Below are 70,557 nucleotides of genomic sequence, written 5' to 3'. Positions count from 1 at the left end.
TACCCAGCAATGTAATCTTCTTGTCATCTACTATCACTACTATCGCCGCAATAGCAATTCCTTTCTCTTAATTATTTGCACTAGCATTGGAGTTCCTCAATAGGGCCTCCTCCCTCGTTTTCCTTAACGTCGACAAGCTCTATCCACAATTGCCCTGAGAATCCTTATTGTCATTGCCTCTTTAGGGGCCCTGATAGTAACCCTAGCCTTCCACCTCTTCCTCTCCCACCTTTCCAACTCCATCCACCACTCCCTCCCCAACTGTTGCCCATGGTCGAAGCTCGTCGATCGCTTTGCCTTCTCTTGCTCAGATTCCCTCACGGATGCCACCTCCTACCTCCATAAGAATCTCACCTACTTTCACATCAATTACATGACTATCATCGTAGTTGTCCTTGTAATCTCTATAACTAGTCATCAACCTTTATTGGCCACAAACATCACTGTTAACTTTGTTGATGTCCTCAAACGCCTCTTTCGACGTAGATCCCATATCTAGGGCTCCTTTTCAACGATAAATCACATCGCTTAGCAAATAACTTGGCGATTGTTCTCCTCTACCTGTCGCAAAACGCCAATCATTGTCGTTGATTACTTTGCTTGGTGATCTTCATCCCAATCTGTAATATTCAACACAGATTTATAATTTTCTTCCTCTCAAATTTATGCATTACCACTACCGTCACATATCTACAATCTTCTCTCTTGCGACTCCATCATTACCACTGCCCTCACTACCACTATAAGAAGAAGGGCCTTCTCTATATCTCCTCCAACAACATATTAGATCTCCTCCATCATATACCATATCATCAGTTGGTTTTGAATTTTTTTAGTAGATTACAACATCTTCTCAACATGTCTTCTTCTTCTACATCTGATGCTTCAAATTTTATTTACTCAGGAAATAATAATTCATCACAATTTATAGGATTTATATCTATTAATGTAGCAACTTTGATCCCCTTTAAACTATTCAAAAGAAGTAACTATGCATTTGATAAGGACAATTCACAAACCTCCTCTATGAGTATGATCTATTAGGCTACATCGATAGCTCTCTTAGTTGTCCATAAGAAAAGACCAAATACTAAGAGAACCCATCTCAATGGTAAATCCTAACTATAATTATAACTACGATAAGATTGACTTATTTTATAAGTAATTTAAGCCTTAGTTGTTGGGTCCATAGCACCAATAATCTCTTCATATAGCACTACAGTAAAAGCATATTCCAAGTTACAAATTATCCTCACCGATTGCTCTAGCACTTACATACTAAGTCTTATTTATTTTAATAAAAACAACACAAGAGAGAAGTCCTATTATTGATTATATATAAAATTTAAAAGTTATCATATATGACTTGGCTTTAATATGTCATTTCCTAAGTGATAAAGAAGTCATCATTCATACTCTCAATGGCCTAAGAGATGAATATAAGGAACAAGTGGCAGTAATTTGGCCATGTGACTCACCAATATTATTTGAAAAACTATATAATAAATTGATTGATCATAAAATATATCTGAAATGAGAAAAAATGATGACGAGATCAGCTATAACAACTCAATTCAATAAAAAATTCAAAATAAAAGAAAATCAAAGCAACAAGAGCTTCAATAAAGGACTGAACAATTTTTTTCCTAAAAACATAAGTAACACATAGAGTCATCATCCTCCGTTACACTATCACTCTCCAACCATGATAGTAACTTCAATCCAAATAACTCAAGAAATAATTTTAACTATAACTATTAATTATTTTGACATCCCAACAATGATAATCAATAAAAAGTTAATTACCAGCTATGTGATAAAATTGGACACATAGCAAAAGTTTGTTGGTCTCCCCCAAACCTACTACTATACCCAATTAGCCTCAAGTAAATATCATGACTACTTCAACTACTCATTCAAACAATTGGATTGTTAACTATAGTGCTTCTCATCATATCACTTCTGATTTGTAAAACTTATTCATCGACAATGACTATAAAGATAATGAAGATATCATCGTTGGTAATAGTAACATAATCCCTATTACTCATACTGGTTCCATGACCCTTAATTCATATACAAACACTTTCACACTCGATGATATTTTATATACATCTAATATTAAAAGAAATCTTATTTCTATTTCTCAATTCTATAAATAAAATAACGTATCTATTGAATTCTTCCCTAACTCGTTTCTTATAAAGAATTTAAATATAGGGGCATCCTTGGTCCAATGCCAAAATAAAGATAATATCTATGAGTAGTTATTAGATTCACAAATCATCTAGCTAATCATTCTTGCTTCAATCACTACTCCAATCGATGTTGGGCATCGCTGCCTTGGTCATCTATATCCCCCATTCAATAATATCTAATTTCTCGTTACTTCTTTCCAACTTTTAAATCAAATAGAATTACAATTCATTGTGATACTTCTCTTAGTAATAAAAGTTGCATGCTATCTTTTAGAACATCTTTCATAACCTACTTTAAACCACTTGAAATTATATATACTAATGTCGAGACCCAACCCAACACTTTCTTTAATAATTTCATATTTTATTTATTTTTATATATTACTTTACTAAATATATATATATATTTATACTCTCTCAAACATAAATCTAAAGTTACCACAATCTCTACTTATTTTAGAAAGGTAGTCGAGAACTTTTTCCAATCTATCATTGAAACAATTTAAGAGATGAATACCAAGATCTAACAATTTTCCTTACATCATGTGGTATAAAATATATTAAGTCATTACCACACACACCTCAACTAGTTGCCTCTATCGAACGAAGACGCTAACATATAGTTAAAACTAGTCTTACCCTTATATCCTAAGCCTCTATGCCAATAATCATTTAGTTAGTAGCCTTTCATACTGCAATCTATTTCATTAACTGCATGCTCATTCCAATCCTACAACATCAGTCATCATTTGAAAAATTATTTTATAAAATCTCAAACCTTCATAAACTTAAAGTATTTGAATGTTTATAATATCTCTTGTTATGCCTCTACACTTCACATAAGTTAACACCAATATCGAAACCTTATATCTTCATTAAGTATTCCCTTGAACATAATACTTTTCGATACTATGATCCTCAAACTCAAGGTCATTGTATCACATCATGTTATTTTTATTAAGTTTATCTTTCCTTTCTAAAATCTTTCTCTTTCAATAATACGAGCTACTACAATAACCATCAATCATTGGGTTCGTATAAGTATAGCTCACCCTCACTCTCCACCACTAAATCATTTAAATTATATGACGATAGCTCTACTACGGATCCCACACAGTACCAATAAATATTTAGTTTTTTTATAGTATTTATCTCTCACGCATCCAAACATCTCATTTGAAGTCAATAAATTATCATAATTCATATATCGGCCCTTAATTATGCATTAGTCTACACTAAAATGTGTCTTAAGGTATCTTAAATAGACTCTCAATCATAGACTTCTTCATAAACACTCATCACTTACCTTAATGCTTTCACCGATATTGATTGAGTAAGCAACACTGATTGTCTTTTTTGAGATAAATCTGATCAATTAGAGTTTCAAGAAATAAAAAAAGTCATAAGATCCACTACTGAAGTTGAATACCGAATCATCACTACCATCACTATAGAACTTAATTAGGTCGCCAATCTGAACTTGGTATCATCTCCTAATCTACTCTTACAATATACTATGATAATATCGGTGTCACCTACCTATGAGCCAATTTAGTGTTCCACTCACACATGGAACAGATTGTCATTAATTTCTAATTTATTAGATATTATACTTTTAATCAACTATATGTTGTCAGACATCAACTACGTATTTCTCACGTTTATACTTTTGACCAATTAGTAGATTTCCTCATAAAACCTTTCGCTCGCATAATATTTTAATTGCATCGATTCAATATTGATATCATTGATGAAAACTCAATTTTACGAGAGCATGATAAAGACAAATATGAAATGACCTTACATTCTTACATCCTTAGTCAATCTATCATATGAGAATTAATTACAAATTTAGGTACATAATTTAAATATATGATTGAAAAAGATTTGTTCCTCAAAATCTATATAAATATAGATTATCTTAATAAATAAAACAATAAGCTTCTCATCTTGTCAGCAGTGACGCGATGTGTCATATTATTGCTTCAGGAATGGAATAGTGGGAGTTCTAATCGCCCTGGTGTTTCGAAAGAGCTGATTTCATCGGAGGAGATACGGGCGTCATTACGTTGTTCGTTAGGTGACTTTGTCATCATCCTTTGTGCTGGAATCTGCCTCGCCAGTTGGTAGGAAAAGCTCGGATGATGATGAGCAGCAGCAAGATGGATCGGACGAACAGTGGCATTCTTCTTCTTGTTCTTCTTGCTAATCTTCAGCAAACCAGCATTTGTTAGGTACGATTACTTTTGTCATCTATGCTGTTTTATTGGATTATATAGCGAAGATAATGGCATTAAGTGAAGTTTCTGCGGATCTTTTATCCTTATCCTATACTTGGCTTGTGAAAGAAACATCATCTTCAATCAAACAATTAAACAGGAAATAAATTGCCTATACATCTTTCACTCTAAATTTCTGAGTTAAAAAGGTTGACTTCCTTTCTTATCTATAAATTGGTTTGAGGACAAGACGTTCTGATGTTATCGAGTTCTATATAAGAAATGGATTATACTTCTTTCACATTGTTGCATAAAAGAAACATAGTTGCCCTGATTTATTTTACTTCTCAGCATAGTTTCAAGTAAGCCTCGGCACATATTCTAATGTGACTATAAATGTTAATTATCGATCTCAGCCTCATTATAAAAATATATATATTTTTTCATACATGAATGGTCTATGGTACCAATTGGTCTCTTTTTTTTATGTTTCTATTCATATTGGTGTAAGTATAAAAATTAAAAACTATCAATATACTTATTATTATGTGAAAAATTTTAATATCAGAATCTAAAAATAAATAATACTATATCAAAATTTATGATATATATTTTTGATGTCATTCAGAAAGTTTTTATTTGATCTACAAGCAAATCGTTATCGGATTCTAAAGTTATAACGATACCAATTTACAAGGAGAATTAGACTTATCTTCTTTTCCCTTCCTATCCTTCACGTAATTAAAATGATACGAGAAAAAAATATGTAATATCTCAATAATTATCATGCATCATGTCTCCTATATCCACCTATTTGAGTATCACATTATGTGTGTTTTATTATGTTTTTAATCCTTAAGAGATATTATTTATTTATAGATGAGAATAAAAAATCTAAATAAATTAATTAGGAGAATTCTTCCCATTAAAATCATCTATTAAGAAATACTATCATAATTAAATTTATTTTTTATTAAAAAATAATCGTAATCAAAATTTAATTATATTCATAATATATTTTACTTAATTAAATAGAATCATGTAATCATTGATGTTTGCACAAATACTTACAATTGAAATTCTCGACATTTGTCTACTTCTTTATACTTTATTTTGTAGATAGAACCAAATGTGTGTGGCATTGGTGCAGTTAATTGCAGCTCACTCTGTATGATGAATTGCTAACAACTCTGAATGATGAAATGCCTACTCAGCTCACTCTGTATCTTCTTTCTCATCCTCGTCGTGAAAAGCTAAGTTTCCTACACGTAATCTGTGCACAGGACTCGAACTGCCTTTTTATGGAGTGTACAGTGCGCTTATATATATATATATATATATATATATATGTATATATATATATATATATGTATATATATATATATATATGTATATATATATATATATATATGTATATATATATATATGTATGTATATATATACATACATATATATATATATATATATACATATATATATATGTATATATATATATATATATATATATACATATATATATATGTATATATGTATATATATATATATATGTATGTATATATATGTATATATATATATACATATATATATATTGAAAAAAATCTCTCCCTTAAATGTTCGACCCTTCAATAAATAAAATTTATCTCTTTCATAATATATTTTTTTTAATTTTACATAGTATCAAAGCTCCTCTTCGAGTAAGACTTTCCCTTCTTTATTGTCCAATAACAGTAATCCTTCTTCTCCGTTAAACTATCGTCGATTTTCTCTTCTTGGTAATCCTTCTCTTATGCCAAATCTCTCATAGATTTACTGGTTTCACTATTTTGCTTGATAGTCTTTCTTAGATCATAACATCTTACTCATAGACCTATTCTCTTTGTTGTCATTACTACTACTTCAGCACCAAAGGAGACCAATTGAAGGGGACTAATCGCCATTGTCATCATAGAACCCTGCTTCCAACCAATCTCACATCCACTCCCTCACCTTGACATGGTTCAATGTCTTCTAATCCAATAAGAAGGTTACATTGCCCTCCATCTACCTCAAGAAGGTCATTGTCTTGTTCATCGCTTCCTTAGATTTGTTGTTGCTCCTCCTTCGATGGCTACAATTCTCTGTGGGCCAACCTTTATGACCCCTTTACCCTCCTATGGTCACGATCATGCTACCCTCCCATAGTAATGAAGACATCAAACTTATTCATCCACAACGATTATAGAGGTAATGAAGACATCATCATTAGAAATAGTAATGGAATCTCTATTACTCGCACCGGTTCCATAGCACTTAATTCGAATACCAATACTTTTACACTCGATGATATTTGTGTGGACATCATATTAAAAAGAACCTCATTTCTATTTTTTAATTCTGCAAACAAAACAACACTTTTATTGACTTCTTTCTTAACTTATTTTTTGTAAAGGATTTAAGCACAAGGGCATCCTTGGACTGAAACTATAATAAAGTCAATAACTATGAGTGGTCATTAGCTTCATAAATTACCCAATCAATCACTCTTACTTTAGTTGTTGCTCCAAACGATGTGTGACATTATCACCTTGGTCATCTATCATTCTCCATTCAACAATAGTTACTTTCTCATTACTCTTTTTCAAATTTCAAATTAATTAGAATTGTAACTCATTGAAATACTTGTCTTAGTAATAAAAGTCATATACTACCTTTTAGAATGTCTTTAATATCTTACTCTAAATCATTTGAAGTTATCTACACTAATGTCCAGACCTTGTCCTAATAACTTCTTTTGACAATTTCAAATTTTATGTTATTTTCGTAGATTATTTTACTAGATATATATGGTTATACCCTCTCAAACATAAATATAAAGTCATCACAATCTTTACTCACTTTAGAAAGATGGTTAAGAACTTCTTTCAATCTACTATTAAAATAGTTTACTCTAATGGAAGAGGTGAATACCAAGCTCTCAAAACCTACCTCTCATCCTGTGGTATAGAACATCTCAAGTTACCACCTCAGACACCTCAATTAGTTGGCTTTACCGAATGAAAACATCGACATATAGTTGAAACTAGTTTCACCCTTTTACACCAAGCCTCTATGCCACCAATATTTTAGTTAATAACCTTTCAAACTGCGGTCTACTTCATTAACTGCATGATCACCCCAATTTTACAACACCAGTTACCATTTGAAAAATTATTTTATAAACTCTCAAACATTCAAAAACTTAAAGTATTTGATTGTTTATATTATCCCTCGCTAATCCCCTATACTTCACATAGGTTAACACCAAGATCTAAGCCTTGTATCTGCATAGAATACTCTCTTAGACATAATGTTTTTTGGTGCTATGGTCCTTAAATTCAAAAAGTCTTTATATCATGTCATGTTATTTTTGTCGAGTTTACTTTTTTCCTTCCAAAACCATGGGCCTTTAGAATGCAAGTCACTGTAATAATCATACATCACTAGATTCATATGAGTATATCTCAAATCCTCACAAACATATATCTTATCATATCAACCAATAGTTCTCCTTAAGATATATACTCCCTTGTCAATCTAATTTAATAGCACCTCACCCTCTCTATAACTTCTCCACCTACTTCTTCATAAATTCACCTTGTAATACGATGCAATACCCTCAACACCACAAATGATCTTTGTCTCTCCTCGACTAAGTGATACCAAAGTGTATTAGCTTGATCAGATACATGTAATTACTCTCCACCAATTCTCAGATCTCTAACACAATCTAATAATACCATCACACCTAAACATCAAATGACAACACGCTCCTAAAATGACATCTTCAAATTACGTCAAATCCTTGACTTTCATGCTACCATAAACTCTCCACTTGAACTTATTGAACTTATAATCATCACCCAAACTTAAAAATCTCCGTATTGGTATCAAGTCATGTGTGAAAAATGTGATGCTCTACTCTATAATACCACATGGACCTTTATACCATTTTATCATTTACTATAAATGGATCTTTCGAATTAAGTGAAACCAAAATGATTCTATTGTCAGATATAAAATACATCTAGTGGCCAAAAGGTTTTACCAATGACTAGGTGTTGACTTTATAGAAACATTCAATTTAATTATTAAATCGATAATAATTCAGTTCATCTTAGGTTTAGTTATCGCTCAAGATTAGCACATTCTTCAATTGAATATTAATAATACTTTTTTATATGAGACATTAATTGAAGATGTTTTTATGTAGTAACCTCTTGTTTTTATCCACCCTCAATATCCATGCCATGTTTGTAAACTATGAAAAGCTATTTATGGATTTTATCAAGTTTCAAGAGCTTAGTATACTGAACTTGACTTGTTTTTTGTGTCAATTGACTTTATCAATTTCAAGTTTGACACGTCGTTACTTCTATGACAACAAAAGGGAAGTACTATATATCTACTAATGTATGTAGATGATATTATCATTATAGACAATAATCCTATGGAGATCAAACAATTCTATAAGTAATTAAAAGATCAATTCTCCATTAAAGATTTATAAATCTTAAACTACTTTTTAGGAGTAGAAGCAACATTCACATCTTCTGAACTTTTCCTATCTCAAAAAAAGGATATTTGAGATCTACTATAAAAAATGAATATACAGAATGCCAAAAAAAATCGTCACGTCACTTTTTACTACTGAATCATTTAAATTATACGGTGGTAGCCTCATTTATAGTCCCACACAATATGAACAAGTACTTGACATCTCATTTGTAGTCAATAAATTATTATAATTTATGCATTAGCCCTATAGTACGTATTAATCTATAGTAAAACAAGTCTTACAGTATCTAAAAGGGCTCAATCATGGATTTTTTTTTTTTATAAACACTTATCATTTCATTTTCATGCATTTGTTGATGCTAATTGGGCAGACAATATTGATGATAGAATATCTATATTAGCCTATATTATCTCTTTGGAGCAAATACAATCAGTTGGAGTTTCAAGAAATAGAAAACAATCATAATATTCACCATCGCCACTACCATTGCAAAACTCAACTGGGTCACCAATCTGTTACAGAAACTTAATATCACCTTTCAATCTACTCCTACAATATACTATGATAATGTTAATGTCATCTACCTATGTGTCATTCTAGTGTTCCACTCATGCACGAAACATATTGTCATCGAATTCCACTTCGTTAGAGATCAAGTTGTCAAACATCAACGACATGTTTATCACGTAAATACTTCTGATCAACTAACATACTCTCTTATAGAACTTCTTGCTCGTAGAAGATATTAGTTATATCAATCCAAGATCGATATCATTGATAGAAACTCAATCTTATACGAGTATGATATAAGATGATGATAAAGATACACATAGAATGATATCTTTGCATTTCTTATGTCCTCGATTAATCTACGATTTGAGGGTCAATCACGGACTTGAATAATTAATTTGATTACAGAAAAATCTATATAACTACTTATCACCTAAATAAATAAAATTTATCAATTAATTCTACAAGATATCTGTATACCATATCTCTGAGCCGGATGAACTTGGTTGAGTCTTCCTGCGAAACTCTATAAGATCAGTAAACGTAGCTCCTCTCCAGATAGCTTCTTCAATCCCACCTCTCAAATTGAAGATGTATATCAACAAAGATCACAACCTAATCAGAGTTTCTGCTATTCATCGTGAACTGGTTGTAGATGGTCATAGATGTCACTGTGGTTAGTCAAAAGAAGAGGTTGTCCTGATAGATGCAACCAAATCCGCTTTCGGAAAGAATCCTTAATTTTCTGTCTTCTTTAAGCTCCTCGTCATCGAACCCGCGTGCAAGAAGACGAGCAGTTCCTCCGACGACATGTAAATCTTCCAACTTGCGCTTCCCCTTTCCAGGAGTTAAGAAATTATGTTCCCAATTTTTCTTTTCTATGTTGAGAAAAAAAAAAGATTATAGTCCTCTGAGTTTCAATGCAAATGTTATAACAACAGTCTGATTGATTTAGATTTGGATTTGTTGGTGATTTAACATATAAATCTTTTTTAAATAATGTTAATTGAGTTTTTTTTTTATTATTTGTATATAGAGAATATTAAAGAAAATGAGTTCCTTATCTTTGGTGGTGACATTTAATTCCAAGGAGATGAAAAACATTGATTAATGTTTGACATATATTCAAAAAGCGTCACTGTCATTGGTTGCCAAACTTCCACGCGAGACAAACTCATTAAATTGGCCGACAAGCCACCATAGACCAAAATAGTGAGAGGGTTCAATTCAACGCATTGAATAGCATAAGATATTTCAGAAAAAAAAATTAAAAATATAAAAGTTGAAAAATGAGGTGTTTATATATTTTTTTCTTGTGATATACGAAAATAATGTGTTTCTCCTTAATATTATGTACCTTTAAAGATCCCTAAATTTAAGCTTTTCAATTTCATATATGTTAAAGTTAAATTATAATATATATATATATATATATTCATAATATTACCAAAAAATAATCAGAAATTATTATAGGGAAGAAGCCGTTGCCGACGACGGTTCACGCGGCCTTCCCACGGTTTTGGTCGCTCTATATAAATCCCCACCACCACCGCTGGTTTCTCCCGGCCCCGTCTTCCCAAAGTCTCGTCCCGTCGTCAACGGGCCCGAACCCACCCGTGAAGGAGCCATGGAAGGAGGGATCGCCGCCGACACCCGCCTGCCGACACCGACCCTCGGCCGGCCGTCTTCCTCCTTTCGGCTCCGGACTCAGAGCCTCAACACCCTGCGCCTACGCCGCATCTTCGATCTCTTCGACCAGAACGGCGACGGGGAGATCACCATCGAGGAGCTCGCACTCGCCCTCGACCGCCTCGGCCTCGGCGCCGACGCCAACGATCTCAGATCCACCGTCGCCGCCTACATCCCCACCGGCCGCGCCGGCCTGGCCTTCGAGGACTTCGATGCCCTCCACCGAGCCCTCGGCGACGCGCTCTTCGGCGGCCCCGCTGCCATGGAGGAAGAAAGGGAAGGGGAGGAGGGGACGGTGGAGGAAGACATGAGGGAGGCATTCCGGGTGTTCGACGAGGACGGGGACGGCTTCATCTCGGCGGCGGAGCTCCAGGCGGTGCTCGCCAAGCTGGGGCTACCGGAGGGGCGGAGCATCGCCCGGGTCCAAGAGATGATCTGCTCCGTCGATCAGAATTCCGACGGCCGGGTCGATTTCGGGGAGTTTAAGCATATGATGCAGGGCATCACCGTCTGGGGCGCCTGATCAACGGCCCATGATTCATCCACTTCTCCTTGCTAATTACCGCAAGTGATCTATTCCACTCTCCATCAGGGACCATTGAAGTGGAATCTGACGGTAAGAATGAGGCCCAAGGACAATATATCTCTTTTTCTTTCTTTTTGGCTTTTGTTTCCCTAATCCTCCTGTGGCTTCTGTCTCACGGAATTGACCTATCTCGATCTTTAGCTCAACGTTCCATGCTCCAACAATTTGTGCCCACAAGTTGATCGAGCATAGAATGAATGGTTCGAATCCTGTTCGATATATAGGTTTAGATCTGATGCGCTGCTCAACGCAACATGCTCCGACCATGTGCTTGAGCACACGGTCAATGAGCCCCTCTCCTCTCATTCATGGCATCTGCACCTATCACAAGTTTTCCGTGTGTTGTAAGATACCCACTCGATTAGGTTGGCAGCAGGAATGCGATGGGCTTTACTCGCGTCCCATCAAGTCACATCTCTATTCACTCTTCTTTTCCAATATATAATTACAGTAAAATCGTTCGTTCATACAAGTAAATTAACATTATTCTTCAATCTTATATATATATATATATATATATATATATATATATATATATATATATATATATATATATATATATATATATTAGTTGGTAAGAGGAATCTTGAATTAAGATATAGATCTAAAAGTAAAAAAAATATCCTGAGCAATTGCAAGAGTTGGGTTCGTCATACTCAATTCATGTATATATATTACATTAAAAATAATTCATTAAAGGTTCGATATGATAGAAATACATGAAATTCTTACGTCGTTCCAAAGCGAGTGGATAGAGTAGTTTAATTATCTAATGATATCAGTGAATCCGATCTAAAAACATTGAACTCTTTAGTTAGAAGAAGGATGGATCATTTCAGATATTATACAGCCATCAACCAAGGGATCAATATTGTATGGTCAAACATTTGCACTAGCTAAAGATTATCCGTCTTGACACGAAAGCGGTATAGGTTAAACATATTAGCACCCACACGCTCCAAAACGGAAGGGATTAGAAGTCGATTTCTCCTAATAGTCAACCCATTGACTTGGTGGTGGACTTGGCATTGGTTTGCCTTAAATTCTCATCCTCGCCTTCTCTTCCATCCCATACCTGAATTCAACTTAAATGACACCCAAGAGAGGTTGGTGCCACCGGTGCTTCAAACTCTCCACTCGGACCTTCGTTTCTACCCAACACTAGACCATTTCCCACGGTAGCGTTGTTTCCAGCCACGCACTGGTCCTTCTCAGCCCACGCAACACTACCTTTTCTTTGCCGCCTTCCCTTCCAGATGGAAGGAAGGGATTCCTAGTCAAACCCACGCGTCTCCATCACCTGACGATACGAGACCCACCCGCAGCAGCAGCGATGAGACGGCGTCGGCCAACAGCTCAATTTTCCTATTACTGTGACTGCAGCAAATTAGAAGCGCCTTTTAAATTTCTTACTGTTAATTCTCATGACTGAGCCTTAACATTCTTTCTCCACTGGATTTTTCTGACCGTCGGGCATAAAACTTCCGTTGAATGTCAATTTAGGAGAATTAATGTCAATTAAGGAGGAATTAATGTCTATTGAAGTTCTAACATGGCAATCCTACTAATTAAGTACATCGGTAATTTTGCAAGAATAAATGAGCAATTTATTTATCCATGCCATTCATTTTAAAGGGATAAATATGAAAACTACTCGATTGATTTTGTCTTTTTCTGTCAGGCGTTGCGTTGGATACATACCGTTAAGAATCAGTTAACGATTAAATCAAAGCCTACAAATTGACCGACGCCACCGAAGTCAGTTTGATTGGAAGACCAAACAACCTCAGTTTTCCATTGCAGTTTACATTGACCATCCCAAAAGTACCCAACAGGGGCAGCTCTCTCACTTACTGGCGGGACCACCACACCCGTACCGAAAACGACCCCCGTTGGGTAGTTGGCCATCGGTCGGTTCGGATATCTTCCTTCTCGTTCACGCGATCAAGTTTCATCAAGACGACCGATCGGACGGTCATCGTCGCTGGGGAGAGATGGGACCCGCTCTCGTAGTCATTTAAATAAGGCTCGGGCGTTTCCATGTCATTTCCCTCTCGCAGGCGCTCCGCCTCTACCGCTATCTCTTCCACAGCGCCGACTCACAGAAGGAGAAGGAGAGAGAGAGAGAGAGACGGAGAGAGAGGGACATCGATGGAGGTGGGTGAGAGTGCGGACACAGCTGCTGAACTGGAGCGGCGCGTCATGGCGACGGTGAAGGCGTCGGAGGAGCGGGGCGACCCGCCGCTGCTGCGGGCGGTAGAGGCGGCGCGGTGCGTCCAGGAGGCCGGCCTAGGGCTCCCCAACCCCGAGCTAGCGCACGTCCTAGTCTCCAACCTTTGCTTCGCCAACAACACCCCGTCCATGTGGAAGCTCCTCGACCAGGCGATGTCGTGTCGGGTCGTCTCCCCTATCCATACCCTAGCTCTCCTCAAGCCCAGGCATGGATCGGATCCTGTGATCTACCTGATTGTTTTCGATTCTCGATTCCTTTATTTTTCTCACATGTTTCTCGTATCTTGATGAGTTCAGGGTGATCCCTCGTCGATGGGCGCAGCCGGAGGCCTACCGGCTTTACCTTGATCTCGTGAGCCGGTATGCCGTTTCCTCACTCTCCATCGAGGCTGGTGGATCCTGTAGAGATAAGTGAGTTCTTGGCTCTTTTAGGTAGTTTTCGTTTGAGACAAGTGAGTATTTGGCTTCCGGGTTAGTATTGCTTTTGGAATTTACTTGTCAAGGATCTAATTTTCTAAAAGGGCTTTTTTAATATCTATCTTTGCAAAATTTAAAGGAGATTGCCACTGGCAATCCCTTTTTGCCATTGGCAACCCCTGCAACCATCTTAATATATATATATATATATATATATATATATATATATATATATATACACACACACATATATAATTTTACTAAATATAATCCTTCAATTACCAATCATACCCTTATTTCCTATAACGCCAAAAGATGGCCTGAAATTTGATATCTTTTGGGTTGATGCATACTAACCCAGAAGATGACATCTTTCAAGATGTTGTAGAAATGGTCGGAATATCATCTTTTGGTAATCTGACATCTTAAACCCTAAAATCATTAAATCGATCTAACAAACATTAAAAAAAAAATATTTCCACCTCTTCCTCTTCGATCGTCAAATCATCCCATTTGATTATTGCTCGTTTTCTTGTCATTTTGCATAACTGACGATGAAAGATGCTCCGGCAATTAGGAGAAGAAGAAGAAGAAGGGGAAGGAAAAATTGTATGGAAGGAGTTGAAGAGTTTGTTAGAATTAAGTGATAAGTTGATGACGTTTATGTTCATTTACATAAGGGTATCTTAGGAATATTAAAGATTCTTAAAACGAGGTTATAAATAGCAAAAATGGTTGCCAATAGAAATCTCCAATTTTAATGACATTGTTACCCCTATAGGTTATATATATATATATATCTGTCCCTTCCAAATGTTAAGATCATCCACATATACCATTACATTAGGAGAAGAAGAAGAAGGGGAAGGAAAAATTGTATGGAAGGAGTTGAAGAGTTTGTTAGAATTAAGTGATAAGTTGATGACGTTTATGTTCATTTACATAAGGGTATCTTAGGAATATTAAAGATTCTTAAAACGAGGTTATAAATAGCAAAAATGGTTGCCAATAGAAATCTCCAATTTTAATGACATTGTTACCCCTATAGGTTTTATATATATATCTGTCCCTTCCAAATGTTAAGATCATCCACATATACCATTACATTATCATCTATCCAAGAAACTAGTTATTATCAATTGTTAGTTTGAATTAAAAATATATAAATGGTTAAAGTACCTAAAATGCCCTTATAACTAATACCATCATAATGGGGCTTGTTAAGGGTGTAATGTCACTTTAAAGAGTCATATGCCAATCAACTAATGGAGGTTAACTAGAGTAGCATAGATGTAAGTTTTTGGTTTTGCTAGGATATACTTGTTAAACTCAAATTTGTAGAAATAAAAATGAAAATCAATAACTTGGTGGGGTGTTATGCAATTTTCCTTTTCTGAAAAAGGGGAGTCGATGATTTTTGTTGGAAAGTTGGATATTTTCTTGTATGTTTTGAGAAATGGAATCTAAGGTGAGACGTCTAATTCTTTCAAGGAAAAAAAATGCAGGGTTTATTAACTATATTTGAAGTCAGGAAATGACTTATCTAGTGGAAACAACTTTGAGCTTTAGTTACTTAGATAGTATTTTCTATTAGTAACATCTGTCCAAGAAATATTTCCTTGTGCTGCTAATAGGATGGATTCTTCTGAAGATATGATAAATATGCAACATGATGTGTAGAGAGAAGAATGCTCTAGATGTATAAGTAAATAGAAGAGAACTCGGGTTGAAGAAAGTTAACTGATAGTTATTGATGGACTAGAAACATAAAGAAAAAGAAAATTGGTTAAGGAAAAGGAGGTTTTAGTGAAGAGAAATTGGATGTCCCATCTTTTTTTGGTCTAAGGGACAAGCCCTCAGCAAAATGCATTATGGGTTTCTATGATGAACCCTCCTAGTGTAGTCACCCCCGGTTATTTGAGACACTTCACCATCATGCAAAAGCGACAAATTTAATCTGTTCCTATTTATATCCTTTATCAAGTGCCATATACTGATGCTGCTCAATCCCTGCTTGCATCATCAGGAAACACACTAGAAAACATTATGCGTTATTGCATGGGCTTGCTTGTGGTTTTGTCAAATGGCAGAATAATGAAGGCGGAAATAGTATACAATGTAACAGATAGATGAGGAACAAAAATAGAGGATTAAGGGTTGAAATACTTTACTATTGACATAAGTTTGACATGCTTATCAAGTTAGCACTACTTGCCCGTTCGTGTGTTTATTGTGTACTTGTTTACTGTAAGCATCTCATAAAGATGTTAACTCTGTGGTCCGTAAGGCTGTTCTGGTGTTTATGTAATTCCTTGGCTTCCTTTTAATGTGGATTCATATCCTTCCTCTTCATGGCTAAAGTGTGACTTTTGAATAAGTGAATTTATAGCCTCAGCCTTTGATCCTTTACAATATTGTCCATTTTGCAGGATTGCAAAATCTATTGATGCTGCTTTACAACTTTCATATACATATGGAGTTCAACAAATGGATTTTGGGCATGCAATTGTTTTGTTCATTTTGAATATCATCACCAGCTTGATGGATTGTACAATTGAAGATTGTGGTCCCCAATTGGTGTCTGCAGACAAACATGGCTGTGCATATGCTAGTGGAGGAGAACAAACAATGCAGGTCGATGTTAAGGAGAATTCAAATGAGAGGAGAAATGAGCATCATGACAAGTTACGTAGGACTAATGCTTTAATGGCTATTGAGGTGGCTGAAAAAGTTTCTTCAAATAAAAAGGCCAAAGCTTTTCTTCATCTTATTCGTATCAACATGTATGTACCGTCTTATGCTTTTATGCTTTCTTCATCAGTATGACTTTTACTGAATATTGTAGTTTAACTGCTTATGGTTTCTGATGTTAACATTGAGAAGGGAGAAGGATTCCAACACTGTCTTGGAGGAAAATGGGAAAAAAAATTCCATTATGTTAAAATTTTTGACTAATTAATTTCTACATAGGATGATAGCATCTGTTACAAAGGCTAGTTCACTTTCTATTTCCATGAGAGCAATGGTGGTGATCACTTGCCCAATTTTCTCATTTAAGCAGTAGTCACAGTAGGCCTAATAGAGGGACATAGATTATCTTGGAAAACCTAGTCAAGATGAGCACCCTTTGCTCCAATAGAGAGACATTCCTTAGGTCTTGTGATGGCTCTAAGTGTAGTTGCTCATCTCTTCCCATGGGTGAATCTCCCTCCAGTAACTAAGTTAATCATCATCAGCTGATACACTATATCAAACTTGCTTGGTGTCATGATTTTTCTTGTGATTTTTCATAGTGATCAGGACAACTTTTTTCACCTCCTGCTTGTGATTGGTGCTAATGTAACTCCATCCTCTAGAAGGCAGTATTAGACCATGGCACATTTTTATGAATAGTAATATGAATCCAATAACCACTAGGTTCCTACTTATTTTAGATAATAGCTACTGACATGAGATCCAACTATTTTATCCTTTTTTCTATTGATTAGTCCATTTAAAAAAACTCCCTGTCTACTGACCTTTCCTTGCCCCATACTTGGGAGTTCATCAATCTTGGGAGTTCTATTGATTCCCTATGTTTAACTGGTAAAGTTGTGATGTTTGCTACTCATTGATATCTATTTAACTACAACTCTGATGACATTGGATGTTTGTGATCAGGGCATTTTAAGTGATAACTAATTTTAATCTATAATCCTAAGAGATTTGTGGAGATTAATAATTTAATATAAGAAATTATTTTGAGGTGTTTACTACTGATTGAAAAAAATTCTTCCAAGCACAGGCCTGAGCTGTTCAATGGCCTACTTCAGAGACTCCAAACTATTGATGCCAATAGATCAAAATCAGAGAGTTTATTATCAGTGAGTCATATTTTGGATAAGTTGTTCACAAATATAAATAGTGCAGTAAATGGGGAATTCCTTCTGAATAAGCATCAACTTCTTGGAGCTCTAGCTGATGCTGGGTCATATAGCTTGAATCCATGCAACAGTCATGGTGCTGGAAGAGGTGCTTGTTGGATACCTGTTGATATTTTTATGGAGAATGCAATGGATGGGAAGCATCTATATGCTATATCTGCTGTTGAGATTCTTACAGGTTCTAGTTGTCTCTTTTGTTTCATTCTGTCTCCTTTTTTTGTTTTACTCCTTTTCCAAATATGCATATCTGTTCTATTATAAGAAAATTTAAGACTGTTTAATTAAACAGAATTGACCAAGACACTGCAAGTAATTAACCAGGCAAGCTGGCAGGAGACATTTCAAACTCTTTGGCTTTCAGCGCTCCGACTTGTGCAACGAGTTGAGAAAATTCTGTTTTTATGCATACAATTATATTTGCTATAGAAATTTAATTTATATTCTTGCATTTGCAAATATGTGCACTTCTAGGATCGTGAGCCTATAGAAGGACCAATACCTCACCTTGATGCACGATTATGCATGCTGCTTTCTATCGTCCCCTTGGCAGTCGCTGCTGTTGTGAAGGAAGAGAATGAAACACCTTATCCTTTTAGCAATGGATTTTTGAGAAGTAATTCATTTGGAAATGAAGGAAATAAATTTGCAGTTAGAAGGCATGCATTGATATCATCCCTTAAGATACTGGGACAATTTTCAGCACTTCTCTCACCTCCTCCATCGGTTGTCAATGTTGCTAATAGTGCAGCTACAAAAGCAGCAGTCTTTGTTTATAATTTCAAGGCTGGGAATAGCAACCTTAATGATTGTTCTATAAAAGCAGGTTTGTTTGTCTTGATAATTTTTTATTATCTTCATCTGAATGATAAATGCAGCAGTGAGAACAGACTTTGGCTTTATATTTTTTATGAATCAAGTTTTTTACTGTTATAGGATTCTGTTAATTGAAGGCTACACTTTTTTCTTGCTTAATTGCATGAGTGTGTACTTTTTTCCAGAAATATTATGCTTGTTTTCACCATTATAGGAGTTTATCTAGAGAATTGATGGACATTGGAACACCTTTTAGTCTACACTAGTTGTGAAAAAAAAAGCCTATTCAAATTTCTTATTTTTAATAGTTTAGAGAGAGTTTTTGTTAGAATCATAAGTTGCCACTTGCCATCGCCTCCTATTTTTCTACTTTAGTTTTCTAGATTGTTCAAGAAAAATAAAAGAGGTAGTCAATGAGGAAAAGTAAAAGAAATAAAAAGTTACTTTTGATGAAGATATTGTTTCAATAAGTTTTATTGTTTTAAAAAAAGAGGTGGAAGCCTATGAAACAGCAGATTATTTTTCAATACAAATTCGAAAATTTATCTTCCTTAAAGAAGAAAAGAGTGAACAATTAATTTACCTTGATGTAAATCTCTTAGTTGTATTTTTACTTTTTACTTTTTTGTGTTCTTTTACTTCAAAAAAAAAAAGGGGGAGGAATTGTATTGGAGACTTGATAAATGAATAACTGAGTTTCTTTTCTGCATTATGTGTAACTGGTGTGAGGCCAATATGTTTTCCCAAAAGTGAGTTCATAGAACTTAGAGTGAGTACAAGAAATTATCTATTTCTATCTTTCTAGAGATTTCTTCCCTAGTTATCCTACCACTCTAAGTTCCTCCATTACGTAATCTATAAAGCTCTTTCTCTAATACTTTCCCTTAATCATCCATAATCAACCAAACCCAAGATGATGAGAATTTGATGATATTGGAGCATTATGGAATATTTCCCTGTATGTTTTGTCCTTTTTTTCTTATTACCAACTCTATTTTCGATTCTTTAAACATTATCACCCTTTAGATTGTCATACATAAATAACAAAAGATAAAAAATAATATATCTTGAGAGTTATCGTGTTTGAGATGTGAAGCAATGAACAGTTGGAGTGTTTGTTTTATGTTCTACTTTATGTCAATTTACACCATCTATTTGGTTATGACCATCGTAGCAACTCACTATTTTTTATGATTACTTTTTAGCAATAGAGATAGGGTCATGCCTAGATGCAACTTTAGACCTTTAGTTGGACTGTACTGAGACTGAGAGTAATTGAATATACAATATGTAAGACTATTCATTTGCAATTTTGTAAGTTACAAAAGATACCATTCATATAGTTTTCAAAATTTTCCTTATTCTTTAAATTTCAGTCTGTTACTTACAGTAGGATAAGAACTGGTCAGGTCGCTCAAATTTAGGTCCAGTCATCTGAATATTCAAGAGGTATACATCTGATCAGACCCTCAAAATTTTGTATCCTAAATGCTGTCAGGCCACATTACATTGTAAAATACAGGTCTTTGTTCATTTTGAGTTGAGCAAACTAACAAGGAAAAAGTGTGGTGATCCAAACACTATCTGACCTGTAAGTGGTTAGGCCAAACAAAGTACATGTCAGACCTGAAGCTCCAGTTCGGATCCCTGCTTTTAAGTTACTAGTTTTATGTTTAAAAGAACAAAATAGCTATGAACTTCAGAGACAGTAGAAAATCTTGTTTGTTATACTTTTAAGGGTGCAGTTAGATGACAAACTATAATTCACATGTTAACGAGATCAGAACTTTTGGATATCCAATCTAGGTCAAAGATTTTCTTTAAGATCTGCAAGCATTCTGAAGTTTGCATCATTATTAATAATTTATGTTAAATTATTTTCAAATTGAAAAGTGAAAGATAATTTAGATAATAATATGGACTAAAAAAGATAGAATATGTTTGCTTTCTAGCTTGTCTAGAGTGAAGTTCATGATAAACCTGCTTTGAATCGGTTTGGGCTTTTGAAGCAAAAAAGAAACATGTCCATTAATCTTGATGTTGTAAATAGTTTCATTACTGGTTTCCGGATTCAATATGAATTTGCTTATACCGATTCCTGGGTTGAGTTTGCCTACTCTGCTAACAGTAGTTGATGAAAACTTCAATCCAAGTGTTCACTCAGTTTTCTTTATGGAGCTTTGATTACTCCTTTTTCCTATGTATCAAACCATATTAGATATGAGACAATTCTTGTAAAGTTATAAACTGCTTCATAAGATGGGCCAATCCTGATATGGATTAATTGTCTCTGATCCTGATTTTTCTGAGTTCTCTTGGGATTGGTTGGACTGAACAGGTTTGAGCTGATTGTGCGTGTTTTAAGTGGGTTTGAGTGATCACTACAAGTTCATCGTATTTCTAGTTGGGTTTTATGCAGTTCCTGCTGATCCTTGCTAGATTCTGATTGACTCTGAATGGTTGTGGATAGTCCTGGCTGGTTTTAGCAAGATTTGAGTTGTTTTTATCGATTTCAAGGCTTCCTTCAACCAATTTATGTTCATTGAAGTGAATAATCTGTCTCAGAACTAGGTTTAATTGCTTTAAGATTATCCGGATCCTGAATCCTATGGCCATTCACGATCCTAAATATTGTGATCAATCCTGAACATGATCCTTTAAACCTTTAAAATTGTATGCGGCATCTCATTCCATGGAGCTACATATGATAAACTAATGCTAACTTAGCTTTTCCATGCTATACATTGGTTAAGTAGCACTCTATACCTGTGGACTACTTGAAGAAGTGTTATGATTGTTCCTTTTCTTTACACATGCAGTTGGAAACATGCTGCATCTAATTGTTGAAGCCTGTATTGCAAGAAATTTGATTGATACATCTGCTTACTTTTGGCCTGGATATGTTGTTCCATCTGTGTCATCAAAAGATCCAACTTCATTTCAAGATTCTTCTTGGTCAACCTTCCTTGAGGGAGCTCCACTGACTGATTCTTTGAAAAACTCTCTTATGGTGACTCCTGCATCAAGGTACTCTAAACAATTCCTCGTAGATTAACCTGATCAGTGATGACAGTACTGCATTGATTAGTTACAGTCATGCCCTGACTGTAACAGTAGTTCTTGTTGATATATGAACTGACATGCTTATGGCCTTGTGCTGTGAAATGTTTTGGCACCATCTTTGTACCTTATTGTTGTTGATTTCTGCATTATATGGGCAGCAAACTGCAGAGATGTTTAAAGGCCTTGAATTCAAATGTATTGTTTAAACTTAGAAGTTAGAAATAATCAGTTTAGTACCGTAATTCGAAGAGACACCTCTTCTGATGGCAAGATGTGCTTTATTCAAGGAAGAGGTCTGGCACACGTGCCACTTGTGTCATGTGAACCTGACACATCTTCAAGAGCAGATTTCCTCCAAATGCAGAAAGTCTGTTCATGATGCCAACCACCTGGTCACAACATGTTTAAGACAAGCTATCAGGGTAGACTAACTAATCCTGTCAATCTTGCTATAGTTCCCTGTTATGTTGTTGACAAACAAGAGGATATGCCAATTTGTTGTGAAAGAAAAAAATGAGGAAAAGAAAATTAAGGAAAGTATAAAGAAAGCAAACTAGATGGATGAAGAAGCATATGCTAAATTCCAAAACATTTGAATTTAGCATCTCTTTGCACTGTGCACATTAGTACTATATCATGTATAGATGCTTGATACTCCTAATTAGTTAGTCATCTTCTTATTTATATGATAAATTGTATTTAACCATCTTGATTTTATATGGTTCCATAGCCTGTAATCCTGATTACAGCGCCAACATAATGTTATTGTTTTTATTATTAAAGGTATTCAAGCTCAATTCACTATAATATTGAGGAAAGTATAAAGAAAGCAAACTAGATGGATGAAGAAGGATATGCTAAATTCCAAAACATTTGAATTTAGCATCTCTTTGCACTGTGCACATTAGTACTATATCGTGTATAGATGCTTGATACTCCTAATTAGTTAGTCATCTTCTTATTTATATGATAAAATTGCATTTAACCATCTTGATTTTATATGGTTCCATAGCCTGTAATCCTGATTACAGCGCCAACATAATGTTATTGTTTTTATTATTAAAGGTATTCAAGCTCAATTCACTATAATATTATCAACTTTAGTGGTCTTAAATTTGTAATAATCAGACTCATGGACTTATTTTGTTGCTCTGTAGTTTAGTGGAAGTGGAGAAAATGTACCATATTGCAGTCAATGGATCAGAAGAAGAAAAATTAGCAGCTGCAAAAATTTTATGTGCCGCATCCCTAGTATGTGGTTGGAATGTCCAGGTAGTTCACTTATATATCTTTTCATTTATTATATGCACTTCTAACCATTGATTGAAAATTATATTTAGTCATTTCACTGAGTAATTTTTATTAAGGATTAGGGAGGTACTGTTGTAAGAAGTTTCTATGGTTTAGATGTGTTAATGGCTATCAATTTCCTTGGGATATTTTGGCTCTATTTATTTGTGCTTGCCCCAAAAACCTTAGCTGGCGTTGAGCTGTTAACCTTATTCAAATTGGTTTGTACTTTATGAACTTCATTTTTGTCTGTGCTTCTAATTGTCTTTTTTTATTGCTTCAGGAACATGTTGTGTTTTTTGTGGTCAAATTGCTATCTCTTCCTATGCCTCCTGATTCTTCAGCATCTGCAGCTGAGAATTATTTGATTGGTCACATGCCTGTGCTCAGTGCCATTTTGTTTGGAGTTTCTGGTGTGGACATCGTTCATATTCTTTCTTTACATGGCATGGTGAGTAAAGCCTTCTGAGAATACATTTATCTACTACTTGGAACCAATTTGTTAATTCATCTTTAATTTTTTGGAAATTCTGAACATGATTAACAATTTTATACAAAATATGTCTATGATGTATGCTGTCATTGTTTTGATGTAGTTGATTATGAAGTCAAATGTGTAATATGAACTGTAGGTTCTGGTCATTTTTTATGAACTAATAGATCATTTTGTTTGGTACTGTATGTATTACTCCATCAGTAAACCATCTTTAGAGTATAATTCAAACACAATAAATATGACACAACAATAGTAAATCTAGGAACTATGATTCACTCACATCATGTCTTGGTTTTTCTTATAGTCAATCATGTCATATGCACTTGTGGATGTATATGTGATTTGGATTTGCATTTAAGAAACCAGAACAAGTTTTAAATACATGTTTGGAGCTTCTGCAAGTATAAAAGGTCAATTTGGGAAAGAAATTTCACATGGCAGAACTGACTTTACAAAGTACTTGTTATAGATCTACTTTTAGTGTATCATTTATTATTGGTATTCATTACTTAGTGATGGTGATTTAGTAATGTTACTTCTAGACTTCCAGGTTTTGTTCAGAATTATCGTGGTCCTTTTTCTGTAAAAATGTTGTTTTTTTCGAGATATTTTGAAAACATATGAAAGATAAGAATTTTTTTGTTGATCTACAATTGGTGCTTTTCTTTATTCCCATGTGAATGCACAAGATGATTAGATATATACATGTATTCGGTTTTCGTCAATACAGTGGGACTGCACAACCATTTTGCAATAGTTTGTGCCTAAATGTCCCTCATAATTTGCTCCATATTACTAATGTAAATTTTTTGGCATCTTCAGATTCCAGAAGTTGCAGCAGCTTTAATGCCGCTTTGTGAGGTCTTTGGGTCACTGTCACCTCTTTCCAGTCATAAGTCGAGAACTTCTGAGGAAACTTCTGTTTACTCGGTCTTCTCGTGTGCATTCCTCTTTCTTCTTCGACTGTGGAAATTTTACAAACCCCCTCAGGAGCTCTGCCAAGCAGGTCGAGGCTCCATAAAGATGGAATTAACCTTAGACTATCTCTTGTTGATGCGCAACAGTCGTATTGCTTTGCAGAACTCATCTGCTATGAATAGAACAGGGAATAATATGGGTTCGTTTAATGCATCACCACGTCGGCCAGTTTATATTGACTCATTTCCAAAACTTCGAGCTTGGTACTTCCAGAATCAGGCTTGCATAGCCTCAATTCTTTCTGGTCTGTGCAACAAAGACCCAGTGCATCAGACTGCTAATAAGATTTTGAACATGATTTATCGGAAAATGTCTAAAAATGGACCTGTTTCTGGTAATCCCTCATCAAACTCCAGTAGCAGCATAAGTGGATCACCTGTAAATATGACAGAAGATTCTTTACAAAGGCCAATGCTTCCTGGATGGGAGATTCTAGGAGCTATTCCATTTGTTCTTGAAGCTGTTTTGACTGCATGTGCTCATGGAAGGCTTTCCTCCAGAGACTTGACTACAGGTTTGATGCACTTATTTGTCGATTGTTTCCCATGCTTTTGCATTTGCCTATTCTTCATTCTTGGTGTTCTAAGTCACGTAGCTATTTTTCCATTCTTCCAAGTACCAATATATTCTGTTTGTGGGAAGTTTAATGTGTATTGCAAACAGGACATCCTAACAATTTGTTTAAAAGAGCCATGAAAATGACAATGGTAGAATGACGATATAGAAATTCTTCCAGACGTACATAACTTCAAGCAGTTATTGATCATGAAACTAGAAATTATTTAATCCTAGTGTAAGAGTGTACATGTTTGGCATGCAATGCTATCATCTTTAGTTACGTCGTTGGCAGCACATGCATTTGAATTTTGGTTTGTGCACCTGCTCATATAGTCACTGCTCTGTTTGGTATGTTGAGGGCAGCATTGTAATAACTTAGCACAGAGCTCATGGTAACTGGCATGGGGTGATTTTTTGTGTGAATTGACACCAATCATACAAGCACATAGTCTGATCATCATACCAGTTTGAGTTTCTATCAGGCTTGTGGAGTTCAATTTTGGCTAACTTGAGTACTTGCCTCCAAGTATTCCACCCAAAGTTCTGAATTATACAAGAAAAAATAAATTATGAGGATCTGGGTTAAACTAAAGTATCTGTGAGTAAGATAAGGCATCTTGTAGCTTTTCATTGTGTTGCTTTATAATCTTGGTGACCTTGGACTATTTGGCTGAAGTTTTGTTACTTCAACGGGGACTTGAACTTGTTACACCTGAAAGGATCTGCTATTTTAAATGATGAGGATCTGGGTTACCCTCATTCATTTGATCTCCAAGGCTGCTTGAGTTCTATGTTAAGGGTCCATAAAATAGATGATTGCCAGTTTAGCCACCATTGCCTCAAAATTTGAAAAATAGTTCAATAAGATGAATTGCATAAAACTATGCTCATTGTCAAGCCAATATCATCTCCTAACAGTTGTTGAAAAATAACAGCAGTTGGACTAAGAAAGAACTAAATTGAAGGATATAGAATTGGTTTATTATATTTTACAAGCTTCACTCCAATTTCTCTTGTTTAGCAGCTCGATTGTCGAGTAAAGTCAAAATTATGATAATAAAAGAAGGATTGAGTCATATTAAATATATTCGCCTAAATACCGTGCATATATGAATGTTTATATCCATATGGGGGTATGTAAGAAGAGCCTATGGTTTTCGTCGGTCAGAACTCAGAAGAGTACACCAATGAAGATGAAAGCATCTCTTTCTTCAGTTGCTGTAAGCTTCTTTTGTAGTAGGAAGTATCAGATAGTAACTAAACAATTAGTCATATAATATCTCTGCTAAGTTTCCTTTTTGTTTTATATTGTACTTGCCTACACTAACCTCCCAACTTATGTAGGTTTGAGAGATCTTGTGGATTTTCTACCAGCTTCTGTTGCTACTATCATTAGCTACTTTTCAGCGGAGATTACTCGTGGTATTTGGAAACCAGTTCCAATGAATGGGACTGATTGGCCTAGCCCTGCTCCGACTCTTCTATCTATCGAATCTGAAGTAAAGGAAATACTTGCCTCTGCTGGGGTTCATATTAACAGATGTTATCCTCGTATGTGTTTTATTCTTTATTCTATTATCTTGCTTTATATGTATTTGCTTGTTCTACTTTAATTATGAGCTACTTTCTTTTACTTTATTTTAATTGACCAGCATTTGGTCAATAACTGATTTAAATTAGGATTGAAGTGGGCAACTTGATCAGTTTCTTTCATATTGTGTCCATAAGGCAAAGATAAGAATAAGAAGCTGAAACATCATAAAAGATATTATTCACGAATGACACAAGTAATTTCTAACTTGGTTTTTCTTGGTGCACTAGGTTGTTATCTAGCAAGTGGTGTTACACCACACTCATTAAAGTTGTGCGTGATTGGTATTCTTATAGTGCAAAGTTGTTCAACACACCATTTGACAAGTTACCGTCTGAAACACTGATGAAATGTCCATAGAAAAGGGTCATTCAGAGTCCAGACATCTGAATGATTTCATTGTCACACATGTTGAAATCTTTGAATATTGTAAACCCAAAGGAAAATAAAGAAAGCCTCTGAAATAACTGTACTTTTATAGAAGAAACGGCATCCAGCAAGCTCTTTGATTTTGGTGGCCTTCAATCAAGTACTTGGAAACAATTTAATTGGCTTGTTAAATGAGGACAAATTCACATATATACCTGATAACAGTTGTTTGAATGAATGCACTTGTAAGTCTTGGTAAAACATAACTTTCTATATGCTTTAAATGAGGGGTTTTGATACAAGTAGGTACTGCTTTTACTGCATCATCTTTTACTGGAAGTACCATATGTCTTCCATCAAACTCCTGTTGACCTTTGCTGCAATTTTATAACAAATAAAATATTTCTAATTTGATAGGACTTGATGATGGTAAAACCTAACTTACACAACTCTTTAACTAAAATGCTTACAGTGAGAAGAAGGTAACTATGTCTCTGTAGAATAAAAGAAGGAATCACATTGAAATGTTCTGTACATCAATGATAGAATAATTCTTTTAGAAGTATAACATGTAGCCTGCAAGGAACATTGAAGCAACCATGTAAATACAGCATTCTCCTAATATGGATTGTCTTCTTGCACCACTTTCTTTGGACACCATGCTTATGAAGGATTTAATTTTTTGTCCGATATAGGATTTGGTTACTGGTACCAATATACTGCTTGGTATATCGAACCATATTGTCTGGTGTCTACAACAATAACAAAAAGCTGTAAAGTTCCAATTCTTTTGGATTTGGCCAAATTGATTTTTTTTCACCATTGAATTATGTACAAAGCAATATTCTTAGTTAAACTAAGAGTATCTAGATATTTATTTATAGTGTCTAGTAAAGTCTACAGTGTTTGGTTTTAATGAAAATGAAATAAAAATTTAAATACTGACTGGTACTAGCAGCACAATTGTGTTAGTTGAATGCAAATTTTGCATGTACAAATTTGTCATTTAGTAACCTATACAGTTGATGCTCTCAAGTTAAGTTTGCTCAACTCACATATCAATTAGATGGTTTTAGTGTCTACTTGTTCCGGGAGATGTTGTTAGAAATTTCATTTATGCTGCTAGAAAGATTATCTTGTTTCTTTAATTATTGTTTAATTATTGTATTCAATAGTACCCTGTGGTTCAGATGGGTATATTATATGTTATCCCTATCAGACCAGTATTTAGAATCTTGATATATATATATATATATATATGTTCCTCTCAATGTCTTTTATGCCTATTCTTTTGTTTCCTCTTATCTAACCACGCTGTCCGTAGGAAGCTGGAGACTAGGTGTCTCATTATGCATTCATAAGCTTACATCATATGATTTGATTTAATGTATTGAATGAGGAGCTACTTATATAAACGTTTGTGTTGAATGCTAGGCAGTACTAATTTGACCATTTCTGGCAGGAGGGTTGCCACCAATGCTCCCACTACCAATGGCTGCTCTCGTAAGCTTGACGATAACATTTAAGCTCGAGAAGAGTTCAGAGTACATCCATGGAGTTGTTGGTCAGGCTCTTGAGAACTGTGCAACAGGCTGCACCTGGCCAAGCATGCCAATCATAGGAGCCTTGTGGACTCAGAAGGTGCGAAGGTGGCATGATTTCATTGTCCTATCCTGCTCACGTTCTCCCTTCTCGAGGGAGAAGGATGCTGTTGTGCAGCTGATTAGGAGCTGCTTCTCCTCATTTTTAGGTCCCTCTGTTGCTGGAGAATCTCACATGACAGCTGATCGAGGAGTTAATGGACTTCTGGGTCGATATATGTCTGACCAGGGTGTTCGGCTCCCAGTGGCACCAGGTTTCCTCTACCTCCGAACATGTCGAAACTTTCCTGACATTCATTTTGTCAACAAGGTGATTTTCAAGCTGGTCATTGAGTGGGCACACAAATTAGGAACCAAATGGAGCTCCAATGGACCTACCCGCCTGAAATCAAGCCGCATATCTCTTGTCTCTGCTATATCGGGAGTACAACATGTGGCAACACTGGGGGCAAGCCTACTGTTTGTTGCGGGCGGGGTGCAGTTTGTGCAGATAATGTATGAGGAGACCTTGCCGACGCTGCTGTTATCAGCCGGAGCAGAGAAGCTAGGTGGAACTGAGACAGTATCCAATATCCTGCAAGGCTACGTTATGGCCTACATGCTGATCATATGTGGGGCTTTTGTTTGGGGAGTTGGAAATACATCCCCAGCGTACACATCAGTGTTCTCGTCGATGCGAGCCCGGGTGATTGGGATCCACATGGACTTTGTAGCTGGTGCCATGGAGGGCAATATAATTCTTGGGTGTGATCCAGCAATATGGAAGGCGTACGTGTCATGCTTTGTGGGCTTGCTGGTGAACTTTGCACCAGCATGGGTGCTGGAGGCAAAGCAGGAGGCTTTGCATAAATTGGCCAGCGGTCTCAGGGGTTGGCAAGAGTTTGATATGGCTCTATCGCTCCTTGAGCTAGGTGGTCCCTCGGCCGTGACAGCAGTGGTGGAATCCGTGTTGTGATCCGTTTCGCTAGTGGATAGTAGTTTGTCTGGTCCTGCTGCCCTCCACTCCAGACGAGCAGATTTTGGCACAACACAGGTTGTTGAACCAGGATTCCGTATCGTACCACCTTGTTGTCTTTGATGCACGAGATACGATAGATGTCATCAATATCAGTGCAAGAAATTTCTTTACTGGCAATAGAAGCAGGCATCAGTTGCAACGACATCTGTGTGCATCTGGTGTGGAACTGGATGGTACTTTGCAGCTAGTGGCAGTGCGACAACATCTGTCCGTGTGTTCCGTGTTTAACTCGACGTTACCTTGCCGCTACAAGCAGAGAACTGAGTGTGTGGTTCAACGCTTGGTATTTAGCAGACACACATCATGTAAATAAGCGAGTTGGATTCTGGACCAATCTTGATCAGGAAGATTGCCTGCCGGTCAAAAATTGCTTGGTTATCATGTCATGAGCATCGATGCCGTGGGATGGATGGATCCATATGAGCATTGCCCAATGCGACGTTTGCTCCAGCACCGTAAAAATTTCACCCCTCTTGTGTGTGTCAACAAGGCAAGGCAATAGTTGGTTCTGGACACTGCTACGATAGATGGTTGATGCTACTGATGGGAAGTAATTGTTCATCTGGTCTTGTCAACTTCTTCATCGCCATCGTGCCCAGCTCGGGACGAAGGCGATCGTGAATCATAAAGCCGGAGGTAGGGGAACAAACCTAAGCTATATATATGTATGTGGTGCAATCAGACCGCATCATCATGATTGTAACATCCGCAAAAATGATCATCTCCTCGATTGCGATTGGAAACACATTCGTAATTTTTAATGTACATGTGAAGAAACATATTTGAATGAATGTGTAGTTTTTCTTAATACATTAAATATTGTAACAAACAGTAGATGAAAATTATATTTAAATATGTATTGACGTAAGTTTTATTTTGTAAAATTATATTTTAAATATTATATAACAAACTTACTCTTTCTAAAATATTTTTAGTATTTATTAAAAAATAAATATACATATATAATTTAAATTAATAAATTATAATATATAATCTTATAAAAAAGAAGAAATTTTATATAATAAATATAAAATATAATCATATAAATAAATATTAAAAAAAATTAAAATAAGAAAGAAAATAAATTTCATCTTATAGAACACATCAATCATGTTGACAATCTTGTGTTTTTGGATAGTATCATATAATTTAAATTTTTTTCTGAAATTATTATACATTAGACCCACATTGCATATTTCTAAACGCACCCGACTCCAAAGAGATTGACATATTAGAGTTTTAGGCTACATTTATCGAAGTAGAGCCCAATCTTTCTTTCTCCAACATTACATTTGAATTAGTATTACTCGAATCACATTTGTTCCGGCCATGCCCACGGATCCCTTCGCTGCGACACGAACATAGAGATCCGAATGGGCTGTCCGGGGAAGCCTTCTATCTGTGGTCGGTCAGAACCTCCTCATCGGCAGCCGCAAAGGCAAGAGGGGCGAGACCCAGCGATTTTTCTTTTCTTTTCTTTTTTTCTTGTTCCCCTTTGGTTACCATCGAGTACCACTAACCTCAAAACCTTAGTTAGGATCACATCAGTGCTTTGCCTAACCCGATAAAGGGAAACTGAAAGGTTGCAAGCAAATGTTGCAGCGTCCGAAGGTGATGATGATCTGATGTCAAAATGAGGCAGGAGGGAAGGAAACAGAGGCCTTATTTATTGGACTGTACGTGCAACTTGACATGGCAGCTACATTTGGCTCTGCCTTTCAGGTGGGTGGAGGATCATCTGGATCACGTGACACTGATAAAAAGTGTTTTTACATAACGAGGGAAGAAGAAGTGAAAGCAAGGAGGAAGAAGACTTACTTGGTCGTCGTCTACTTCAAAAAGAACAGCAGCACCACAGATTTACAACAGAGGGACAAAGTTGCTTAACGGTAGGACCAGACTGCCACGTTGCAGTGTCCTACTACACTAACATTGAAACGAGTAGTGGATGTAACCGTTATTATTAAATATCTTATTTAATAATAATATAATCGTTCATTATTATGATTTTTTTTATTTATTATGGTTTAAATATTTTTAATTTTTTATTCATTATACATGAAACCGTTATTATTAAATTAAATATTTAATATCATTAAAATTCTTCGTTATGATTCAAATGTTACAAATTTGAATTAATATGAATTGATGATGATAAATGTTCTTGATGGGAGAACATCTATATATACGAGGATTTTGGTCCCTAGGCTCAATCATCTCTTTGAAGCAAAAAGGCTTTCCTATACCATCTAAAGTGAGAGTTCTGAGTCGAGAAGTGCAAAGTTCAAGAAGAAACCTCTGTAAAAATTTTTGACAACAATAGCCGAAGGTATGCTATTTCGTTTCTACATCAGTTTTTATTGTGTTTCTACTATAATGATTTAGAAACACAAATTGGTTTCTTTGGTTTTCTAACATTTGGTATCAGAGCCTTTTTGACCTCTACCTTGATACGAAATAATTTTTATTTTTATGCCATAAAAATAATTTAATTTTGGTTTCTTCTAGAAAACTTCTTGATATATTTTATTAAAAATTATGAGGAAAAATCATTTTCAATATTTTAGTCGATAAAATGCTCATATTATGTATGCATATTTAGTTATATAAAATTATGCTTATGAGCAAATTTTTTATGTTTAAAATGTCTAGTGATCCATATAATCTTAATTAATTAAGAATTAGTCACAACATCCTTAATTAATTAAAATTATATCTAAAGTTAAAATAAGGATTACATAAGTAATTAGATAACATATTATGATTGATTATATTTCATATAATTATTATCTCACGCGATCTTTTATTATATTTAATATAATTAATCAAGATAAAATATCAGATTATTTTCATAATTTACCTACAGGGATTATGAATTAGAATATAATTTGATAGTTTTATCGTAAAGACCATTTGAATCTATTTGAATTAAGAATTCAACCCACATTTAATTTTTATGTCATGAGATTCATATATTTTGGCATGTTTCACATTGATAAAACATGTAATTTAATCTATTAAACTTCAAATTTTGACATAAGCATGTTTTATTTTATGTAGTTTCTTAAATTATTAATTTCTCTGTTATTCGATGTGATATTCCCGAACTTAATGGTGATAACTATAAGATATGGAAGGAGAGGGTTCTCATCCATTTAGGGTGCATGGATATCGATTATGCTATAAGAAAAGACAAACCACCTATAGTCACTAATACCAGCACTCCAACTGAGATCGCGTTATATGAGCAATAAGAGCGATCCAATTGGCTCAGCGTGATGTTTATTAAAACTAAGATGACTGCTGGCATACGTGGTTCTGTTGACTAGCATGAAAATGTCCGAGACTTACTAAAAGCTATCGACGAACAATTCGTCACTTCGGATAACACACTAGCAAGTACCCTAATAATGAATTCTCATCCCTTAGACTCACTAACATAAAGGGTATACGTGAGCACATAATGGAAATGCGAGATACTGCGTCTCAACTTAAGAAACTCGAGGTTAATATATCAGAATCCTTCCTAGTGCACTATATTCTGAACACCCTTCCACCTTAATATGACCCCTTTTAAAATTTCATACAATACACATAAGGACAAATGGTCAATCAATAAATTAATGATCATGTGTGTTCAAGAAGAAGAGAGGCTAGTGATGGAATTGGGTGAGAGTGCATTGGTAGTAACCACTCGCGGGAAGAACAAAACTGATAAACATCAAGCCAATCAGAAAGGTCATCAGTAGGGAAAAGGTAAAATACCACCCCAAGCTGATATTAGGAAAGAAGCAAAATGTTTCTTTTGTAAAAGAAAGGGACACATGAAGAAGAATGTACAAAATTTCAATAATGGCTTGAAAAGAAAGGTAAACTAACCTCGTTTGTGTGATGAATCTAATATGGTCAATGTTAATATTAACACCTGGTGGATTGACTCTAGATCAACAATCCATATTGCAAACTCTTTACAGGGTATGCAAAACCTAATGAAGCCAGTGGGAAGTGAGCAAAGCATCTTATCAGGAAATAAGATGGGCTCACATATGGAGACAATTGGAATATGCATTTTAATTTTAAGTAGTGGTTTTGTTTAAAAATTGAAAAGAACCTTTTATATACCAAGTTTCTCATGAAACTTAATTTCTGTTTCCAGACTCATACCATTTGGGTATTCCTTTAATTTTAAAGATACATTATTTTGTTTATTATATAATTCTGATTGTATTGGGAATGGTATTTTGTCATATGGTCTTTACCGTATTTTATTACTAAATGATAATACTCAAAGTTCAATGAATGTTCACGTTGGCATTAAGAGGTATGATATTAATGAGGACTCCTCTATATTATGGCATCGGAGATTAGGACATATCTCCATAGAGAGAATTAAAAGATTAGTTAAAGATGGGGTACTTAGTACTCTTGATTTTACTAATTTTAAGACATGTGTGGACTGTATTAAGGGAAAGCAGACTAATAAGTCCAAAAAGGGTGCTAATAAGAGTTCAGACTTATTAGAGATAATTCATACTGATATATGTTGTCCAGACATGGACATACATGGTCAGAAATACTTCACGATATATGTATATATATTTGCTTCATAATAAAAATGAAGCAATTGATATCTTCTAAGTATTTAAGGCTGAAGTTGAGAACCAATGTGGTAAGCAAATTAAAATTGTGAGATCAGATAGAGGTGGAGAATATTATGGTAGATATATTGAAAATGGACAAGCACCTGATCCTTTTGCTAAGTTTCTTCAAGAACATGAGATTATTGCCCAATATACTATACCTGGTTCTCTAGACCAGAATGGTATTGTAGAAAGAAGAAACCGAACATTATTAGACATGGTGCGGAGTATGCTTAGCAACTCCAATCTTCCTAAGTTCTTGTGGACTGAAGCACTAAAGACGGTTGTTTATATATTAAACTGAGTTCCAACCAAGGCTGTCCAAAAGACACCATTTGAATTATGGAAATGTTGGAAGTTGAGTTTGCGACATATGCGCATTTGGGGATGTCCGTCTGAAGTCAGGATATATAATCCACAAGAGAAGAAATTGGACCCGAGGACTATTAGTGGGTATTTCATTGCATATGCCGAAAAGTCCAAAGGTCATAGGTTCTATTGTCCATTTCACACAATTAGGATTGTGGAATCAAGAAATGCTAAATTTCTTGAGGATGATGTGATTTGTAGGAGCGATCATTTTGGAAACATAGTTTCCGCACATGATCATACAGAATCTCAACCCTCTACATCAAATGATAGATTGGTTATAATTCATAGCACTCCTCAAGTACAAACTAGTGCTGAACAACCAAACATTGAAATTCCACAAGTTGTTGATAGTATTCTAATAGATCAAGCAGTTCAGGAATTACAACAAGCTCCTGAACAACTAGTTGAACCACAAGTTCCTCAAGGAACCATTGGTACAACATTAAGAAGATCTATTAGAAATAAAAGATCAGCAATTCCTAGTGATTATGTTGTATATCTATGAGAATCTGATTATAATATTGGAGCCAAAAATGATCCTGAAACATTTTCACAAGCCATGAGTTGCAAAGAATCAAATTTATGGCATGATGCCATGAAAGAAGAGATGAATTCCATAATGAGCAATGGAGTCTGGGATCTTATAGAGTTGCCTAATGAAGCAAAGGCTATTAGTTGCAAATGGGTCTTTAAAACTAAGAAAGATTCATTAGGCAACATTGAGAGGTATAAGGCAAGACTTGTTGCAAAGAGATTTACTCAAAAGGAGGGAATTGATTATACGGAGACGTTTTCTCCTGTATCTAAGAAAGATTCTCTACGTATAATTTTAGCATTAATTGCTCATTTTGACCTTGAATTGCAATAAATGCATATGAAAACGATATTTCTTAATGGAGATCTAGAGGAAGAGGTTTATATAAAATAACCTGAAGGTTTCTCTTCTAGTGTTGGTGAACACTTGGTTTGCAAGCTTAGGAAGTCTATATATGGCTTAAAACAAGCCTCTCGCCAATGATATTTTAAATTTCATGAAGTGATTTCTTCATTCAGATTTGTTGAAAATCCCATGGATCAATGCATATACTAGAAGATTAGTGGGAGTAAAATATGTTTTCTTATTTTATACGTAGATGATATTTTGCTTGCAACAGACGATAAGGGTTTATTGCATTAGGTGAAACAATTCCTTTCTAAAAATTTTGACATGAAGGGGTGAAGCATCTTATGTCATTGGCATTAAGATCCATAGAGATAGACCTCAAGGTATTTTAGGTCTATCACAAGAAACCTATATTGATAAACTTTTAGAAAGATTTCGGATGAAGGATTGTTCACCAAGTATTGCTCCCATTGTGAAAGGTGATAGGTTCAATTTGAACCAATGCCCAAAGAACAACTTTGAAAGGGAATCAATGAAAAACATCACATATGCTTCTGTCGTAGGAAGCCTTATGTATATGCTCAGGCCTGTACTAGACCTGATATTGCATTTATTGTGGGGATGCTATGTCGATATCAGAGTAATCCAGGTATGGACCATTGGAGAGCTGCAAAGAAAGTGACGAGGTATCTACAAGGAACCAAAGATTACATGCTTATGTATAGACATACAGACAATATGGATGTGATTGGTTACTCAGATTCAGACTTTACTGGTTGTGTTGATTCTCGTAAATCAACATCAGGATATATTTTTATGATGGCTGGTGGAGCTATTTCTTAGAGAAGCGTTAAGCAGACCTTGACTACTACTTCTACCATGGAAACTGAGTTTGTCTCCTGTTTTGAGGCTACTTCACATGGTGTATGGCTTAAGAGTTTCATTTTTGGGCTTAGAATCATGGATTCTATTTCTAGGCCATTAAGAATTTTATGTGACAATTCAGCTGTTGTCTTTTTGGCTAAAAATAATAAAAGTGGAAGTCGAAGTAAACACATCGACATTAAGTATTTAGCCATAAGAGAACGTGTAAAGGAAAAGAAAGTGATCATTGAGCATATTAGCACTGAATTGATGATTGCTGATCCTTTGACTAAAGACATGCCACCTTTGAAATTCAAGGATCATATAGAGAAAATGGGACTTGGTTCCACTTTGTAATGATATTGAAACTCTTATATATTGTGAAATTTTTTCATTCATGTGCATATTATTTTGAAAAAATATATTGTTACTAGGCCAAGAATAAATATAAGGTTTATTCATTAAGTAATATTGTCACATTAAGATTAAGAAACTAAATACATCGTGATACATGGATGATAATACTCGCTCTTAGAGGACTTATTGCTATGATTCATGTATTTATTTCTTAAGAAAGTTGTTCGAGAAAGATTAATTTAAATTATTAAACTAAACGTATGGACTAAGTGGGAGAATGTAACCGTTATTATTAAATATCTTATTTAATAATAATATAATCGTTCTCATTAAGATTCATAATTTATTATCATGAATTTTTTCATTTATTATGGTTTAAATGATTTCAGTTTTTTTATTCATTATACATGAAACCTGATGCGACGGTGCATCTGTTTAAGCTGTGGCCTCGGGGCCGTCGCGGCTCAATTCGGGGGTCCGAATGTTGGGGATCTCAGGTGGCGTCCTTCGTGGTCTCCCGTGGCCTGTCTCGACGGTCCGGTCGGGACGTCGCGTCGGGGGGAGTGCGTCGCTACAGCGCCGAAAAGAGTCAATCCTGTCTGGCACCTGCACAAAGGTCGGGCCGAGGCGCTCGGCCCGACCCCTCCAACGGCCAAGTTAGCGATGTGGAGGGGGTTTCAGATGGAGAAGTGTTTAGAGTCTGTCCCCGTAGGGGTTGTGTGTGTTCGTCCTCCTTCTCCTTTAGCATGCAAGGGTATTTATAGGGAAGCTTACTGTGTCTGATGTGCCCTCTTGTAGGAGCAGGTAGCGTCTGACACTGGCGTTGGCGTGGCGCCCGAGACCGAGCCCGGGCAGGATATTTAATGTGCCTCGGTCGACGTTCCAATCCGTTTGACCGGGTACTGAGGCGTGATGCGTCATCTGGGACAGGTGACGTCAGCCCCAGCCTCATCGCCATTATTTCCCTCATCATATTCCCCCCCCCTGAAGGGAGCCACGCATCGGCTATTGTTGTAAGAGGGGTCCGAGGTGTGGCTTCAACTTTTAGTGCTCGTTCTCGTAGAGCAGCTGCTGGTTCGTTACCGGGGGCGGAGTCCGGATTTAGCAAATAAGGAAGGCTGGTCGTGCCGCGGTGAGTTCGGGCAACAGGGAGCCGAGCACGACGCAGGCGGGCAGGCCGCGCAGGCGTGTCTCGGGTTATGGGCCGAGCCGGCGAGTCGCAAGTCGGAGGTCGAATTGGAGCAACTCGGGCTATGAGCCAAGCCGACGAGTCGCAAGTCGGAGGTCGAACTGGAGCGACTTGGGCTATGGTCTGAGTTGGCGAGTCGCAAGTCGAAGAACGAACTGGAGCGACTCGGGCTATGGTCTGGGTCGACGAGTCGCAAGTCGGAGATCGAACTGGAGCGACTCGGGCTATGAGCCAAGGAGCACGACGCAGGCGGGCAGGCCGCGCGAGTGTGTCTTAGGTCATGGGCAACGTGCGACCGATGAGCACATCTCAATCGGGAAGCCGAGCAGAGGTCGTGGTCTCGGACGACGTGCGACCGAGGAGCACGACGCAAGCGGGCAGGCAGCGTAAGCATGTCTCGGGTTATGGGCCGAGCCGGCGAGTCGCAAGTCGGAGGTCGAACTGGAGCGACTCGGGCTATGAGCCGATGAGCACGACACAGGCGGGCAGGCCGTGTGGGCGTGTCGCGGTCGACACGCAGCCGAGGAGCACAGCTCCGTCGGGCAAGCCGATCAGAGGTGGTCTCGGGAAACACATTGCCGAGGAGTATGACGCAGGCGGGCAGGCCGCGTTGAGGTGGGCTCGGCCGTCTATGGCCGAGGGATTTGGCAAAAGCCGGGGGACTCGATTCAGGCGGGTAGGCCGCACTGAGGTGAACTCGGCGGTGTGGCCGAGGGACACCGCTCAGGCGGGCAGACCGCGCTGAGGTGAACTCGACAGCGTATGGCCGAGAAGCTCGGTGCAAGCGGGCTGCGACCGAGGGACGTGATCCAGGTGGGCAAGCCGCCCTGAGATGGACTTGGCAGTGCATGGCCGAGGAGCTCGGCGCAGGCAGGCTGGCCGCACAGGCGTGTCTCGGAGAGTATGGAGCCGAGGGGCATGACGCAGGCGGGCTGGCTGCGCTGGTGTGTCTCGGGAACATGGAGCCAAGGAGCACGACGCAGGCGGGCTGGCTACGCGGGTGTGTCTCGAGGATGATGGGACCGAGGAGCACGACGCAAGCAGGCAGGCCGCGCAGGTGTGGTCACGGGCATCATGCTGCCGAGGAGCACGACGCAGGCGAGCAGACCGCGCAGGCGTGGTCGCGAGGGCAATGCGGTCGAGGAGCACGACACAGGCGGGCAGGCCGCGCCGAGGTGGATCTCGACAGTGTGTGGCCGAGGTGCTCGGCGTAGGCAGGCTGCGACCGAGGGTCACCGCTCAAGCGCGCAGGCCGCACTGAGGTGGACTCGACAGTGCATGGCCGAGGAGCTCGGCGCAAGCAGGCGTGTCTCGGAGAGTTTGGAGCCGAGGGGCACGACGCAGGCGGGCTGGCCGTGCTGGTGTGTCTCGGGAACATGGAGCCAAGGAGCACGACGCAGGCGGGCTGGTCGCGCGGGTGTGTCTCGGGGATGATGGGATCGAGGAGCACGACGCAGGTGAGCAGGCCGCGCAGGTGTGGTCTCGGGCATCATGCTGCCGAGGAGCACGATGCAGGCGAGCAGACCGCGCAGGCTTGGTCACGAGGGCCATGCGGCCGAGTAGCACGACGCAGGCGGGCAGGTCGCGCCGAGGTGGATCTCGGCAATGTGTGGCCGAGGTGCTCGGCGCAGGCAAGCTGCGACCGAGGGGCACCGCTCAAGCGCGCAGGCCGCGCTGAGGTGGACTCGGCAATGCATGGCCGAGAAGCTCGACGCAGGCAGGCTGTCCGCGCAGGCGTGTCTCGGAGAGTATGGAGCCAAGGGGCACGACGCAGGCAGGCTGGCCGCGCTGGTGTGTCTCGGGAACATGGAGCCAAGGAGCACGATGCAGGCGAGCTGGCCACGCGGGTGTGTCTCGGGGATGATGGGACCGAGGAGCACGACGCAGGCGGGCAGGCCGCGCATGTGTGGTCTCGGGCATCATGCTGCCGAGGAGCACGACGCAGGCGAGCAGACCGCGCAGGTGTGGTCGCGAGGGTCATGCGGCCGAGTAGCACGACGTAGGCGGGCAGGATGCGCAGGCATGGTCTCGAGCACTATGCGGCCGAGTAGCACGACACAGGCGGGCAGGCCGCGCCGAGGTGGATCTCGGCAGTGTGTGGCCGAGGTGCTCAGCGCAGGCAGGCTGCGACCGAGGGGTACCGCTAAAGTGCGCAGGCCACGCTGAGGTGGACTCGGGTCGTCTACGACCGAGCCGTGCGAATGCAAAAAAGAGGGGGGTTCGACCGAAGCTAACCGTGAGCCAAGAGGCGGTCAGGTAAACATGGAGCCTTCGCTTGGAAGAGACTGAGGCAGGGGCTAGATTCCTCGCACGAGGATTACACCGGATAGCAACCGCGGGTGCTTGACCGCTGCTACGGGGCCCGTCGCCCAGAGTCACTCCTCTTCCTTGCGGTCACCAAAGCTTCCGCCATGATGTACCGGTTGGCTCGCTGGAGCATATCTGGTACTGTGGTGGGGGGTCGCTGTACTAGGGACCAGTAGAATCTGAAAGGTCGCAAGCCTACCATGAACGCCTGCACTAATAGAGAGGGGTGAGTGTCCGGTAAGCTCCGGATTTACGTGGCAAAGCAATCCACGAAATGTGAGAGGGGCTCGTCCTCTCTTTGTTTGAGTCCGAGGAGCAGTGCCACGGAGGGCTTTGGCCGGGCATGGGCTGCAAAGTGGAGCTCGAAGTCCTTGGCGAGTTGGCCGAAGGAAGTGATCGTTCCGATCTTCAGGCCGTTGTACCATGTGCGGGCCGAACCCCTCAGGGTCGTGGGAAACGCCCTGCACATTAAAGCGTCAGACGTTCCGTACAGTGCCAATTGGGCACGGAAAGCGGCGACATGGTCCGCTGGGTCAGTGGAGTCGTCGTATGCGTCCAAAGAAGGGAGCTGGAAGTTCGGGGGAACGACGTGATCTCGTATCTCCGGTGCGAATGGAGATCCTCGGTATGTGTCCATCCCGAGCTCTCCCTCTGAGTTGTGAAACTCCTTCTCTAGTTCATCGAGCCGCTGACTAAGAAAGCATAGATGGGCTCGCAGGGAGTCCGTTGACTCCGGAGATAATACCTCTGGCTCCGGGCGGCCGCTCGGGTATGCCGTCACTGGATCCCTGAGTGGGGTCAGTCGGACCCGAGGCGAAGTGGGAGGCTCCGGATGCGTCATGTGGGCCCAGGCGGGCGGCTCTTATTACCGTAGCGGCTGAGTCATAAGTGGGGGTGTCGGTTGGGAGACGAGCGGGATGATGGTTTGCACCATATCCGTCAGAGCTCGGACTTGACGAGCGAGGTCGTGAAAGGCCTCGGATGACACCGGCGAGGGGATGCTCGGAGCGCCCTCGGGCGGAAGCAGATCCGGGTTGTCGAATGAACGCGAGTAGCGTTCCGAGGTCGCGGGGAGGTCGTCAGCCCGCGGCCCGTCACGCAAGGGGCGCGCGGCCTGCGCCCCTGCTAAGAATGATCCCTCGGCAGGGAGTTCATTGGGATTAGTCTGAGGATCCCTTGACATTCGGGCCCTCCTTCTAGCGCCAAAATGATGCAACGAGGCATCTGTTTAAGCCGTGGCCTCGGGGCCGTCGCGGCTCAGTTCGGGGGTCCGAATGTCGGGGATCTCGGGTGGCGTCCTTCGTGGTCTCCCGTGGCCTGTCTCGACGGTCCGGTCGGGACATCGCGTCGGGGGGAGTGCGTCGCCGCAACGCCGGAAAGAGTCGATCCCGTCTGGCACCTGCACAAAGGTCAGGCCGAGGCGCTCGGCCCGACCCCTCCGACGGCCAAGTTAGCGATGTGGAGGGGGTTTCGGATGGAGAAGTGTTTAGAGTCTGTCCCGTAGGGGTTGTGTGTGTCCGTCCTCCTTCTCCTTTATCATGCAAGGGTATTTATAGGGAAGCTTACTGTGCCTGATGTGCCCTCTTGCAGGAGCAGGTAGCGTCTAACACTGGCGTTGGCGTGGCGTCCGAGACCGAGCCCGGGCAGGATGTTTAATGTGCCTTGGTCGACGTTCCGGTCCGTTTGGGACAGGTGACGTCAGCCCCAGTCTCGTCGTCATTATTTCCCTCATCAAAACCATTATTATTAAATTAAATATTTAATATCATTAAAATTCTTCATTATGGTCCAAATATTGTAAATTTGAATTAATTCTTGAACGTTATGAATTGGTGATGATAAATATTTTTGATGGGACAACATCTATATATATATATATATGAGGATTTTGGTCTCGGGCTCAATCATCTCTTTGAAACAAAAAGGCTTTCCTACGTCATCTAAAGTAAGAGTTTTGAGTCGAGAAGTGCCAAAGTTTAAGAAGAAACCTCTGTAGAAATTTTTGACAATAATGGCCGGAGGTATGCTATTTCGTTTTCGCATTGATTTTTATTGTATTTCTACTCTAATTTAGAAACACAAATTGATTTTTTTGGTTTTCTTACCGTGGACCCACTCGCTTGGGTCATTTCTCTTTCACTTGCAGCAGATTCACCCTTACTTTTAAAAGTGTGAAGAAAATGATATTCTTTTTCACTTGGTTTACGGAAAAAAGATTATATATCATTAAGGATGATTTAATGAAGATTATATATCATTTAAAGTGAAAAAGAATATATATCACTAAAGATTATATATCACTTAGATTTTTTATCGGTTTACTGAAGAAAGTGTGAAGATCAACAATTGGTTTAGGGAAAAAATATTTTTTAACTCCACTAAGGATAAAGGATGATTGTTGAATCCATCATTGAATAGATATAATATAAGAAATATATTATTTTTAAAGATCATAAATAATATAATGTTTCATTCGTACACCAAAAATATGCTCATTTAGATCTAAGAGTGATATCTCTTAATACAAATTTTTTATCTTCAAAAAGTATTAAGAAATTACAACCAATAATGTGTTCAAATGGATAATGAGAAATAGATCTCTTTTAACACAAATTTACGCCTAATATTTAATGTCTTTCATCTCCATTTACAACATCTAATGTTGTTGTTGCATTCACACCAACCACAACTCATAGATCTATTTAGATAGAACTCTAAACAAGTCTTTCATATCTTCAACTCGACTATCATAATCTATAGTAAAAAAAAAAATTATCATCTTCACTAAAAATATTTTGAAATACAAATTACCATAATTATGGCTTTGATACCATATAAAGAAATAAAAAGAAAAAGAAGAAATCATAGTGAAAATAAAAAAAAAGAAATCATAGTGAAAATATAAAAAAATTACATTGAACTTCTTATAACGAAAAACACTTTAGCATAGAATAATAGTTTAAACAGGATTCTTTTATCTCTAAAATTTTATATAATTAATTTATTTTTAAAATAAAAAATTCTAATTTTTTTTAAAATAATACTTTAAATCTTAAAAAAAACATAATAACTCACCGAAGTTATTCATGGACAGTACAAGACGTCTGTCTCACATAGCTTCAGCTTAATTTGGTTTGGTTGGTTTATCTTATCAGACGCTCCTCCGATCACCGTCCAACGTGACTGACTCGGATCAACTTCACCACCTTTCAGTCGCATGGATTTACGCGTCGAGTCTCTCCACCGACCCCAAGAAATCCGACACCTCCGGCGCAGGGATTGCAGTCGCATGGATTTATGCGTCGAGCGCTCCACCGACCCCGAGAAATCCAACACCTCTGGCGCAGGGATCGCGACGGCGAGCTCCAACGGCTAGTGACTCGGAACGAACACTCAAAAGAGAGCATGACAAGTCGTCGTCATCTCAGAAGCAGAGAATTCTGACGACGAGACGGTGCACAGAATCGTACCGGAAAATTGTCACAAAGTGGGATTGAGACACGCAGCAGCATCTGTTGCTGCGACAACAAAGCACTCTGCTTTGAGAAAAGAAATCCCACCGAGGGAAGCAGACTGCTTTCCTTCCTTTCCATGATTACTGCTCTCTCCCACCGCCGTACCCGCGCGATTCCTACACCCAGCGAACGTAATTTAATTTAGGACACAATCATTATCTTCTGCATGGCTTTCTGCTTCCGACCACCACATGAACTCTTCGTCTCCGTTCTACGTTTCCGTCGTCGGCTGGCTGTACTTTCTTGTCCCTCGGAAGGATGATAAAAGAAAGGCCTTACTATATTATTTCTCCAAAAATTCGAAATAATAGTAATTTTTAATTTTAATTTTGACTATTTTCTCCACTAAATAGTCAAAATGAAGATACAAAATAAATACAGGGAGTGTGCTAAGTAAGTCACGCCGGCCCCGCTCCACACTCTACCGCTGTTTTCTGTCCTTGTCTTCCGACCTTTTGCTTTGCCTTTCGTTGGCGAAATCGAAGTGCATTATCAGAAACATACTTCGTCGACAAGTAGTTGAAGAGCGTGAGGGAGAGGAAGGACGGGAGGAGCAGAAGAAGAAGAAGAACAACAACAAGTAGAAGAAGAAGAAGAAGAGGAACAAACGGGCAGCGGCGGCGGAGGAGGAGGAGGAGGCGATGAAAGGCTTCGTGGCCGTCTCCACCATTCCGTCGGTGAAGCGACGGTGGCGCGCGCCCGCCTCGGCGGTGTTCGTCCTCGTCTTATTCTCTCTCCTCGTTCCACTCGCCTTCCTCCTCGGCCTCCACAACCGCTTCCCCTCTGGTGAGTCGCCCACTTCACTCCTTTCTTCTCTCTCTCTCTCTCCTGCCATCTTCGGACCCTAAGACTCTTCGCGGGATGCCGCTCCGTTGTGTTGTCGCGGTGGAGTGGCGGGAGAGGGTCGATTGATCTGCATTGGGGCTGTGGCGCTTGGATCGTTGTCTTTGTTGGTGGATTTGGTTCGCGATGGGAAAGGATTTTACGGTTTTGATTTATCGAATTGGGGAATTAAGTTGGATGGCGATTGAACTGCACGTCGACCGTTTTTGGTACTATTACTATTGTAATGCCATTGCAGCTTTTTCATCTCTGTCGCTTTTTGTTACTTTGTGCAGGTTATGATCGCCTGCCTTCGGTAAGCTTCTCTCCGGAATATAAAAGACTCGATTATTATCAGGTTGATGGTTATCGTTCGGCAAATGGTGAATGTTTGTAATTGTCATTGACCACACAGGAAACTAGCTTTCCGAAATTTGGTCATCTGGATGGTGTTGGTACTTCTTCTTCCAAGGTTAATTGATCTCTCACCATTTTACTACTTCACTTGGTAGAGACATACCACTATACTTTCTTCAACTTGTTTCTGTTCAACTTGTATCAGGGTGATGGGTCAAGGATCGAGAATCGCGTCAAAAGATTTGGACCCATGTTCTCAAAGGTTGCTTTTGGCTTTCTAGAAATGTTTATAAACCACTGGCGTGGTGGTTTTCCTTTTTCAGTGGGAAGTTCTATATCTGATGAATTTGATAGATTCAACTGCTAATTGTTAAGCCTTAATGTACTTTTTCTTTTTTCAAGCTTGAGCTTAGAACTAAGCATTAATGGTGACATTCGTAACTTAATCATCTATCTTCCGAAACAAATGTTGAGCAGTTGTTGTAATGCATGCGCTTCATTTGTTAACTACCTGTGTGGCAGGCCAACATATTTTTTTGTTCTGTGAAATTGGCCCAGAGTTACAGGTCCAGAAAGATCTCAGACACCATTGAACCATACTCTGTTCCTGATGTTGCAGATTCCTGGACAGTCTTTCGATTGGAAAGTTGATTGGGTCATATTTTATTGCTTTGAACCTAATCTTGATCATATTTTATTGCTTTCAATTCATGAACCTAATTATTAAGGACTCCCGATGTCTTATCTTGATTTTGTGAGCCAGAGTCGATAAAACACAGTTGTATACTGTTAATGTGCTTCTATATTTACCACTGAGATAATCCTTTTTCGTGACTAGGACACACTACATGCTGATTGTTTTGTTACTTCTGATAGTGATCATTTTGTATTCTCTTGAAAATTCATCATTTCTCATGCTGATGGGATAGTGTAGGTTAAACTCCTGTTTTGGCTTCTCATTATGCTTGCTTCCCATTATTCTACTTGAACAAAAGCCCTTTAAAGTTTTATCTAGGTGTTCTCGGTTATCTAATCTGCAATTTATTGAGTCATCTTAGCCATCTGCGTAATCTGTAAGATGAATTGCAGCTGCGTGCTACTAGAAACTTTCGAGTCCTTGATACGAATTGATATTTTTGATATCATTAATATTTGGGCTCATTGGATTTTTCTTAAAAGCAGCTATGTCTCTGTTTTTGTCAGGATGTTACTGGGAACCACATCTCCAAAACTGGTGACCTCTTGAACAAGAAACCTGTCATAAGCACCACTGAGAAACTGATTGTGGCAGGGAAGGATTTTAGTTCCAACTCACAAGCAATGGACATGACTTCTCCCTCTGAACTACAGAACACTATTACCTACTATAAACAAGAAGTCATCATTTCGCACCCAAAAGGTATGCAGCATTAAATACCGCAGGGTTTTCTTTGTGAAGTTGCCTTAGTCATTTTCAGGAGGTACCAAGGTAGTATAAATAAAAATTTAGAATTTGGTGCATAAAAACTGCAAAACTTATTTGAACCCTTGAGGTATTGTTTTGAGAATTTGAGTGTAGAAGTGCACCTTGGGCAGGTGGTTGGCAATCTTTTTTCTTAAGAATTGTAGGCTTTTCTTGTGAAGTTGCTTTAGACATATTCAGAAGGCAATGTAAGTAGAAATTTAGGAATTTTGAATTTGATGAATAAGAACTGCAAAACTTATCTGAACCCTTGAGGTATTTTTTTGAGGATTTGAGTGGGCAAGTGCACCTTGGGCAGGTGGTTACCGATCTTTTTTCTTAAGATATATGATTGAAACTTAAGGATGGTTGCTGCAAGAGAACAGATCCAGTAACAAGAGACTCTTTAACTATGCTAAATATTCATGATATTTTCTATGGATCAGGCAATAATTGTAGACAAATGTGCCAGCTGAAACAAGAGTTTTCTGTTTCTTGGTCATGCAAATTTATAAGACAGTGATTTATTGGCCTAAACTCTAACGTATTGGTTGTTCCATGTACACTAGTTGTGTAATAGTTCATCAGGAAATTTTATGTTTTTTTACTTTATGCTTTGCTTTTCTTGCGCCTATTTATTATTCTAAGGCTATTGACTAATCCAAAATATTTATTTTCTGCAGTTCTGCCTGTACCACGAGCAGTTCCATCAGAATCACTTTTAAATTTGCGTACAAAGGTTAGTTGAGAAAACAAATCATTATGTTCACATGAGTTAATTGCATTATTCTGAGAAATTGAAATGAGGTTTACGATACTTATGATGGCACATACGTTTCATCTATCTACTGAAGTCTCTCTTTCGCAATACCAGTAAATTAAATTCTTCGCATATATTATAAATTAACTGGCACTACGAGAGTTTAATGACATGCTATTTCACTAAAATCAATCTAAACAAGCAACCATTTATCTTGTCTATTATTTTGCATTCTGGTGCTTTCTGTATGACTCAGATTCTCCCCTCAGCATGGTACCTGGGATGACAAGAAGAGTGATGCTGAAGGTGGACGTCGTGAGGAAACCAGGAAATATTGTCAGCTTGAATTCGGGAGCTATTGTCTATGGTCCATAGAGCATAAAGCAGTGTTGAAGGATTCTGCTGTGAAGAAACTCAAAGATCAGCTTTTTGTTGCTAGAGCTTACTATCCAAGCATTGCAAAACTTCATGGACAACAAAAGTTATCACGTGATCTAAAGCAGAATATACAAGATCATGAACGCATGCTTAGTGTAGTCACTGTGGATGCTGACCTTCCAAAATTGTAAGTGTTTTTGGAAATGTGTTGATGTTTTAACCTTTTTATTTGTTAAATTTTGCATATGCTCTTTAGATTTTCCATATAACTTTCAAATTTCTGTGTTTGTATTTACCATATGTTGATATTAAAAAAGATATAATGAATCCAAGTTCTCAATTTTGTCTGACTCAAGGACTCGTCTGCTTGCCATTGACCCTGTTTTCATGTGTCTGGCAAGGCATGCTCAAACTGATTGTGGCAAGCATGGTCTTCTCTTAATATCTCTTCAGTATCGATCTCAGCTTTCCATCACCCTAAATATTAGTTTTTATATTTAGCCATAATATGAATCGCTGCATGTGCGTTGTGTGAGTTAGCTTTAAATATATTAAGGGACCAGCTTTAATATGTTACCACCTCAATAAATTGAATGGAATTTTGGGGAAACATATTTCCTAGTTGTTGAACTTTGACCAGGTTTATTCAAATTTCCTCTTCTTTGCTTGTTGGAAAAAGCCTAATTTGTCTCAGAAAGATGAAATATAATAGCTTTGAAAGCATGAGTTGAATCCTCTTGTTAGGATTATCTTTTTACCCTTAACTAGTCTCTAAATAGTGAGTTCACATCTACCCTTTTTATCGCTAGTGTCCCTTTGCACATGAAATCACTTTTAAGTAGTATCTGCTATTGGGCTGGTCTTAGTGGAATTATAGAAAAGACCCCCCAGATAGGTGGATGTTATGGTTTCATGCTGTAGAAAAAAAAAATCGTAGCAAAGATGAAAGAACAATGTCAGAATTTGAATTCATTAAAATTGTTGTTGTTGCTTTTAGGTTTTATTGATCTAGACAGTAAAAATGTAGTATTAGAATTTGCTTCTATTAACTGAATATGGGATCTGTGGACAATAGATCTGCAGGTAATCTGTTATTCTCAATGAATTGGCATTGCAGCTCTAGCCCTGCAAGCATAATAGTTTCAAGGATGCTATAAATAGCATCTATGATCTTCTTTAACTTGCTACTGATTCCATAGAAAATTAATAGCAGCTTGTCCTCTCTTTCAGTGTGGAAAACAAGATACAGAAGATGGAGCAGACAATTGCAAGAGCTAAAGGGTGCACTGTAAATTGCAACAATATTGACAAGAAACTAAGGCAAATATTGGATCTTACCGAGGATGAAGCTACTTTTCATATGAAACAAAGCGCATTCCTCTATCACCTTAGTGTTCAGACCATGCCCAAAAGTCTTCATTGCTTGTCCATGAGATTGACAGTAGAGTTCTTTAAATCGCTCTCGATGGATACCAAGCAGTCCCATCATAATAGACTTGACAGCCCAAAATTGATGCATTTTGTTATTTTCTCTAAAAATATTATTGCAGCTGCAGTTACTATCAACTCAACAATAATGAACTCTGAGGTGCGTACAACTTATCTTCATAGCAGGGGAAAATACTATAGAAGCTACTTGATGTTCTAGCTCTTATGACTTTTCTGTTGATGTTGCAATAGGTCAATCAAAATATGGTCTTTAATGTTGTAACGGATGCACAAAATTATTATGCGATGAAGATCTGGTTTGACAGAAATTCTTACAAAGCAGCAACCATTCTTGTCATCAATTTTGAAGAACTTAATCTGAAATACCTTCATATAACTGGCCTGGAAAAGCTATCAATGTCTGAGGAATTCCGTGTTTCTGTTCATAAAACTGATCGATTAGCTGCACATATGAGTACAGAATACATGGCAGTTTTTGGTCACTCTCACTTTCTTCTTCCAGATATGTTCAAGAATCTGAAGAAGGTGGTGGTTTTGGATGATGATGTGGTTGTTCAGCGTGATTTATCACCACTATGGGACCTTAACTTGGAAGGAAAAGTTAATGGTGCTGTTGAGTTCTGTGGATTGAGGCTGGGTCAACTCAAAAAATTTCTGGGCAGAAACAGCTATGACACAAAATCTTGTGTTTGGATGTCAGGACTGAATATTATTGACTTGAAGAAGTGGAGGGAGCATAATGTTACAGGGACATACTTTCAACTCCTCCAAAGCGTAAGTGATACAGCCTTTAATCTGCCTTTTCATCTGTATTGAGTTTTTCTTTTACCATTCCAACCCGTTTAAGGACGTAAATCCAGAAGTTCTTTTTTTTGTATCTAAAGTTTAGTATTTGGTTGATGTTTGATATGCTTTATGCATTTGAAATGACAAAAGCAGGATAGAATGTTCTTCACACAATCTGAGGCAGTCATGATCATATTGGTTTACAAGTACTTGCATCGATTGTGTTATTTTTCACTTTTATCACCTGATTTGCTGATTGTATCATTTCACCTAAATACATTTTGGATTCCTCTCAGAAACCTATGTAATTCTGTTTACAAATAACTTGTTTTCTTATCATTTAGTGGATGATTTATACATTCAGTGAACCAATTTGCCAGACTAACAGCTAACAAAATGCACTGTCCATTACAGTTCCAGCAGACAAAGAATGAGGTGTCTCTTAGAGCTGCAGCCCTGCCAGCAAGCTTACTCGCATTTAGGAATCTCATATATCCCCTCGGTGAAAGGTGGTCTTTACCAGGGCTTGGTCACAACTATGGTGTCAATGCAGATTCTATGAAGAGTGCTGTATCGTTGCACTACAATGGCAACATGAAACCTTGGCTTGATCTTGGTGTTCCGAAATACAAAATATACTGGAGGAAATTTCTTACGCAGGATGAGAAGTTCATGGATGAATGCAATGTAAATCCATAGCTGTCGAGAGCATCGTCTATATGAAGTTTTGGTACGTCCGGGACAGGACAGTTCGCTGGATACGTTTTCTGTCATTTGATACCTGTGGAATTTTTCTCAACACACTGAATGGATGGGATATAACACAATGTTAGGTTTCAGAAGAGAGCTCCTCATTGAGCTGTCGCCGGATGAGCTGAAGATCCCGAAACTTGTTCGTCCGATGCTCGCCATTCAATTTGCAGTTGCTGAACTGGAGAAAAGATCTTGATAGAACATAAGATTACAGAAGATGATTCGAGTATGGAGGTTAGCTTTGTCGCTCATCTTTCTGCTACATTTGGTTTGACTACTTGAATTAGACTGGTATCCTCTTGGATTGTAGAGCAGTGCAGATTCTTTTCCTTCTCTACTATCAGTCCTTGTTTTTGTTGCCTTCTCAAACAAGTGTATACGGAAAATTTTTGTTCCACTTTATTGTTCTTGTCATTAGCAGATGTGCAGATTCGACTTCACCATATTCTTGTCATTCGTATGAGCTGGTCATGAACCTTCTCTACTGTTTCTTCTTCCAGATAATGTCTATTCATCAATGGTTGGGAACGTCTTGTTTCTTCTTTCTTATCCTTTCTTTATATGTAGAAGATGAGGGGGAACACGTAACATAGAGGGAAGTCGTGATACAGCAATAGAAGAAGATTCGGGGAATCGAGTGCAGAGAGAGCATCACAAAACGCCAGTCAATTCGGTAAGATCGAGCAAGCGTTGTTATAGTATTAGAAGAACCAAGCCAATCGAGAGAAGAAAATGTCACCAAAGAACAGGCAAATTAGTCTCTCGGATCTTTCCCCCTTCCCTCCCTCTCGATTAGTACAAACACCATTACGATCATATGTGTTGTCCCTGTCCACAGACGAAGAAGAGGAAGGAAGGCTTATCCCCGGCCTCGCGTTCGCTTTAGACGTAGGACGGTGGCTTCGGGAGGCCGACGACGTCGCCGCAGAGCAGCGTGTTGTCGGGCATGTTGTATTCATCCCTCAGGGACCTCGCCGGCGACACCACGCTGATGTAGAGCTGCTGCCCCAGGTAATGCCGCTCCCACAGCTCCGACCGCAGGCTCCACATCCCCGCGTTGTCGAACGTCAGCATGATCGCTGACCACGACCTCGGGTACACCTGTATCGTGTGCCGGCTCACCGCGTCCAGAAGATTGTAGGTCCTCCGGCTCGCCGGCGTCCACTTCCCGTGTCCCATCCTGCAACCAACACGTCAAAACACAACGTTCATCCGCCATGGACACTCATGCTTGCACCTCGAAAAGTCGAAAAGCCCGCAGTGCGGTTAGATTACCCGGCGGCGAAGAAGGAGTAGCCGTCCAAATGGTAGCACTGAATGCTCCTCTCGGGATTCTCCAGGATGATCTCGATGTAGTCCCTGTAGGTGGCGTTCAGGACGTTGGGAGCGACCGTGATGCTGGCGCCGGACGCCGGTGGCTCGTCACCGATGCTGTCGTACTTGAACACCTTGTCGGAGATGCCGTAGTACTCGGCGAGCTTGAGCGGGGTGGGGGAGTCCACATGCGACACGCCATTGAGCCCGAAGCGGCGCTTGCCGTTGACGAGACCGACGGAACTGGCGAGCTTGATGGTCCGGGTGATGTTGATGCCGCCGTAGTGGTAGGAGCCCTGGGGGTTGGGTCGGGCGGCGCTGGCGGTGAGGTTCCACCGGAGCGACCTCCACTGGTTGAACGACCAGGCCCAGCCGACGGGCCCCGCCGGCAGCTCGGGCGATGGTGGAACTTTGGAGCCGGCGTAACGGACGACGCCGGTCGCGGTCCGCATGTACTTGGTGAATCGTGTGGAGGCGACCATGTAGTAGTCCTTGGGCTCCTGGTTGGCCGTGACGAGCACGGAGAGACATTGCCCGACGTGGACGTCGAGGGACTCGTAGTCGTTCTGCACGGTGTGCGACCCGTCCATCTCCACCAGCTTCATCAGGTGGCCCTGAATCCGGAAGTTGAGCGACAACTTCAAGCCGACGTTGCAGATCCGGTAGCGGTACGTCTTCCCGGCTTCCATGGTGAAGAGCGGCGGGTCGTCCTTGCCGGTGGCGTCCTTACCGGAGAGCCCGTTCATGAGGACGCCGGCGGGGTTGCCGATGCTGCGGCCGGCGTCGAGAATCCCGGCGAGGACCTTGTGGCTCTTGGTGTACCAGTCACCGATGAGGACGGTGTAATCGTCAGCAGGGTCGTCAAATGGCACGGGGATGAGGAGGCGGCTGTTGATACGGAGGCCGCCGAAGCCCCCGGCGGCCCTGTGCATGCCGAGGGAGGGGAAGTAGAAGAAGCTCCCGATCTGGTCCTTAACCTGGAAATGATACGTGTAGTTCGTGCCGGGAGGGATGGGGCAGTTGGTTCCCGGCATGCCATCCTGCCATGAGTTCTTCCTCTGCTGGATTCCGTTCCTGCCGGTAACAACACAGGAAAAGCCTTAGCGGATCCCTCATTAATGTCGGTGTCAAGCTCAAGCAGGAGAGAGAAGGAACCATGTAAACAGGAAGGGCTCATCGAGATTGTTGAAGACGTTGAGGACGATGTTGTTGTTGGTGGTCGAGTTGATGTTGGGTCCGGGGAACTGCCCATTTATGAGGATGGCCTGCTGAGCGACGCCGAGAGGGGCGATGGTGCCGTAGGTGACGTTCCACGTAAAGAAGAGGTAGGGGTCCTCGGCGCGCACCGCCGACAGGGCGAGAAGGGTCGAGAGCAACGCCAACAGCGCCATGCGCGACATCTTCTTCTCCCTACTCTGCAGCTTATCGGGCGATCTCCAGACCCCTCTCTCTCTCTCTCTCTCTCTCCCCGACAATAAACCAACTTTTTGCTCGATCTCCCTACCTCTCTCTGAAACCTCTATAAATTCATATGGAGAGAGGATGGAAGAGGAGGAGAAGGCCGGAGGGGCAGGGTGGGAGGAAGAAGGGGAGGGGTTGGTGGAGCTTGGTGCTTGGGTTTTGGATCCGCCGGGAGGCCATATTTATAAGGGAAATGGATAGATGAATGGATGGAGGAGGCGTCCTCTTCTTCGCTCATTTCTCCGGGCTTCGCGTGCTGCCGCTTGAACTGTTCTTGTTCGACGGAAGGAGAAGCGAGAAGGGAGGCTTTTGCGTGCGTTCTGTCGGATGTTTGGAGCACAACCAGTTTTACGATTCCGGTGTTCTCTCCGTGTGCAGATGTCATATCATGAACCGGTAAACGCATCTGAATTGGAATACGAAAAGCCAGGAGGTGTGTCGAGTCACCCCTCCAAGTTTACAGAGGTGATGTGGCCTATACACATGAAGCATAGACTTGTAATAATTAACTAATCAACTTAAATGTCTCCATAGAGATACATCTTATGAACCTATTGGTCATCCCATATATATTTTTCAATCAAATATTAAAAAATCTTATCTACATATTTTTATTCATAAAATATTGATATATCATATTCATATAGCAAAAGTTGAATGTTGAAAATCTCAGTTGACATATTACTTAAAAGTGTTGACTAGTTTAGCTAGTAAAGGATTTAACATCTCAATCCTGTCTCCATCATTTATTTTTTGAAAAATAATAATAAATTATATATATATATATAATTGATATTCATTATCAATGTTTGTCAAGTTAATCTCATGTCAATTAATTAGATTACCCTTAAAACCACCATATAAAAAAACAATAATAAATATAGAAATTTTTATTATATATGTATATATATACATATATCTAATGTGAATAATCTGAATATAGAAATATATATAATAAATAAATATAAAATAAAATAAGAAAAATCATCGATTATGTTATTTTTATTTCAAGAAAATGATCCAAATTATCATAAAAGATTGTAATGATTATTATAATGGATGTTGGTGAACCTTATTATGACATAGCTCTGAGGAGTCTACATGGCTTAGTCCAATTGGCGATGTCCAAGATAATCCTGGGGATGAGATCTTCGCCTGGTCAAGTTGAGCTCTGGGTCAGTCGAGATGCGCTTCTTTAGTGAGCTCGTTCGCCTTTCTCATCGTCGGATTCCTGCACACTAACATAGGTCGAGATGGAGAGGGGAATCCCGACTTAGACCTCTCCAAAGATTAAGTTAGTGAAATTCTTTGTCAAAGATCCTCTACCACTGTCAAATGTTGGCAGGGGCCTTCATTTTGGTGCCTGAGGGTCGATCGTACGCAATCTTCGCACGACGACCGACTCCCTAGGCGACGAGTTCGTACCTTCGGACGATCGACACCCGGTATGTGCAAACTGGCGCCATGCAATACATTTATTGTCGAGACGATGTCAATTCATGCGGCCTCATACGACGCGAGAGGGGAGCGACAATCGTCCCGAATTCCTGGTGGCACATCTGACGTGGCACTAGTCATCCTCCCAAGGTTTGACGCTTGCGCTAACGTCGTTAAAGGTCGTGTCCATGTGGCTAAATCCACGATATGCTCCATCAATGGATACACCACCTTAATGATTATTATGGATTATGGAAGGTTATTATGGCTTGTTTCGCATCCTTCCTTACTAAATTATTGACAGCCACTCATCATTATCATCACAATCATCATTTGTGATTATCCAAAAATTGCAATATTCTAAACCCAAACACGAAGGCTAAAGACACGATCATCATGAGTTGGTTCCGACAGCACCAGGAATGCTATCAGTGATCTTGAACCGGACCGCCAGAGCATCCGCTTCGCACGGTTCGATTTCGTACGGTTCAATTTTCAAGGCCACTCCATTCCTGCCTTCTCGCGTAAATAAGACTTGGAGTCCGCCGCAATGGACCGGCGGTGAACCGGAAATCTGGGTCGGACGGATCCCGTGACGGTTTTTTTTCCGCCTTTACCTCTCTTTTCTTTACCTTTATTAATAAAAGGTACACTCCCCCCCATTTCTGTGTCGCGGATTGGAGGCCTCACTCCCACCTCTTCTTCTTCTCTGGCGTCGGAAAGCTCATTCCTCTCCTTGAATTCGTGGGGTACTGATTTTTTCATCTCCATGTGCGTCTCGATCTTTGTCCCCTTGTTGCGAATAGATGTTCTTCTGATGGATTGATCTTGCTTTAGGGTTTCGATCCCAAGGGGGTGTTAAATCATTCCTGCGTTGTTCCGCAAAGTAGAAGATTGCCCTTAGATCGACCATGACTTGTGTGCTTTTGCCCATTTGCGAAATATAGAAGCTACCAAGGTCGGGTTTTTTTCTCTTTTAGTCGTTTGGTTTGGTGAGTCCTGAAGGCTTAGTTTGTCGAAGCAGACTTTTCAATCTCTTGGTGTTCGTGAAATACGAGTATATTCTAAGCAAGCAAAGTTAAACAGGAGAAGTGTATTTTGAGTAGGTGATTGGAACCTATTCTTCCTTGCGCTGAAAGATGAAATCTTCGAATCTTTACATTGCTTGTTGATTTCATGGACCCTGGAGCAACATTTGAATTTTATTATTTTTTCATTGTTTGTATGGGATCGGTGATGAATCTTAGCCTCTTATTAGTACTTGGTGTATGTCCATCTTTCTGGGTTGTAGCCAAGTCTTGCTATGGTTGTTCAAAACATATATTTTTTTTTAGAGGCACCTGGCAAAATGCAGCTTAAACTTTCTGAGGGAAGTATAAACGTGGAGGTGGTATTTGTGGAATGTGAAAATGCAGATACTTTGAGAGAAGTCTTAAAACTATTCGTGGCAGACCTTAAGTTTGTAGTCTTTTTAGTGTGTCAGATGGTCACTGTAGTTGTATAAATATGTTGGTCTTAATGGTGAAACTTTGTTTAAAACAACTAGTCTTTCTTGCATTCTTCATTTATACTTCTCAGGATAAAAATTAGGAGGGTGAATCATTTTTTATTAGGTGTTGACTGAGTTATAATCTGCTGATAAAAGTTGTCTTTTGAGGTTGCAAATCCCCATTACATTTCAATTGTAATTACTTGAGATGCCTAATTTTCCCATTAATACTTAGTTGTTGCAAGTTCAAATTGCTTCATATGGTTCCTGTCTAATTTCCTAACTAAAATTTGCTTTATCTTTTCAGCTCAGGACAAAGATAGCAGCCAACAATTAGAAATCTGGATACTTTTTAGTCACTGCTCAGCATAATGAATGAGCACTACGTCTGGAATTGAATCCTCCTTGAACACTTATCACAAAACTATAATGTCTGGGCTGTTAAATGTAATTCCTGCCTGCCTTTTTTGGCTTTCACAAAATATGTTACTTGCATTATAATTTTATTTGCTTGGACGCAGAAGGAAAAACATGAGGCCTTTAGACTTGGTATATGAATTTGTTGGGTGTCTCTTCTTTCTGTTATAGTAATTATACCCCTGATGAATAATTAATTGTAGGATGTATTAATATTTTCATTTAGCTTTGTCGATCTTATCAATCACATTCTGATCATTCAAAGTTAATGAAGTACTAGTTCTTATATAACTACTTTAGCTTGTTGTTTTCAGTTTGTCATGATTGTGATGATGCCTTTAGCTATGTTAACAGATACTTGTCCAGTTGGATTTACCGTTTAAAGAGATCTATGATGTCAACCTTTTGCTGTTGGCATTGTCACTCATGTAATGGTGCCATCTAATTTTTGGAACTCACAATGGATTCGATGTCTGCTGCCCCATAACCAATATATACTGCTGTACTATGATCTGAATAAAGTTGATTTTTCATCTTTCCAGTTCATCCATTGTGTGCCACGTGGTGTTTGACATTTCCATGCTTTCCTTAAACATAGCTACTGCTATGTTCCACTGCTTGGATTCAGTTTTGTCTTGTTCTGATGGTTTTGTCAAGTCCTCTCTTTTTTTTCAGTCAAATGAATTGCAGACTTTTTTTCCTGATGACCTGCTTTTGAGGCGTGATATATGTAGACTAATACCTTTGTACATATCCTTGTTCTTGTGATGTATGTACATAACCTTGGGGAACCTCAACTTCTTGGTAATTGCATATGGTTCCTTAGACATGGTCATTTCAAGCAGAAAGGCCCAAAATCTGTTATCACATATGCATGAAACTGCATGAAATATTTCACTGCTTTATATTCTTTGTAAGTCACTAAACTTTTTTTTTAGTTCCCATTATTTGATCCTTATAATGCTTGAAGCTTGTATGTGACATAGTGGCTTGTCAAAATTTTGAAGTGCATGGCATTTTTTTGTTGTGATCAAATTCCATTCCCGGATTAGCATAGGTTAGGTGTTGACCTTTTCTCTAGACAAGATATATGTAGTTTATATTGTGCTTTCTAAGTACCTATAACAGACTCTACATTATTTAGAAATGGATTTTGATGGGCAATATATGTAAATTATTTAGAACGTGCTAGTCTTTGTTATGGGTTTTGGACTATTGTATATTGTATTCGACTCTGCCATTTTAGTTTTACCTTTGGTTACTTATTCTGCATCTTTCTTAGTGATACTAGCTGAGTGCATGTTTTATTTAATCATGTTTAAGAGATTGTGGAAGAGAAAGAAACATCATGCTAGTGCATGAGATTACTTTTTGAAGCCTAGAAATTCTCAAAAATTTGCTGATTTATTTTTAATTCATTTACAAGATTTGTTATTTTCTATTAACTCAAGGATCATCTTCCCTTGGCTCATTGATTTATTTGGCCCTTCAATACCAGAATCAATTTTCATGATACAGATTGTGGTTACCCTCTTCTTCTAGATTTGCCCATGATCTAGGGAAACCTCAGAGTTTACATTGGGGTTGTGTTAACCTAACTTGTGATCAGTAACATAGAAGTTAATATCTGAAACAAGCCTTTCATGTTTTAATATTTGAATTTATTGTATACTAAATTTACTTGGCTAGGAAACTTGGATCAACCTCAAAAGGTTCTCATCAATTTAACTGCTGTAATAAAAATTTCTCCAGCTTTCATGCCCTTGATTTGAGTTGTGTTACACTGCATACTCCTCATTTATGGGAAATATCATTGCATTTTTTTGGAAAAAAAACTTGTGATGCCATTGGTAATGCATTCGGAAATTATTGAAAATGAGTGTCTGTATATATATTGTGATGTTTATTGGCAGTTTGTATATGTAGCTAATTGGCTAATCTATACTACTGTTCTTTTTGCTCCTGTATAATTTTACAATTGTGGACGCATGCTGGCCTTGCTTTTCTTGATTAAAATACTTGAGATTTTTGTTTCAGTCGACACTTAATGGTTCATCATCAAATCTCACTGACTCAACTGGCCGACCCTACACCACATCATTTTCCGGCCAGTCTGCTACAATCCCTGGATTTCATAACTCCAGTAAGCAGATTCTGACTGTTAACTTTCTTGAACAGATAGAATCTTTTTAACTGCTAACTTGTACAATAATAGGTGGTCTTCAAGGGCTGCATAACATTCACGGAAGCTTCAACCTGCCAAACATGCCGGGTTCACTTGTATCAAGAAATTCAGCAATCAGTGGTGTTCCATCAGGTGGTGTTCCACAACCAGGGGGAAGCATTCCTAGCGGACGGTTTGCATCCAACAATCTTTTGGTTGCATTGTCTCAGGTCTAGAACAATTTGAAGTATAAGCATATTACTCATCTGCATCGAAAAGTCTTTTGAATGCACTGCATCTTGTTAAAATCTGCTTAACCATGTGCATATTGCTTCCTGCAGTGAGTGAAATATTAAAGATTACTCTTTGACCTATATATTCTTTTATCGTCTATATTTTGTTAAACTGAAGCTTGTCTGCGTATTCTCATTTTTCATGCAGATGTCTCATGGCTCTGGTGTCACAAATAGAGGGGGTATCAATGTTGTTGGAAATCATGCTTTTAGCAGTAACATGAGTGGAGTTGGTGGGTCAATAACTGGTCTCTCCTCAAGTTCTGCCACTGGCAATCGTAGTGCGGTTCCTGGTTTGGGAGTTTCTCCAGTTTTGGGTAATGTAGGCCCTAGACTTGCAAGCACCATGGGAAACATTGTTGGTGGTGGTAATATGGGAAGAAGCATTAGCTCTGGAGGATTATCAGTTCCTGGACTATCTTCACGTGTAAACTTGGGTGCTAATAGTGGATCAGGGAGCCTTAGTGTACAAGGATCTAATAGACTGATCAGTGGCATGCTTCAACAAGGTAACACTCCATATTTCCTTGCAGATTTCTGGCTTTGCAAGATTTATAAGTCTCATCTTAGGGCACCTCTTGTATTGTCTACTTCTATAGCAAAAACATTTGAAAATTTAATATATACTATAGTGGCAGCTATACATGAAGTTGGGCTTATTAATTCATATTTAGAAGTTTTCAATATGAAATTCAGCCTTCTGCAGCAAAGTCTTACCCGAAACTAAAATTTATTGAAATTACTGCAAACCACAGAATTTGATGTTCAGTTATTGATCCCTAAGATACCTTTGGTTTATTAGTTCATATTGTTGTAATGGTTGGTAATGATTCTATTTATGCAACATTTTGTCTTGAATATCGAATAGTGTGTTTATCTGTAGAACCAGAGTGTATATTCACATGTATTTGTGCTTTAGACTAGATGTTGGATTTTATGAAATACTCATTAAAATTGATGCATCAACTTATTTCACTGAAATAACTGTGTAAATATACAACAGATTGACTGACAGATTGTTCTATTTATACTATTAGCAGCACCACAAATGATTGGTATGCTTGGGAATTCTTATCCTATATCTGGAGGACCTCTATCTCAAATCCAAGGTGCGAATAACCCCTTAAGCTCTATGGGAATGTTGAATGATGTCAATGCTGCCGACAGTTCTCCTTTTGATATGAATGATTTTCCTCAATTAAATGCACGACCAAGTTCAGCTGGAGGCCCACAAGGACAATTGGGTATGTAAGTGAGACGTGTTTCCTTTATTGTTTTAACAGAATTTTTGTGAAATGGAGCATCAACTGATTCGTGAATTCTTAGGTGCAACACGTAAACAAGGCGTTGGTGTTAGCTCCATTGTCCAACAAAATCAGGAATTTAGCATACAAAATGAAGATTTTCCAGCTTTACCAGGATTAAAAGGTTTTTTTTCCTTTTCATCTAGACTTTTTTGTTGTTCCTGAGAAACAAGTTGTATATTCATATATCTTCCTTAGCTGTTGCATTTTTTATATGCTTTGTCCTGCATTTTGCTTTTTTAGAAGCAAATTTATTTCTTTAGTCTGATTCTTTGTTGAGCCTTTACAATATTTGATTTTTCATACATTTTGAGACTTTTGATATTTATTTACTTAATAGCAAGACTATTCATTTATAAGTTCCAGTACTTGTGAAACTGCTTTTGAATGAGAAGCACTTTCATTTTAGGTATCATGGTGCAAAAATTTTTGAGAACAAATAAATTAATACCATGGTACCAAGAGAAGGGGGGAGGAAGAGAAGGAGAAGAGCAGGAGAAAAAAAAAAGGAGAGGTGAGGAGGGGAGTACGAGTTGGACCGGCGAGGTGGTAGGTGGCCATTGGCGTAGGCAACAAGCAAGAGTCATGGCTGGCACGAGAGAAGTGAGCGCGAGAGAAGAGAGAGGTGGGTGGGGTAATGTAACCTAATAAAAAAAATATAAGAAAAGAACTAGACAAAGAACATCGTTTTAGGTTCGGACCCATATTGGTTTCTGGTCAAACATATACATACCCGTGGGTACAAGCATATCAATGCACACACGGATCACCAGTATTGATTACTCAAAGAAGAAGAAGAAGTAGAAGGAGAAGAGGAAGGACCAGATGGCCATGGAGGAAGGAAGAGGAAGGTATAGGAAGGAAGAAGAGGGGGCGGTGGAGGAAAAAGAAGAAGGAAGAACAGGAAGCAATGGAGGAAGAGGAGGAAAAGAGGATAAAGCTTACTGCAATCTGCAGCACATGGTGGCAGTCGCCAATGACAATACCAAGGAGGTAGACAATGTCGAATGGCAGCGGCGGCTTGTGATTCCGTGCGCCCCGCGCATAGAGAAGAGGGCTCGTGAATGGATGGTAGCGGCAGCTCACGGTTCTGCTCTCCCCATGTACGGTGAAGGACACTCACATTCATGAGCCCTAATTGAAGCAGGAAACTGTAAGTTTTTTTCTTTTACTTTTTAAAATGGGTTGAGTTGGACCACTCGAAATAAGGGCGGTTTGCATACCAGTTCACCCAACCGAAATAACATTCCATGGAACGAGATAGGAACCTCTATTTAATAGGCTTACTAGGCAGTAAGTCATGTACTGGACCGGAACCACCCGGAAGGGCAGTCCATGTTCTAGTTCATGCCTAGACCCAGATCACCCAGAAATGGGCAGTCCAGTAAATATCAGTTAGTACATGTCGATCAGGATGAAATGGAGTTCCTTGGTTATAAACACTATTAAACAACTTCTTACCTACTTTATAAGTCTAATCACTATTGGTCAGCCATATTTCTGTTTTTAATACAGTGATTTAAAAAGCGCGAGGCGCTAAAATATAAAAATATAATATAATTAATAAATATAATTATTTAAAATTTTAAATTAAAATATGCTATTAAATTAAGAAAATCTATTAACAGTATTGAAAATTAATAATTTCAAATAAACCTAATAATATTAACAGTATACAGTATATTGTATACTGTTAACAGAAGGAGAAGAAGGAAGTGTAAGGAGGTGCTGAGCCTGCTGACTGAGAAAAGAGGAAGCGGCAGCGGCAGCGGAGTGTAAGGAGGCAGCGGTGACAGCGGCGAGCAGCGGGAGCGGGAGCAGGAGTAGCGAGCAGTGGGAGGCATGAGCGGCGAGCAGCGGCAGCAGGAGCAGGAGCGACGAGCAGCGGGAGGCGCAAGTGGCGACAGCGGCGAGCAGCGGGAGCGGCGAGCAGCGGGAGGCGCGAGCGGCGACAGAGGCAGCGTTTGTGAGTAGCGACAGCGGCGAGCAGCGGGAGCAGGAGCGGCGAGCAGCAGGAGGCGCGAGCGGCGACAGAGACAACGTTTGTGAGCAGCGACAGCGGCAGCGGGAGTAGAAGCAGCGAGCAGCGGGAGGCACGAGCGGCGACAAAGGCAGCGTTTGCGAGCAGCGGCGAGCAGCGAGATCGGGATCGGGAGTGGTAGCGGCAACGGCGAGGGTTAGGGTTGGGTTCTCACTTATATCGATTTTAGTTGGTTCGATTGAACCAACTAACCATCAGAGACCGAACCAGGACCAAACCAGACCTAAAATCCTGGTTCGGTCGCCTTGGTTAACCCAGGCACTCGCCCGAAGCGCCCAACGCCTGGGCTCGGGCGAACGCCCAGGCGGCGCTTGTTTGAAGCGCGCCGCCTGGGAGATTAGCGAGGCGCTCGGGCCTCGCCTCGCCTCGCCCGAGCGCCTAGGCGAGCGCCCGAGCACCTTTTTAAACCACTGTTTTAATAGAGCATGAATTTCCTTTAATCTCTATTGTCAGATTGTAAATGCATTCACTTACATACACCCTTGCCCAACGAAATTGTACAAACATAGATATAAGAAATAAATATAGAAAAATGAGATATAATCCAACTTGGTCAATCTTCACTAAGACAATATCATCGGTTCCTATCTTCTTGGTTTTGCACTGGAAAGAAACCAGAGGATTTTGTTACTTCTCTAGTGTTACTATGAATAATACATTTTCTGGTACGATAAACTGCTTTCAACATTGACATCTTAGCTATAGTTTGTACTGTCTTACTATTGGTTGTATCGACCACTACAGTATCCTTCCAAGATTCTTGTTTCATAATTATTTATTTTTCATTCCTGTTTAGGCAGTAGCTCAGACTTTTCTGTGGATTTGCATCAGAAAGAACAACTCCATGAAAATATTTCCACAATGCAGCCACAACATCTACCTGTAAGTTGGACCTTGGTGAATTTATTTGATCTACTTGTCCTTGGTTGTAAAATTGCTTTATTCAGTAATAGTTGTTATATCATCAACTAGCTGGCAAGATCTGCTGGATTTAGCTTAGGAGGAACTTACCCACCTACCCGACAGCAACAGCAGCAGCATGCCACTGCAGCTAGTAGTGGTGGGCTTCCTTTTACACCTGGGAACAATGTAGATCTCCGGTTACATGGTTCTGATTTTTTTCCATCCTCTCATGGAAACTACCATTCACAGGTATATTAATTCTCTCTGATGCTTTTGTCTGCTAGGCAACTTAATCATTAGGTTCTTGAGTGATTGTATTTCTGTTATCAGTTGAGTTGTTTCTCAACTTTTTGCAGATTCAAAACAGTGGAGCCCCTAGCATTGGCTTGAGACCCTTAAACTCTCCAAATCCAGTTTCTGGTCTGGGAGCGTATGAGCAGCTCATTCAGCAATATCAACATCCACAAAGTCAATCACAATTTCGACTGCAACAGATATCTGATGTTAGTCAGTCATATAGGGATCAGAGCATAAAGTCTGTTCAGGGATCACTGCTAGCTCCTGATCGGTTTGGCTTGCAGGGTTTGTTGAGTGTTATTAGGATGAATGATCCAGATCTAACATCTCTTGCTTTGGGAATTGATTTAACTACGTTGGGTTTGAACTTAAACTCTTCGGATAATCTTCATAAAACATTTGGTTCTCCGTGGTCTGATGAGCCTGCCAAGGGGGAGCCTGAATTTTGCATTCCGACTTGCTATCATGCCAAATCATCACCAATTCTACATGTAAGTTTTTTTTTTTTTTAAAATTTAATATGAATATATCGTCTGAGTATATGATCTTACTAAATCTGTTATTGTGGATGTAGCAAGGATATTTGTCAAAATTACAGCTATCAACCCTGTTTTACATCTTTTATAGGTATGTAATCCATTCTTTTTTTTTTCTTTGGGTGTTCTTCCTACACGAGTGTCATTCCTTAAAAGTATTTTCCACCATCTTGCAGTATGCCAAAGGATGAAGATCAACTCTATGCGGCCTCTGAACTGTAACTCTTTCTCTTTCTCTCCTCCATTTCATCTCTCTGTGGGTGTATGTTTTTTGTCATTCTTTGGGAAGCCCAATAAATATTTGTCTAAACTGGTTTTAGAGTTTGTGTCAAGAAGCATTGTCAAAATCAAACTTGCAAGTCTGTTCCTCAAACATCAGTCTTTCTGGTTTGATGACTAATTTGACACCAGTTCATGAAGGAAAGAAAATATGGCACTGTAGTCTATTGTGCTTATCTTCAGGAGGAAAAAAGAGAAGAAAAAGTAATTTACTTTTAGCTACCAAACAAGTCATGTAGGGTCCCGAGTGATGGAATTTCATGCAGTTTCCTGCTTTTCTTTCCTCCGAAACAAATATGACCTCCAGTTCTTTTTCATGTAATTTTCTATGCGACTTATCTATTGGTCTATATCAGAAGTTTGTCTGGATGTGCTTTCAGTTGTCTTTAAATTGTCTTAATCAAAAACTTTTGCAGATATGCGCGTGGATGGTTCTACCACAAAGAGCATCAGTTATGGTTCGTGAGAGTTCCAAATTTGGAGCCTCTTGTTAAGACACATGCATATGAAAGAGGATCATACCACTGTTTCGATCCAAACACATGGGGAACAATTCTAAAGGTTTGAGACAATCCAATTGTTTCTGTGTTCTATTAGCACTTCCTATGATTGTTGATTACTATCGCTAATTGTTGGACTGCAGGAGAACTTTGTTTTGCATTACGAGGCAGTGGAGAAGAAACCAATACTTCCTTCTGATCCTTCTGATTGCCCTTAGGATTAACCTAAGAGTTTGGTCATGTAAAACATGCTTGTCACTGTTAGAATAAAGCAATCCAGTCTATTCTTGATTTTTCTCCATTGCAGCATTTATCAGAGTGCCAAGTTGAGTAGTTTATCCTTGCAGTCCCACATTTTTTTTATCAAGCGTCCTTCAAAGCTCATTCAGACTTACTCCCCCCTGTAGAGTAGCAGGAGAATTCATGGGATTTAACTCATAGATAGAGGACACGGTGGATTCATGAATATATCATGAATTTTACCGACCTGTATTACTATGAATAATTGTTCACAGAAAGTTGAAGTAATATATTCTCAGTATCGTTGCAGCTTTTAGAGGACAATAAAAAAAGAAGTGTGAGTTGAAAGATATATGTATGCTGTTTTTGCATGGATGGGGTTTGATAGGATCATTCAGTTCAAAAAATTTACATACTTTTTCTCTTCTTTAATTGGTTGTTAAATTAGCTATAACAGCTTATAAAGATATCATGGTCATTATCCCTGAAAAGCAAGTTACTTGTTAAATATGTTCTTCTATCTTTAGGTAAGGCTCTCAACTTTTACTCACTGTTATGAAGGTTTTTTTTTTTTTTTTTTCTGACCATTCTATTTTGCATATCCTGCTTCAGTCAGCCTGAAATTTAAAGAGTTTTCTTACATTTGAAGTGCCTGTGTTATATGCATCATATACATGTATGAGAAAGATATGGAGGGTATCGATTCGATTCGAGTCGATGAACAGGGAAATTTTTTATTGGGACAAGTCTTGAGTAATTATTTCCCCAACTTTGCTCGAGATTGGGAAACACATCTCCATTTTAATTAGCTAATGGGTTGTGCCGTATGTCTTGTCTTTTTTTCATGCTTAGGATGTTAAAAAGTGTTATGTTGCATCATTTCATTAACATTGCCAAATCTGCCTTTGTGACATTATTCTTCACACAACCATGAAATTAGGGGTGTTTAAGGTAAGGTAGGTCTGATTTGGACCTACCAAGCTGAATCGATTCAAGTTTGTAGTTTTGAATCATATGAAATATATATATATATATATATATATATGTTTTTCAAATGAATCGGTTTGGTTCAGTATAATTAATGGTTGAATCAAATTGGAATTTTGGTTCAAATGGGTTGGCACAACAAAAATAGATTTGTGCAATTGGGCTTTTGTGTTATTCGTAAAATTATGATATGGAAATATGGTTCAGTATATTTTTAAAATCGAACTAATTCTGAGTGGTTCGATTTAAAAAAATAATTTGGTTCGATCCGATCGGCCGATCGAAGAGATCGAAGAATACTCCGAATCGAAATCATTTATAATATTCATTTTAGTAAAAATGAATTATTCCTAAAAGCTAATAACTTCATATTGCCAGAAGTTAAACAGAAGACAAGAAGGCCTTTTTGTATCTCATGCTGGTGGTTTTCCACTATCGTAACTAACCCCCATGCATGAATCCCTCCTTTAGGCAAACATGTATGACTGCATCCATTTCATTGCCCCCCAACTGCAGCCTTTTAAGAATTGTACATTGAAATCTTTCATCCGCTGAATCCGAATCCTTTCTTCTCATTGGCAAGTTTGGCACTAAATCATACAGCCACTGAAACCTCATTCGATTTGGTTGGATGGCACAATACAAGTAAAGATGGACAGCAGATAAATGAATACTTTAGTTGACAATGTGCAAGTACAGTATTCTGACTACGTCTCTCGAGTGCACATGAGAGACCACATGCACGCAGACAACACGGCAAGGAGGATATAAGGAGAAGAGAAGAGAAGAGAGAGAGAGAGAGAGAGCGAGGCATCTCCACCTCCTCCTTCTCCTCTTCTTCCTTCTTATTCTTAGTCATTGGTGGCAACACCTCCCCCCTGTTTTGGCAGTTCCTCTGCTTTTGCCTGTTTCATCTCGGAGGAAGAGATGTTTCGAACGATGCGGTAGGAACTTCGATTCGATGTGTTTGAATTGAAGATTTGCCTGTCACTCGACGTCCAATTCACCAGTTTCAAGACGTCTGTTGCTTGAAGGTGAATCTTACTGCAGTGGTTGGTAATAGAAGAAGCATTGGTTGGTTGAACACGCAACAGTCGACAAGATTCTGTGCCGTGCCGGTCTCATCTACTTGCCTCCAATTTTTCTTTCCTCACATCCACTTGCATTGCACGTGATTAATTATCGGAAATCGCCATCCTTGTGTTGTGATCTGTGGTGTGTCAAATAGGGTTGGGTTTATGGTAGAAGAAAAAGTTGAGCACCAGCAGTCTGATCAACACAAGCAGCAAAGTGCATGGCTTGCAGATAAACCTGAAGGTAGATGCTGAAGCTTCGGAAACCTCTCTCGAAACATCCCAATCCCAATAATTTGAGCACTTACCAAAAACATTTTACTCTCTATAATCTATCGATTTTATGAATCACATTGTGTTCAGTATGAGGTGAAACTTCAGATTCAAATGGAGAACAGCTCAAAGTTTTTGTAGGTAGTGGAGACAAATCCCTGTCTCACACGGAGGACCACAGCCGGCCACAGCTGGTTTGAATGGCTGCTCCGCCTCGGAAGTCATCTCTACATTGGCTTTGTGCTTATCCACTCTTTTTATCTTATCCTGTTGGGAGTAGCCACATCACATCGGTGGATTATTCAACCATGTAACCATCATCACTCGTTTCTTTCGATTCTTTTTTGTCGAGTTAGTATGTTGTCACCAACAGTGATTATAGGGGTCAACCAACAGCGCATGTAAGAGCAGAAACAAAGACCGGAAAGAGAAAAAGGAAGTGAAATTATTTGTAGTTTCTTATGAATCCTTTTCTCTGTCTACAGTGATGTCAGCTACATTGGATCACCACGGAAAATAAGAAAAAGTAAAAGTGAAAGCCATCGAAGGGAGAAGAGAGAGAGAGAGAGAGAGGGCATGGCAGAGGAGAACATGGACAACTCCAGCTCTGTCTGTGGCTCTTCATGTCCTTGGCACTAAACTTCCAAGTGGTCCTTCTGCTCCCTTTGGCTGACCTAATTCCCTCCAGAAACCAGTGCGGCCTTGTGTCACGGTTTGGGTTTCTGTACTTGGTATGAGAGATTGCTGTCTTCTCTTGGTGGGTGGTGATGGGTAACTAGAGCTACTATGGCGATGGCAATGATTAGTGGTAGCAAGGGATGTGTAGTGGAGGTGTATTAGCTGAATGATTGCTCACAGACTGCTGAAGCTGAGCCTTCCCATGCCCAAGCTTCCGCTACGATTGAGTGGCTATAGGAAGGCCAATGGAAGGTTTACTATAAAGCTTACACTTAAAAGATGATCACAAGAAGAAGAAGAAGAAGAAGAAGAAGAAAAAGGAAAAGGGAAAGGGAAGAGGAGAAAAAGAAAGGAAGATAGCATGAGACTTTAACCATTCTGCAACTTTTCTTTTCCTATGTTCCACTATGCTTTTTGCTTTACTAGGTGTTGCCTGCTATTGGTGGAGTCTTCAGTAGATGAAGAGGGAAGAGGCTGTGGCTTACATTCCAATTGCTCCATGGCCCGAGGAGAACCTGGCGACAGCCACAAGTGGGCCTGCGGTCAGATCTTTTACGTGCATGAACTGTGGGAGACCAAGCTTCATGAATCCGTCAGTGCTTTTACCTTGGCATTTGGAGGAAGCATGGACTCAAGGAGGAGGACTTGTCCAAGGAAGAGGTGGTGGGAAGCAATGTGGCGGAAATTAGATTGTTCTTGTTGTTGTTGCTGCTGCTGCTGTTATTAGTTGGAATGTAAGAAGCAGACATGTCTTCTACGGTGGAGAATGAGTCGAGCGACAACGAAGACTTGGTCGGTGAAGCAAATGGGCTGTCAGGCAAGTTATGCTCGGCACTGCAGCCATTCTTGGCGTTAAGAGGAAAAGAGAGAGAGCGAGAGAGAGAGAGAGAGAGAGAGCGAACAAACCTTTCTTGGAAATCACCGTCTTCGTTGAGGTTGGCCTCACCAGCAGACTCCTCGTTCTCTGCCTTCCTGTGCAGTAACCCGAGGAAGCTGTTCACCTTCTCTTCCGGTGCAGCGACTCCGAGGCACTTGTCTGCATTAAGAGCAAAGATTAACTGTAACAAGTGAGCTATGAACACTATCACCGAAACAAGGAGCATTGCTCGATAAGCTAAATCACCTTTGGTTGGTGAGTCCTCCTGACTACTGCTGCTATTGCTGCCATTGCAGCTGCTGTCGACATTGCTACTTGATTGAGTGACGGTGGTGATGGAAGGGGAGTTGATGCAGGCCGGGGCTGAGGAGGAGAGGCTTCTGCTGTTTAGGTCGAGGAATTGGAGGCCCATAAATCGCCTTCCTTGCAGCTCGATGGCTCGCTGCAGCGCCTCCGCTGCTTGTTGCCGCTCCTCTAGCTTTCTTCTCAGCATCTGCTGGCTGACGCTGCTGCTGTTGTACAGCATCCTTGCTCCTGTTACACCACCATTACGTACCCTCAGAACAAAATAGAATGAGAGAACGAGGAGAAGAAGAGAGGAAAGCAGCAAAGACTAACCAAGCTGTTGAAGATCATAGGCTTCTCTGGCGTCCATGGCGGTAGGAGTCGTACACCCGGAGGGATCACTTCTCTCAGCCTGCTGCTGCAGATTCCTGAGGTGAGAGAGGGCGAGAGACCGCCACTGAGCGTTAATGACAGAGATCATTGGCACGGATCAAGAACAGGAGGACATGGTTCTGATGAAGGTTGAGGAGGGAGGAGTGCCTGTACTTGTCGGGAACCTTTCCCTTCTCCTTGTAGGGCTTGACGAGAACCCGGGAATCGCGGACGAAGTGCGGGTTCCCCTTGGCCAAGATCACCTTCACGGTATCGGGGTAGACGAAGGTCACGAAGCCGAACATCCTCTTCTGCTGGTACGGGATCCTCACGTCTTGCACCGGCCCGTAGATGCTGCAAGCCATTGACCAAAGATTAC

General features: G+C 39.4%; 6 protein-coding genes across 14 annotated transcripts in view; 4 read left to right on the top strand and 2 right to left on the bottom strand.

Moving 5' to 3' along the window:
- Positions 1 to 10,987: 10,987 nt before the first annotated feature.
- On the top strand, positions 10,988 to 11,807 carry LOC135651982 (probable calcium-binding protein CML27). Its single transcript, XM_065172685.1, has one exon. It carries the CDS (start codon positions 11,089 to 11,091, stop codon positions 11,671 to 11,673), a length of 585 nt encoding a protein of 194 aa, XP_065028757.1. The 5' UTR covers positions 10,988 to 11,088; the 3' UTR covers positions 11,674 to 11,807.
- Positions 11,808 to 13,739: 1,932 nt separating this feature from the next.
- Positions 13,740 to 30,895, top strand: LOC104000023 (mediator of RNA polymerase II transcription subunit 33A). 2 transcript variants are annotated; one of them, XM_018819802.2, is made up of 13 exons: positions 13,740 to 14,174; positions 14,266 to 14,379; positions 16,815 to 17,168; positions 18,170 to 18,486; positions 18,598 to 18,689; positions 18,780 to 19,131; positions 21,941 to 22,148; positions 23,342 to 23,456; positions 23,758 to 23,925; positions 24,793 to 25,462; positions 26,851 to 27,057; positions 28,929 to 29,107; positions 29,217 to 29,393. In XM_018819802.2, exons 1-13 carry the CDS (start codon positions 13,777 to 13,779, stop codon positions 29,244 to 29,246), a joined length of 3,204 nt encoding a protein of 1,067 aa, XP_018675347.2. In that variant the 5' UTR covers positions 13,740 to 13,776; the 3' UTR covers positions 29,247 to 29,393. The 2 variants fall into 2 exon arrangements, with proteins under 2 accessions (XP_018675347.2, XP_009420227.3); XM_009421952.3 differs by having other exon boundaries at positions 13,755 to 14,174; positions 28,929 to 30,895.
- A 13,759-nt stretch (positions 30,896 to 44,654) lies between these two features.
- Positions 44,655 to 51,437, top strand: LOC135651248 (probable galacturonosyltransferase 7). Its single transcript, XM_065171198.1, has 10 exons — positions 44,655 to 44,998; positions 45,331 to 45,350; positions 45,450 to 45,506; positions 45,597 to 45,653; positions 46,595 to 46,790; positions 47,516 to 47,571; positions 47,862 to 48,157; positions 49,201 to 49,558; positions 49,651 to 50,193; positions 50,620 to 51,437. The coding sequence occupies exons 1-10, from the start codon at positions 44,854 to 44,856 to the stop codon at positions 50,902 to 50,904; spliced, it is 2,013 nt and encodes a 670-aa protein (XP_065027270.1). The 5' UTR covers positions 44,655 to 44,853; the 3' UTR covers positions 50,905 to 51,437.
- A 172-nt stretch (positions 51,438 to 51,609) lies between these two features.
- Positions 51,610 to 53,986, bottom strand: LOC135651181 (L-ascorbate oxidase homolog). The gene is made up of 3 exons (XM_065171064.1): positions 53,428 to 53,986; positions 52,234 to 53,346; positions 51,610 to 52,138 (listed from the first exon to the last, which is right to left on the bottom strand). The coding sequence occupies exons 1-3, from the start codon at positions 53,670 to 53,672 to the stop codon at positions 51,841 to 51,843; spliced, it is 1,656 nt and encodes a 551-aa protein (XP_065027136.1). The 5' UTR covers positions 53,673 to 53,986; the 3' UTR covers positions 51,610 to 51,840.
- A 1,826-nt stretch (positions 53,987 to 55,812) lies between these two features.
- On the top strand, positions 55,813 to 65,694 carry LOC135581849 (probable NOT transcription complex subunit VIP2). 7 transcript variants are annotated; one of them, XM_065172284.1, is made up of 15 exons: positions 55,823 to 55,919; positions 56,008 to 56,128; positions 56,967 to 57,106; positions 59,114 to 59,219; positions 59,292 to 59,470; positions 59,682 to 60,042; positions 60,574 to 60,777; positions 60,860 to 60,961; positions 63,675 to 63,760; positions 63,851 to 64,030; positions 64,138 to 64,569; positions 64,653 to 64,705; positions 64,791 to 64,832; positions 65,310 to 65,454; positions 65,537 to 65,694. In XM_065172284.1, exons 3-15 carry the CDS (start codon positions 57,035 to 57,037, stop codon positions 65,609 to 65,611), a joined length of 2,037 nt encoding a protein of 678 aa, XP_065028356.1. In that variant the 5' UTR covers positions 55,823 to 55,919; positions 56,008 to 56,128; positions 56,967 to 57,034; the 3' UTR covers positions 65,612 to 65,694. The 7 variants fall into 7 exon arrangements, with proteins under 7 accessions (XP_065028355.1, XP_065028354.1, XP_065028356.1 ...); XM_065172280.1 differs by having other exon boundaries at positions 60,571 to 60,777; XM_065172281.1 differs by lacking the exon at positions 55,823 to 55,919 and adding an exon at positions 55,924 to 55,941 and having other exon boundaries at positions 60,571 to 60,777.
- A 2,708-nt stretch (positions 65,695 to 68,402) lies between these two features.
- LOC135651705 (zinc finger CCCH domain-containing protein 53-like) overlaps positions 68,403 to 70,557 on the bottom strand; it is a 4,081-nt gene continuing 1,926 nt past the window's right edge. The window contains exons 4-9 of one of the 2 annotated variants that reach the window (XM_065172045.1): positions 70,353 to 70,532; positions 70,140 to 70,234; positions 69,768 to 70,055; positions 69,551 to 69,680; positions 69,251 to 69,478; positions 68,403 to 69,159 (exon numbers count right to left, since the gene is read on the bottom strand). In XM_065172045.1, coding sequence (XP_065028117.1) covers positions 69,126 to 69,159; positions 69,251 to 69,478; positions 69,551 to 69,680; positions 69,768 to 70,055; positions 70,140 to 70,234; positions 70,353 to 70,532 — 955 coding nt within the window. In that variant the 3' untranslated portion in view covers positions 68,403 to 69,125. Of the gene's footprint in view, positions 69,160 to 69,250; positions 69,479 to 69,550; positions 69,681 to 69,767; positions 70,056 to 70,139; positions 70,235 to 70,346; positions 70,533 to 70,557 lie in introns of both variants that reach the window. The other variant, XM_065172044.1, reaches the window with a different exon arrangement.

The sequence above is a fragment of the Musa acuminata genome, chromosome BXJ3-10 (assembly GCF_036884655.1).
Source record: "Musa acuminata AAA Group cultivar baxijiao chromosome BXJ3-10, Cavendish_Baxijiao_AAA, whole genome shotgun sequence".
NCBI lineage: Eukaryota > Viridiplantae > Streptophyta > Magnoliopsida > Zingiberales > Musaceae > Musa > Musa acuminata.
Note: the sequence above shows the minus strand (reverse complement) of the source record. Positions and strands in the feature narration are given on the sequence as shown.

What these genes read in the sequence shown, in the direction of transcription:
- LOC135651982 (XM_065172685.1), top strand. Translation starts at nt 11,089, where the DNA reads ATGGAAGGAGGGATCGCCGCCGACACCCGCCTGCCGACACCGACCCTC.
- LOC104000023 (XM_009421952.3), top strand. Translation starts at nt 13,777, where the DNA reads ATGTCATTTCCCTCTCGCAGGCGCTCCGCCTCTACCGCTATCTCTTCC. An exon ending in TGCTGTTGAGATTCTTACAG is followed by an intron (nt 18,487 to 18,597) that starts GTTCTAGTTGTC and finishes TTAATTAAACAG; the next exon opens with AATTGACCAAGACACTGCAA. An exon ending in TATTAACAGATGTTATCCTC is followed by an intron (nt 27,058 to 28,928) that starts GTATGTGTTTTA and finishes CATTTCTGGCAG; the next exon opens with GAGGGTTGCCACCAATGCTC.
- LOC135651248 (XM_065171198.1), top strand. Translation starts at nt 44,854, where the DNA reads ATGAAAGGCTTCGTGGCCGTCTCCACCATTCCGTCGGTGAAGCGACGG. An exon ending in TTGGTACTTCTTCTTCCAAG is followed by an intron (nt 45,507 to 45,596) that starts GTTAATTGATCT and finishes AACTTGTATCAG; the next exon opens with GGTGATGGGTCAAGGATCGA. An exon ending in TTGGACCCATGTTCTCAAAG is followed by an intron (nt 45,654 to 46,594) that starts GTTGCTTTTGGC and finishes TGTTTTTGTCAG; the next exon opens with GATGTTACTGGGAACCACAT.
- LOC135651181 (XM_065171064.1), bottom strand. Translation starts at nt 53,672, where the DNA reads ATGTCGCGCATGGCGCTGTTGGCGTTGCTCTCGACCCTTCTCGCCCTG. An exon ending in GAGCCCTTCCTGTTTACATG is followed by an intron (nt 53,347 to 53,427) that starts GTTCCTTCTCTC and finishes TGTTACCGGCAG; the next exon opens with GAACGGAATCCAGCAGAGGA. An exon ending in TACTCCTTCTTCGCCGCCGG is followed by an intron (nt 52,139 to 52,233) that starts GTAATCTAACCG and finishes TGTTGGTTGCAG; the next exon opens with GATGGGACACGGGAAGTGGA.
- LOC135581849 (XM_065172283.1), top strand. Translation starts at nt 57,035, where the DNA reads ATGAGCACTACGTCTGGAATTGAATCCTCCTTGAACACTTATCACAAA. An exon ending in CCCTGGATTTCATAACTCCA is followed by an intron (nt 59,220 to 59,291) that starts GTAAGCAGATTC and finishes GTACAATAATAG; the next exon opens with GTGGTCTTCAAGGGCTGCAT. An exon ending in CAGTGGCATGCTTCAACAAG is followed by an intron (nt 60,043 to 60,570) that starts GTAACACTCCAT and finishes TTATACTATTAG; the next exon opens with CAGCACCACAAATGATTGGT.